At 37.9% G+C, this 60,948-nt stretch overlaps 4 protein-coding genes across 26 annotated transcripts in view; all 4 read left to right on the top strand.

The window, feature by feature from the left end:
- The first annotated feature begins 1,585 nt into the window (after positions 1 to 1,585).
- skor1b (SKI family transcriptional corepressor 1b) lies at positions 1,586 to 8,655 on the top strand. 7 transcript variants are annotated; one of them, XM_047822044.1, is made up of 8 exons: positions 1,588 to 2,109; positions 3,157 to 4,894; positions 5,243 to 5,330; positions 5,418 to 5,531; positions 5,667 to 5,738; positions 6,603 to 6,677; positions 6,873 to 6,947; positions 8,038 to 8,655. In XM_047822044.1, the coding sequence occupies exons 2-8, from the start codon at positions 3,167 to 3,169 to the stop codon at positions 8,121 to 8,123; spliced, it is 2,238 nt and encodes a 745-aa protein (XP_047678000.1). In that variant the 5' UTR covers positions 1,588 to 2,109; positions 3,157 to 3,166; the 3' UTR covers positions 8,124 to 8,655. The 7 variants fall into 7 exon arrangements, with proteins under 7 accessions (XP_047678001.1, XP_027017242.1, XP_047678000.1 ...); XM_027161440.2 differs by having other exon boundaries at positions 1,590 to 2,109; positions 5,421 to 5,531; positions 8,003 to 8,655; XM_027161438.2 differs by having other exon boundaries at positions 1,590 to 2,109; positions 8,003 to 8,655.
- Positions 8,656 to 10,884: 2,229 nt separating this feature from the next.
- Positions 10,885 to 41,587, top strand: pias1b (protein inhibitor of activated STAT, 1b). Of its 14 annotated transcripts, XM_047822267.1 has the most exons (18): positions 13,295 to 13,319; positions 21,666 to 21,744; positions 21,846 to 21,900; positions 31,068 to 31,132; positions 33,075 to 33,522; positions 34,412 to 34,441; positions 34,734 to 34,818; positions 35,092 to 35,139; positions 35,519 to 35,609; positions 35,858 to 35,992; positions 36,105 to 36,210; positions 36,328 to 36,401; positions 36,879 to 37,039; positions 37,118 to 37,248; positions 37,565 to 37,754; positions 37,988 to 38,127; positions 38,333 to 38,373; positions 38,677 to 41,587. In XM_047822267.1, the coding sequence occupies exons 5-18, from the start codon at positions 33,078 to 33,080 to the stop codon at positions 38,956 to 38,958; spliced, it is 1,959 nt and encodes a 652-aa protein (XP_047678223.1). In that variant the 5' UTR covers positions 13,295 to 13,319; positions 21,666 to 21,744; positions 21,846 to 21,900; positions 31,068 to 31,132; positions 33,075 to 33,077; the 3' UTR covers positions 38,959 to 41,587. The 14 variants fall into 14 exon arrangements, with proteins under 14 accessions (XP_027017248.1, XP_027017246.1, XP_027017247.1 ...); XM_027161451.2 differs by lacking the exon at positions 13,295 to 13,319 and having other exon boundaries at positions 21,611 to 21,744; XM_027161458.2 differs by lacking the exons at positions 21,666 to 21,744; positions 21,846 to 21,900 and having other exon boundaries at positions 13,293 to 13,319.
- Positions 41,588 to 43,757: 2,170 nt separating this feature from the next.
- morf4l1 (mortality factor 4 like 1) lies at positions 43,758 to 50,588 on the top strand. 2 transcript variants are annotated; one of them, XM_047822714.1, is made up of 13 exons: positions 43,779 to 43,934; positions 44,771 to 44,828; positions 44,935 to 44,981; positions 45,092 to 45,159; positions 45,371 to 45,457; positions 45,738 to 45,818; positions 45,938 to 45,963; positions 46,087 to 46,175; positions 47,247 to 47,348; positions 47,603 to 47,691; positions 48,114 to 48,286; positions 48,782 to 48,866; positions 50,172 to 50,588. In XM_047822714.1, exons 6-13 carry the CDS (start codon positions 45,760 to 45,762, stop codon positions 50,254 to 50,256), a joined length of 708 nt encoding a protein of 235 aa, XP_047678670.1. In that variant the 5' UTR covers positions 43,779 to 43,934; positions 44,771 to 44,828; positions 44,935 to 44,981; positions 45,092 to 45,159; positions 45,371 to 45,457; positions 45,738 to 45,759; the 3' UTR covers positions 50,257 to 50,588. The 2 variants fall into 2 exon arrangements, with proteins under 2 accessions (XP_027017008.2, XP_047678670.1); XM_027161207.2 differs by lacking the exon at positions 44,771 to 44,828 and having other exon boundaries at positions 43,758 to 43,934.
- A 1,251-nt stretch (positions 50,589 to 51,839) lies between these two features.
- The window catches only part of uacaa (uveal autoantigen with coiled-coil domains and ankyrin repeats a), a 16,111-nt gene continuing 7,002 nt past the window's right edge, over positions 51,840 to 60,948 (top strand). The window contains exons 1-8 of one of the 3 annotated variants that reach the window (XM_027161726.2): positions 51,840 to 52,383; positions 53,168 to 53,295; positions 55,485 to 55,573; positions 55,715 to 55,779; positions 56,329 to 56,386; positions 57,951 to 58,021; positions 58,508 to 58,614; positions 60,395 to 60,576. In XM_027161726.2, coding sequence (XP_027017527.1) covers positions 52,336 to 52,383; positions 53,168 to 53,295; positions 55,485 to 55,573; positions 55,715 to 55,779; positions 56,329 to 56,386; positions 57,951 to 58,021; positions 58,508 to 58,614; positions 60,395 to 60,576 — 748 coding nt within the window. In that variant the 5' untranslated portion in view covers positions 51,840 to 52,335. The remainder of the gene's footprint in view (positions 52,384 to 53,167; positions 53,296 to 55,484; positions 55,574 to 55,714; positions 55,780 to 56,328; positions 56,387 to 57,950; positions 58,022 to 58,507; positions 58,615 to 60,394; positions 60,577 to 60,948) is intronic. The other 2 variants (XR_007144716.1, XM_027161723.2) reach the window with 2 other exon arrangements.

Genomic DNA, 60,948 nt, shown 5'->3' with positions numbered 1-60,948 from the left:
GTCCAAGATGGTAATTACTGTCGGCGCATAAGAAAGTCTCTTGTTTGTGAAAGTCAATAGCGTGACACCAGGTCGGATTTCTCCCTCTGCCATCATCAATATTGCAGAAAGCCATAAAGAAAGAGACGCAGCAAAAAGAAACTTATTTACTTTTACCAAAGGTGATTTTAAACACTGAACTCTCAACACAGGTCATTTATTCTTCTCTCTACATGCCCGATTCTTCTTTACTACTAACAAAGGTAATTATTTTATTCTTTAAATCGTTTCTGTGCTAAAGCTCACGTATTAAAATGAATTCAAGCCTCATAACGTCTACATGTATAGCTGAAAGTTTGCTTATGTCCTGGGAAAAGGACCATATGTGTATAAATGAGAGAAAGAGAAAGAGAAAGAGAGCCCCCACACCACACCGTTCCAAATCGCTTCTGGAGACACTCACCTTTTCCCGAGTCCTGCGGCGCACATCATTTCAATAACAATGTTTTATTCTTAAACGAATGCAGATGGAAAGGCTCAAGGCGATGGTGTCATTCTTTTTCTTTTTTTTAGCCTAACTCATTTATCATTTGTTCGCATTTAATTGAAACAGTAGATATTCTATTGATTAACGACGCATGGCAAAGACAAATTACGATTATGAAAACGTTTTTAAAAAGCTGCCTTTGACTATTTATTTATTTATTTATTTATTTATTTATTTATTTATTTATTTGCTACTTTAATATTTAGACTGGTCTGTGAGCTCTTTGGGAACTTTAGATCACAGTGAGCAATAGTATAACACCGACCACTGATATCCCTGAGCTGGGCTTTGTAGTGAGGCACTGCGCATTGATCGCGCTATAAATACTTATAAATAATGAATACGCCTGTAATAACTATACCACTTCACTACTGAGTTAAATCATATATTTTACACTTAGGCATTTGCTGATGTTATTTGTCGAGTAACCAGACATTTAAAAATGAAACTATAGTCTGCTGAAATAAGAAAGCAAATCAAGAATAAAATAGGATTTTATTTATGTCTGTTAAAAGCAATTATCTGTTGATCAACACTTTTTGGCAGAAATGCGTTTCTGATTTAAAGCTAAACTTTAGACTTTAAAAAGCAATGTAAAGTAGAGAGAGCAAGAGTGTGTGTGTGTGTGTGTGTGTGTGTGTGTGTGTGTGTGTGTGTGTGTGTGTGTGTGTGTGTGTGTGTGTGTGTGCGCGCGCGTGTGTGTGTGTGTGTGTGTGTGTGTGTGTGTGTGTGTGTGTGTGTGTGTGTGTGTGTGTGTGTGTGTGTTTGAGAGAGAGAGAGAGAGAGAGAGAGAGAGAGAGAGAGAGAGAGAGAGAAAGAGAGAGTGTGTGTGTGTGTGCGTGTGCGTGTTTGTGTGTGTGTTTGAGAGAGAGACAGAGAGAGAGAGAGAGAGAGAGAGAGACAGAGAGAGACAGAGACAGAGAGAGAGAGAGAGAGAGAGAGAGACAGAGAGAGAGAGAGAGAGAGATGCTTACTCCGCTTACTCCACCATATGAGGATGACTTAAAAATCTCAGTCAATGTTATACGGATGAGTCTCAGCTAAACTCTGCTAGTTTATCCAATCAAACAAGTAAGCATGGTAACATGTAGATTCTGTCAAAGAGCCCAGCGCTCACAGCCACACGCGCACAAACACATGCACGTTCCTTTCGCATGGTAGGCTAAAAGATCACGTGGTGAACCTTAGAAATCGTCTCGGGCCTCTGTGACAGAAGCGTCCGTCGTTTCCATTGGTCCCGGAGGCGGATGCTTAATGTAAATACGCCGGCGCTAAGTGGGAGTGCCTCACCATTAGTTTAGCTGTCAGTCGATCTCCGGCGCGCGCGATCTACACTGCTTTTATGTGATAAAGGCGCGCGCTGGCACGCGGACACTGTGCGCGGACTGCAGAATGCAGAGCGACGCGCTTTAAACACGGACAGTGAGACTCCACAGAGCAGACTGCATGCAGCTGGAGTCACAGACTCTAACCAAAAAAAGAAGGAAACCACCGAAAATAATAAATTAATAAACGCAGGTTTCTTACAGGAGGTGGCTGGCGAGATCTCTACATATAAGACTCAGAGCTTCTCTTCAGATAAGGTAAGTTATGATCCTCATAACAACATAATCTTATTCTAATTCAATTCGTATTTCATAAACTTCCTCTTTAAGGTCTTTATTTCCTTGATATATTTATTTTTTATGGGATCGTTCAAAAATTTATAGAAATTGCACAGCCAAATAATCGTCAAAGTTAACAATGAGGTGATGTTGCATAATATTACGAACAGCGATAAAATCGACCTAGAAGTTCCTTTTTTTTTGTGAAGATCATTTGCATGGCTCAGAATTTTTATCTTTCGCCTTCATCCGTGTTCTGACACAATTACACTGACACAGTCGCTTTAAAACAAACTCTATCACTCTCACAAGAACTATAAGATAAAAATATCGCGCAATAGCCTTTAAAAACCAAAATCTACTATTATATTATTTAAACACCTATTATATATGCAATTTAACACATCAAAACCGAGTTCAGTAAGAATAATCTCTCAGTATAAAGATCTTCACCCAGATTCTTTTCATTTGAATGAATGAAGCCTACAGATGTGCTGCTGATGAACTTTAAATGCCCCATATATAGTCTACAAACATTTGGTGTGCTTAAAATTCAGTGTTACTATAGTTTACTTGTAGTTACTTATAGTTACTTGTTATTTTTACTTTATCTTTTTATTTGTTTTTGCATGTATTTTTTGAGGAACAGCTGTTTTTCTGCCTATTAACTCATTTATGTTTTAGTGTCGTGGCTCTTAAAACTATTCAATTATTATTATTATTATTATTATTATTATTATTATTATTATTATTATTATTATTATTATTTATTTTGTTGTTGTTGGTGGTGGTGGTGGTTTTGATTATTTTAATTAATTGTACCTCGTTTGAACAGATATTTTATCGTGTGTTAAGGATTTTTGAGGCAAAATTTGTTTCTTTGGCAATAAGTTTAAATTGTGTTTTTAATTGAAAGTAATCTGGGAAAAAATTACACTCATTTCACATTTGTTTCACACTTGTTAATGATATTAGCCTGATATGTTTTAACCCTTCCCTTTTGTAACAAGTATTTGGTGTCCGTAGATTTCCAGGAATGGAATCTATATCGAGCCAGATATCAGCCGGAAGAGATTCCACCTGTTCACCAAACTCGAAGCAGGAGCTGCAGTCCTACACCGGCACTTCACTCAAACCCAACCAAGTCAGCGAGACCTCTCTGTACGGAATACCCATCGTTTCTTTGGTCATCGATGGCCAAGAACGACTGTGTCTGGCCCAGATCTCCAACACCCTCTTGAAGAACTATAGCTATAACGAAATCCACAACCGACGTGTGGCTTTGGGCATCACCTGTGTGCAGTGCACGCCAGTACAGCTGGAGATCCTAAGGCGCGCAGGCGCCATGCCCATCTCCTCACGGCGCTGCGGAATGATCACCAAGCGCGAAGCAGAGCGCCTCTGCAAGTCCTTCCTTGGCGAACACAACCCGCCCAAACTGCCCGAAAATTTCGCTTTCGACGTGTCACACGAGTGCGCGTGGGGCTGTCGTGGCAGCTTTATACCAGCCCGGTACAACAGCTCGAGAGCGAAATGCATAAAGTGCTCGTTCTGTAACATGTACTTTTCACCAAACAAATTTATATTTCATTCTCATCGCACGCCCGAGTCCAAATACATGCAGCCCGACGCAGCAAACTTCAACTCATGGAGACGGCACCTAAAGCTGACGGAAAAAAGCTCTTCGGAAGATGTGACCCACGCTTGGGAGGACGTGAAGGCCATGTTTAACGGAGGCAGCCGGAAGCGGACACTACCTGGACATGGGTCTGAAAGTTCGTCCCCACTGAAATCACAAGGCCCAGTGAATCAAGTCCAGCGGAGTTCATCCGAGGTCCCGCTTAAAACCCTTCGCTGTGAAGACGACAGAGCCTCCGTGCCCATACCGAGTGGCATCCGCAGTTACCCTGTAATCCCGGTACCTAGCAAGAGTTTTGGGATGCTGCAGAAGATTCCGCCACCCCTCTTTCCTCATCCTTACGGCTTCCAGGCATTCGGACTGTGTCAAAAGAAAGACGACGGTGTGGTAGGGGATCAGAACAAAACTAACTTGCCTGGTGTATTCTGGCCAGGCACGAAGGACAGTGCTTACCCTTCATTTCCCATGTTTTGGCCCACGGCAGGTGGCCTGCCTATGGCTCCTTATCACCACGCGCCACCGAAACCGCCTCCCGAGGTCCTTTGCGCACGGCAGCACGAATTCGATACATCAGAGGCGAGTGAGAGAAGCGCCAGCACGCCCAAAGAGAGCCTGATAGAGAACGAGCGCTGCTCCAGTACGCAGTCCAGCCGCAACGACGAGGACAAATCCGGTGATGAGACCAGACCCACGGAAAGCCTGCCAAGAAAACCGAGCTATGTGTCGGCCTTCAGGCCTGTAGTTAAGGACACAGAAAGTATAGCAAAACTCTACGTCAACAGAGGCTCGTATTCGGGAACCAGGCCCGGTTACCTGTCACCTGATTTCCTGAGCGAAAGTTCAAGTTACAGGTCTGCATCTCCGGACGTGGACGACAGCGCAGAGGACCCGGATGTGGACGTGGAGTCTCACAAAGTACAGGAAGATGAAGAACGCCTTCAACTTTCAGTGGACGACCATCACAGCCCTCCAGCCACTTTATCTGTTCACGTGCACTGCGAGGGAGGGAAAAGCCAAGGCGAGGAAAACAGCCGAATGTCTGATCCACACACAACACACACGAGTGAAGCAGAGAAGCAGAACAAGCCGCTATTGGAGAACCACAAACCCGCAACGCGCTTTGAAGTGAGTATGAAGTTTTTAAAATATCTGTGTATTAAACTGTCATTCGCAGTGCAAATCTATCCACAATGCATCAGCCTTCCATTTAAAATGAACATTCATTGTAATGTTAATACGGTGAGAATTGTAATTGTCTCTTAATTTACGAAGTAATTCAACTTACCTTAGTGTGAGGTCATGGCTATTGTTCTTCAATTGTGGATCCTTCATTTTCTCTAAATAGTGATTATGCTCATTGGGTTTACCAGTGGGACTTTATGAAAATAGTCTGCTTTTTTGCAGTCTCAAGAGGGGTGCAAAAAAGAGTGTAATTGAAAATAATTACGACTAATTGCCTGGTTAATTCTACAGGTGTATGCACATGAAAGGATTGCGCCCCTGTATCAGATGAGTGCGCCATGTTTCGGCTCGACAACCTCTTATCAGCGAGACTCCAGTGGTAGGCTCCTCTTTCAGTTCGTCTCGTCCCATCTACAGCCTTTCGCTTTTTACGGAGATTTTTTTTTATTATTTACTTTGTTTCCAGCAGTTAAAGATGCGCACGAGGAGGAGCCGTCATCCACAGTAGAGGAAATAACTGCACCGAAAACATTGCACGAACAAACTAGCGCTCCTGAAGGAGGCTCGAGAGAACCCGAAGGTCAGATTCGTTATGTCAAAGATTAGTGTTAATAATAATAATAATAATAATAATAATAATAATAATAATAATAATAATAATAATAATAACAACAACAACAACAACAACATCAAATGTTATTTTCTCTGTGTCCAGATATGGAAGCTATGCGCAGTGAAGCAGGCAGAGTGTCACGGATTGAAATAAACATCGAAAACATGGCGAAAGGTATAATTAATAATAAAATAGTAATAATAATAATAATAATAATAATAATAATAATAATAATAATAATTCGTACGTGCTCCTTAATTAAAATTTTCTTTACCGAAAATATAGTAGTTGAGTCTTAAACAGTGATAAACTGGGATGTATTTTATTTGTTATATAAACTGCAAATGTTATCTAACGAACTAGCAGAAGATTGTAAATTTTAGCCGACTATAGTCTTCATTTTTAGATGTATTAAAATATGCTTTGCATTACTATGTATATTTATGTATGTCATTTTTAGAAATACAGCCAAAAATAACTATAGAAAGGAAAAGCATGCTTCGTTAATGGAGCTTAATGGGCTAGAATTCATATCGTACTAAAGTGTATCTATAATTTTACACACACACACACACACACACACACACACACACACACACACACACACACACACACACACACACACACACACACACATATATATATACACACACACACACACACACACACACACACACACACACACACACACATATATATATACACACACACACACACACACACACACACACACACACACACACACACACACACACATATATATACACACACACACACACACACACACACACACACACACACACACACACATATATATATATATATATATGTGTGTGTGTGTGTGTGTGTGTGTGTGTACATTTATTATTATTATTATTATTATTATTATTATTATTATTATTATTATATTCTCATAAGAACTGCTTAATTATTCATCCAGGATTATTTATCCTAAGAGACTTTACACACTGCTTTTAAATAACCATCTTGTAATAATTGTGCTGTTGAAAAAACTGTTAAAAATTTTCTCTTCAACAGAAGAGCTCCAAAAACAGCTAGTGGAACAAGTGGAGCTGAGAAAGAAGCTGGAACGGGAATTCCAAAGTTTGAAAGGTATTTTCTCATAAGCATGTAATGTATTTATTCTTTTGAATTTCCTTTTCTTTATTAAGGCTCAGTTATGCTACATCCTCATGTAAGCCTTTATGTGGACAGTTATTCAAGAGTTACAATGTGGTATGATTAGATTTTTCCCATTTAACCAACAAAAATAATGTTAATTTCTGTAAATTAATGATTGTTTCCCAGACAACTTTCAAGACCAAATGAAAAGAGAGCTGTCATACCGAGAAGAAATGGTCCAGCAACTGCAAATAGTTCGAGGTAAGGTCCTAATTTTCCAAAAATATATTAACTCACATGCAATAATTTCAAAATATTTTCAAAATATTTTACAGCACATGCACAAAAGAGACATAGATATATTAACACAATTGTAATAATAAACTAACACAATTAATAAATCAATAAAGGTGTTTAAGTTACCAACAGTTAAAACAAATACAAACAATTGACCAGCAGTTTTTTCAAATCTATATACAATGTCTTACAAATAAAATACAAGTTTACTAAAATGAGTAATTGATTAATTACAATAATTACGGTCCTTTTCTTACATTTAATGTATATTTACTACATCACAGGAAATTTAGAGGATTTCAGATGTGTAATCTTGAGGGTTACTTTGTTCTTGATAATTATGTTTTGAACCTTCTGAGTTTTAGAGTTTACTTAAGAAGCCAGTAGGGTGTTTCCTTTTTGTTTTTACTTTGTTTAATATTACAGTGAGGTGAGAAAGGTGTCCAGTTTAAAGGAACTCCTACTGCAGATCCTTAGGTTATAAGCTGTTTTCCTGCATTGTCTCAGTATTATAAAAAACATGAATCTGAATAGCTGAATCTGGAGATGAGTAGATGAGGTAGGATAGTTAGCCTTTCATATCTTAGTCATTCTTTGTCCCTCCTGCTCAGACACATTGTGCAGCGAGTTGGACCATGAAAGAAAGGCTCATTATGCTATTCAACAGAAGTTAAAAGGTAATCAGTGATTCTAGCAAATAATAAAAATCAAGCTAGGCATACAGAAAACATCTTGCTTGATGAAGTACTTATGTACAGTTTTTGTACTTTTGCAGATGTTTGCCCTCAGCTCACAGATTTATATTTAGCTTAGAAGGTTTTGCTCGCATCATAACATGTCTTTATGAGGGGAGTATTTCTTTATGGCCTACATCCCCTTTGACCTTCTGTCCACTCTCAGTCACTGACACACACACACACACACACACACACACACACACACACACACACACACACACACACACACACGTGCGCACACAGACATTGTTGTTTTAAGCGATCCATACCCTTTTTTCCCAGAAGCTCACGACGCACTTCATCATTTCTCGTGTAAGATGCTGACCCCTCGTCATTGCTCTGGGACCTGTACATTCAAGCCTCCTCTACTACCACCATGATGCCTTCAGTCCTTCACAAATAAGACTGCTCAAGACATGGACAGTGTCAAGACATGGACAGTGATATACCCTTAAAAACAACATTCACAACCAACAGAATTCCTCAGTTATAGGCCTGCAATGAGCAAGTGTGTATGGTAGTATCCTAGTTCTCAAACTGTAATTATTACAAAATAAAAAAGGCTTATTGTATGAACTGTATCATTTCTATAAAATCTAGCTCAATAAAAAACTTGACATGTTTCACTGAAAAAAAATATAAATTGTTAAGAAAAAAATCGTAATAGGTGGCTTTGTGCAATGCATATAGTATGTAATATATTTTATTTATTGTGATACTCTTTCTGTTGGTGAACTGTTAGGGCACTTTCTTACGTTAGATCCTACACTAATTTATTAAGGTATTTTTACCAGTTTTATTTAACCCATGTTGTTCATCAATGTTGTTTGTTCTCATGTGTAAACAATGTACAATTGATGTAAAGCACTTTAAATAGACAGCGCTGATGGCAAACCTGATGACTGAAATGTGTATTAAAATATCTTGTTAAACTATATGATGACTATTGTCTTATTACTTGCTGTGAGAATATATAGCAATCTTGTAGCAAGAGTTGTGTGTAACGGAACATAAGACTGTTTTAAAGTATGAAACAGCAAATTAAGTTCATGGACATTAACATATTATTGAAAATTTAAGACATGGATATAGTATGTAAATTTTGACACACACATGAACACACATTTTCAGACTTTAAATAATAATCAGTTATTAATGCATATGGATAATAATAAGCTATACTCTATAAGTCATAAGAACAATAGTTGTTTCATTTAAAGATCATTGCATACACAATAGTCAGATGACTACGTGAAAGCACAACCGCAGAAAACTAGCACACTATCACACCCTCTTTCATACTCAGTATATGTGTAGAACTATTCTGAATATATCTACATGCAGATACCCAAGTAGTCTGTATGCTGCTTATGTGTTGAATATCCCAAATGAGGATGGGTTCCCTTTTGAGTCTGGTTCCTCTAAAGGTTTCTTCCTTTCCATCTAAAGGAGTTTTTCCTTGCCACAGTCACCTCAGTCACCACAGGCTCAGGCTCATTGGGGATAAATACAAACAACTTAAGTCTAATATAAGTCTTGAATTTTAGTATTATTTTAATTTTTGTATAATATTTTTCTAAGATGGGTAACTTTTTGTATTAGGTTTCATATGTTCTTAAAAGCTGCTTTGATACAATGTCCATTACACAAATACAAATAAATTTGAATTGAACTGAAGATGTGCAAGGATACGCTATATATCACATAACAGAACTAGTAGATCTTAATTGATAGAAACTCATTAAACTTATATACATACTAACACATTAATACATATACTAGATTCAGTTCTCTTTGTTTCTTTTTGTATCTATATTGCTGCAGAAGACTAACATGCCTGGTTTATAAACCTTTGGTCAGCGTTTCAACGAAGGAAATCGTTTGTAATACTTGGTCTCACAGCGCCATCTTATGGACACTTTTTCCAAACCAGTGGCGATCCAGTCATCATCCATCCAACAGCAGGATCCCTGGCTTTCCTGGGCCAGATCAATCTGTGACCGGATGATTAACTGTGTCGACAATTCCATACAGGGAGCAGTCTAAAGAACAAAAACGACACATTATACTACTCAATGCACAAGTAAGTTAAACAACTGACTTCAGAGGCCTACTAAATATATACTAGTACAATCCACTAAGAAATAAATGAGAAGGCAATAATCTAGACGATTCTGATAGACACAATACATAACCAGGACAATCAAGTATCAAGCATTGAGCGTGAGACACGCATTGAGCGTGAGACACGCACTCACGCTCTCCCACCACACATTGTATTTGTCACGCAGAAAAACGTACTATTTATCATATATGTAATATGCCGCAGCGCCCAAAATGTATCTGTCCGCACCGCTGTCTCTATGGAACCGGGCAGAAATCAAGCGCGTCTCCTGGAGTTCTTAGTCGAGCCTCAAACTTATCAGCCAATCAAAAATGAGGCTACACCAGGGTCGGTTCTAGGATTTTACCTTTAGGGAGGCTTAGCCCTCAGTGAGAATTTAAAACAAGAAGAGTTTTATATTATATATTATATGAAAACATAGTAAGCCAAAAGTTATGGTATTATTTAAAATGGCAAAAGTGGACACCAAAATTTTATGCATGATGTAACGATGCCAGTCTTGAATCAAATCAGTTCATGTTTGTGTGCATTCTCTACAAACAGTGTGTCCAATTAATGCAGTCATTATTAAACAAATATTCACAAGACAGACCAAATCAATAAATGTTTTTTTTATTTAGTATTGAATGGATCGTTTGCATTAATAATTTGTTTGTGCTATAAACTGGTAATAAGAATAGTGAAATTTCACTGTTTTTGGTTGCCGTCTTTGCGGGTTTCCGCCGATTAACGTTATAGATACGTAAATGCCTCCAGCTCTGACTGACTCTGTGCTTCTCCGTACAAATAAAACAGACGGCGCAGCTGATGATGAATACTACACGTGCGTAAAAGCTAAGTAAAAAACGCTCTTGGATCAAACTGATAAATAAATTTCTTTCCCATCGACGACATGTCCTGCATTTTAGCGTCATTTTTATTGTTTATTTATGAAAGTAAAAATTATACTTTTAGTTTTAAGGTGGCTGAGATCAGACAAGGCTGAAGCCACCATAAAAAAGGCCTAGAACCACCCCCGAGCTACACAATAGCCAGTCAGAAAATAGCACTATCTGGATAAGATTTAACGCAACAACCAATGAAAAAAGCATATCTTGGAATTGTACAGCATTTCCAGTTCACCCAGAGAGAAAACCACTGGAGCTGCGAGCATCACTTTGAGCACAGAGTAAGTCATGATCTCCTGTTTTAATGTTACAATAAATTCACAACTTGTCTGACACAAACAATGACACTTTGCTGTTAGAGCTGTTTCCCAGATAATCAGTATGAGTTTTTCATGAGTGTCTGTAACAGCTTTACAGTCTTTTCACTGACACCTGCTCAGAACAAGTAGTCTAGGCCAGTGGTTCTCAAACTGGGGGCCCTGAGATGGTGCCGGGGGCCCTGGCTTTATGACATTTTATAAAATAATGAATTTATCATAAATTAAATCTAAGGCTACTAAACACCAGCACTACATTATATAATTTAATATGTTTTGTTTAATTAAAATATTAAGTTTTGGAATGTTTTATGTCATTTTTTTTAAATGACATTTTATTATTTAATAAATGTCACTCTTGCCTGTCTTCAAAACTTGAGAGCCCTGCATAACATACACACACGTATATGTACACAAATATACCATAGTACATATTTAGGCCTAAAAGGTGCTTGGAAAGGCACAACAACTAAGAATGAGAATGAGAATGAGAGAATATAATAGCCATGTGAAGTAAGAGAACAAGTAAATGTTGGAATGTTGGATTACTTAATGTAATTGGACTTGTTTGGTTACTTAAATTGAAAAAATCTAAAACAGTAATAAAAAAAGTGAGTGGAAATTTTATGAATCTCCAATGGCTAAAATAATTATTTTATGTAAGTTTATTTATTTATTTATTTTAGGTAGCTCACTGGTTAAGATGCTAGACTGCTGATCGGATGGTTATGATTTCAAATCCTTGTACCCTTGACTGCACAGCGGTAGGAAAGAGAAAAGATGAAAGTCACCCTGTCTGGATAAGAATGTTTGCCAAATGTAATGTATTCTATGCTGGAAGGGAAACTTGGCCGCAAATCATTTTAAGCAGCCTAAAGTGGTATAAATAAAAAACATTTCCAGAGTTGGAAAGAAGAGTAAAACAAGGTACACTTGCCATAATAATATGCATATGGTGTACCTTCACATTCAGGTTTTGATGCTGGTTCTTTACAGTCTTTGGCCTGGATGTGTTAAGTATTCTAGACTATAATTTGATGTAAGCAGCTACAAGGTTGACATAAGCTGATACTTACATTCAAAAAAGACAACCATGTTTCCACTGTATTGGGTTCAAAATGATGTTGAACCATAGAGTTATTGTGGGAGAAAATTAATGATAACATTTTAACTTATTGTATATATAAGAATGAGTTATATAATAAGTATACTTGCAGTATGTGCCATAGTTTCTATAATGTGAAAAAATAAATATCATCTCCAGTCTCCCAATGACCCTGTGTAGTATAAGATGGATGGCTGTTGAGTAACATTATATTGCAGAAACAACTCCCAGTACAGATGCAATTTAGGCTGTTTTTCATTTGAGCTGTATAGCTTAGAGCTTTTTGGGATTGAGTTTGCAGTATCTTACTTTATGGGCAGAATAAGTGAAAAATCAGATGCAGAATCCGACGTGAGAAAAACAAAAGGTTTTTTATTATACATAGTTTAAATATATGAACAATATCTAGACGGATAATGCAGCAATTAGCAGGAAAGTAAAGTCTTGCTTAAGTCCTTAACTAACTTACTTAAGTCCTTAGTTCTGTGTTTATGTAGCATCATGGTCCTGGAGAAAGGTCTCATTTTACTGTGTACTGCAACAGCTAAATATGGTTGAAATGACAATAAAAGGCACTAAAATGAAAGAGTGATTGCCCAAATCCAGATTATTATTGAGCTAATATGTTCTAATGTAAGCACAAATGACCTGAAATCCCTGTTGAAAATCCACCATTATCTGAAAGACCCTGATTAACAGCTAAGTTATTTTATCTATTTTCCCTTTTCATTTTTTGCTGACCAAATTAATTAATTATTGTTGGAGATTTTTAACTGCTTTAACGCCTTATTATTTTCTTAAAATGGAATAAAACAGAGAAAACCTCTTTTGAGATTTATTTTAGCATTGATTAGCAGCTAGCCTGTGTTTTGTTTTGGTAGCTTATCCCTTCATTAGGGATCATGGTGTTTTTCATTCAGTGTTTCTTTTATCACGCTCTTATCATGCCTTTATTTAATTGGGTGTTTCTTACTCCGATAATTGACCCATTCTCATTAGTTCGGCTGCACAGATCTGTCCTATCTGTAAACCGATGGTTCGGCTGAAAAACTGGGCGCTAATTTTGAATCTGAGGAACGTTATTAGTAACGCGGCTCGCTCACGTGCCGAGGGCCTACCGCGCATGCGCCAGAGAAACAAGATGGCGGAGAGTGCGGAATTGAAGGTAAAGCGTAGCCAAAAATTTACTATTGATATCATCTCTAATTGAGGTCTTCTTGACCGCGTAGTAGTGTTTGGGTGTGTTTTGTTTATATGAGGCGGTGTGCCAAATGTGTCTTAAGCGGTCTAACTACATCGGCGGCTTTGTTGCAGGATGGAGGAAGGTTGTTATTGTTGTGATGTTCAGACTTGGTTTGTGTCACCTGGGTGGCTGAGAGCTAACGGAGCTAGTTAGTCTCATCGCAGCTAGCTAACAGCTTCCTCTTCTGTTTTCATTAGCCAAACTGGATGCTAAACCTCAGCTTAAACCTTGCTATAGACTTGACATGGGTTGTATATTCAGAATCAATTTGGTAGCACTTTTTTTTGACCTGCGACACTGCAGTATTGTTGTTGAAATTGTGTACAATTATGAACAGCAGGCTGTAGTTAGCTTAGCTGGGCTAACTTAGCTAGGCTAGCTTAGCTGGGTTAGCTTAGCTAGGTTAGCTGGGTTACTCTGTGTGTGTCTTCCAGCCGGCTAGCGAGCTGTACATTATTAACTATGTCTGTATCTCGACATAATGTATTGCAGCGAAATACTGGGCTATGGTTTAAATGTTAAAACGATTCAAACTAATTGAAAACAAAAGTGATTCAGGTGTTTACTTTCATAACCGAGAGACTCGAACCTATTTATGTGTTTAAATCCTGACGGCTAACTCAGCCTGACATGGTGGATCTGCTGACGAAGTGCTCAGCATGAGCTCTCGTGTGTTGTGTAAACAAATACTCGCATACATAATGTTTAAACGTGTCTGCACTTGTAGATATGTTTTGGTTGGTGTAATGAAGTGTGTTTTGGAAAGCTTGTGTGGTTTGTGCGAGATTTTAGCTCAGACTTTGAGAAGGTAATTTAAATTATTATTGCTGTCAGTTTTACATGTAGTTACTGATCAGTGTTTGATTTACAGCTAATAAATACTTGACATGAGATGTTATGATAATTGTTTAATGTATTAACTCACCCACATGTTGAACTTTTCACTAACACACATGATCACACTCAAGTTTTTTATTTGTCTTTTTGGAAATGATTTACTTGAAAATGGCCTGGGTGACATTTTGTCAACTTCAGGTTAATGTTAAAATTCAGGCACATGAGAATTTTGATTTGATGAGAGTTTACACACAGGTTTAAAGCTGTGTGTATCTGAAATTCATTTGCATTTTTATAGTATATATGCAGGATTGATCTAAAAGCAATTTAACAATGAAGACAGAGAATGTATTTTGATCACATTGTTACCAACCTGTTGTTTTACCTTTTTTTTTTGTTTTTACCCTTTTGGGATGCTCAAGATACTTCAGAATTGTGACCTTATGTGCAGGAAGTAAAGATGAAAAAGTTTACAATAATCAGTACACAATGTCCGATGGCATATTGTTTTGTGTTACTTAAGTAGAGCACACAATTGTTTTTACAGCACTCACATTCACGTGGCACAAAAAAGGTAATGATTAAAGTCTGCACTTTACAGCTTTTAATCACTTATATACTCAGTGCTCATTACTGCAACATACTGATCTCTGTAGGAAATTGTCTCATTCAGTAATAGGGAAACACCACAAATTTGTTTATTTACTGCCTAATTGTTGTTTTGTTTGTTAACGTGTTTTTACAGTAGTAATGAGCACTGAGTATAAAAGTGATTAAATGCTGTAAAGTGCAGACTTTAATCATGATCTTTTCCATCCTAATCAAAATACATTTAAACTTTTTCTCTCTATAAAACTTTAATTAGATAAGTGGCTGATTAATGAAAGAAACTTGGAGGTAAGAGTAAACAAGTAAGATGGAGACAGAGTGCGAGTGTTTGCTAATGTCTGTAGTGCCCAACCAGTATGGATACTGCGATAGAAAAGTTATTTTTTCTGTTTTATGTTTTTTGTTCTCCTTACTGTTTGACTCCATCAACTCACATTATTTATAGTCTTGTGTGATTTGTTTTTTTCCCTTCTGCTGCTTGCAAACTTAGCATTCACAAAATGGCAGTAAACTTTTTTTATTTTTTTTCAGAACTGCTAAAAAAGCCTTTTTAAAAAATCAAGTCAGGAGTGTAGGGGAGATGTATATTACCTGGGAAGTTTGGAACTGCTTACTGGCAGCAGTAATCTTGAAACCTCATTTGAAAGGAGTTGAATCTGCATGCTGTAAAGGTTCTAATTTATTTTCAACATAATCCTTTTACTATTCGTCTTCAAAGTGTTTAAATGCATGTGACGCTTACATGTGTGTAACAGACCAGACACAATATTTGATGTTTGTTGTATGGTATAGACTACAGTACAGCGAACACGTACATGCTGGGGAGATGGATTCTGGCAGGGAATTGTAATTTAGCACAACAAACTACTATTACAGCAATAGAAAGTCATTAACAATATCTATGCAGCATTAATGTGTTTAATCTGTAACCTGCATGCCTGCTAAGAGGGGCTCCTCACAAGAACAGCAAAAATACAGCATTTTTAATTGGCCTGTTTAATATACAGCACCATTTCTGGCTGAAATTTGGGATTGTCTTTAATAAGTAAGTGAACTGATGTTAAATATGTTCTTCTCTATTGTTAGCACTGAAAGATTTAATACCATACTAAAGAACTGAGACATTCCCTATTTTTCCATGACATGCTTGAGGGCAGTTATACGTCAAGGGCCCGTGAGATTTGAGTATTGAGTTCGGCTTCCTGGGTGTTGGTTAATATTGAAGTGTTCACACACGAGTCCAGATTAATATGTTGATTGACATACCCCTAGTTGCATAGGGGTGGAACATTTTCAGTAAATTTCCAGGAACTTCATCTGGGGAATTTTGGAAATATTCCAAGTTGGAAACTTACTGGGCATTTATAGAAATTAATTAGAATTTTTGGGAAATTCATATAAATAATTTTATATACAAACCTAAATAATAAACATTTTATTTGAACTCAAGCTGACAGATTTAAAAAAAAAAAAGACATTTTATAACACCCAGTCTTGCCGAGGTGAAATGTATCCCCTCACGAGACAGTGTTTGTGTTGCATAAGATTGGAAATAGAATAAGATTGGAAAAAAGCTTTAAAACACTTATGCACAGATAAATAGTTGAATATTTTGGAATAAACTCATTTTACAGTTGATGCAAATGAATAGAAATAGTCAAGATGAATACATCCTTCTCAATCAGCACGCTTTCTGACACAAACTATAAACTAGTATATACAATAGTTTAGTCAAAAGTTTGGACACATTACAATTTATCCTTTTGCAAGAAGAATCTTATGTTCATTTAAGCCTGATTTATTTGATCAAATATAAAGAAAAAAGAGGAGCATATAAGCTTGAACTAGCTAGTCTCATAAATTGTCAATGAAATAGTGCTAGCTTAGATTTAGCATATCTGATTTACTGGCTGTATAAACACGTTTTGATATTTGCTAAATAAACTTTAATACCATAGATAAAATATATTTACCAAAGTAATATCAAATTGAATTGATGTAATCCTCGGAAACCTGTGGAATTAATATTTTTGTGGTAGTCAGGGCCTGGAATGGGCAGGGGGTGAGTAAGGGGATTGATTGTGGGAGAGAGTCTCTTTAGTTTTTTATTATTTAGCCTCAATGTCTGCACAGTCAGTGTATTTGTATTTACAGTGGTATATTTTTGTTGCACAATAGCACAAGGGAGTTGTAATATGTCAATACTTTATGTAATATGTAAATACTTTATGTAAATACTCATCAATATGGACTTTTTTTTTAATTTTAAAAACTTTTTTGACATTATTTGCGTGCAGGATTCAAGAAATGATTTGGTGTTATGGAAAAATGCACATTGCATACCACCGGTATGGCATTTCCTGCGATAGCCCTGCAGTAGGCTAATTGCTGTGTGCATGGGATTGATGAATGTGCAGGGGTAGAAAAATCTTTATATTCCTGAAGTATTGTGTATGATGCAGCTAGACATATTTCTTACTGTTGACTTGACTGTAACATAATGACTAGAGCAACAGGAGATGAGACGATGAACAAAGCTATGAGAAGCCATTTCTTTCATCTGTATAGCATCATCTTTATTCATTAAACTAGTTTTACTGACCAGTGTGATTTTTCAGACAGACTAACAGTGCCGTATATTTTTTGGCTATGGCAACTATACAGGTCAATAGGTTATTTACATACTTAAGATACCGTGAGCCTAAAGCACTGTTCAAAGTTTGTTTGTTTTTGTTTATTTATTTAAAAATGCCCACATACGACAAACGGGGAGAAGATGCTAGTCCAAGTATTTCATGAAGTAGTAGGTTGTTTGAAGATAGCTAGTGATTGTCCGGACCCCTAGGGGAAGTGTGTGAGAATTTAGGCAGGTTGAAGACAAGAAGAAGACCTGCCAGCAGTGCATTGCAGTAGTCCAGTCTTGAAATGACAAGAGACTGAACAAGTACCTGAGCAGCCTGTGTGGACAAAAATGGGCGAATCCTTTTGATGTTGTAGAGAAGGAACAAATATGAGTGTGTCACGTTAGCAACATGCGAGGACAAGGACAGTTGAGTGTCCATGGATACCAAAAGGTTGCAAGCTGTGATCGAAGAAGAGATCAGATCCTTGTGCAGGGATATTGCAAGATCCTGACCTGGGGATGAATCACCTGGGATGATCAGCAGTTCAGTTTTGCTAGGATTGAGCTCTAACTGATGAGTTCTCATCCACGATGATCTGTCTGCCAGGCAGGCTGAGATCCGAACAGAAGCTGTGGTATCTGAGGGTGGGAAAGAGAAGATAAGTTGTGTATCGTCCTGCATATTTTCGTGGTAAAAAGAAGCAAAGTCTTCTGCACTCAGGAAGGATAAAAAAAAAGGTGTAGCCGGAGGGGTTGAGTACAGATAAGATCTCAAGCACATATTTCAAGATATTCCTTAGTAGGACATCTTGAACAAGCTGTGAACAAGTTCCTATGTGTAATTTGTTACTGTCTCCATTTTCTGTAAAACTGATGTTTGGCATAGAAAAAAAATGATTTAATTAAATACTGTCTATGTTTATGGAAACATGGTTAGGACAACACGCATAAGTGGACATGGACAAACCCTTGCTCTTTTCTATTGACCAGTTCAGGGATTGCTTGTGATCATTTGGTTGTCTGTTCAGTATTACAAACCTTTGCATGTTTAATACATGTAAAACATTTAGGGCGGATTTATTCTGTCACTCTGGAAACAGGTTCATCAGAAAACTAGAAATACTTGACTTCAGGTCAAGTATGTGTGTTATTGCTGCCTTGTTTTCTTGTAGAAAGGAAACCAACATGAAAATAACATCCCCTTAGAGCTACTTCCTCTTGTTTAATTGTTCATATGACTGTTTTTGTATGTCAGAATGTTGTGACTCCCAGTGACCACAAAAAAAGTTTAAAAAAAAATCAGGAACTGAGTGTGCAAACGCTGTAAGGTTTCTGGGAACAAAAAACTAATACAGTATTTAGCATATTATTAATGGAAAATAACAAATGGAAGAAAAATGTAAACTGCCAATATGTAATAGTTATTGGCAGGTAACTAATCTAGACAATTTTTATGTCTGCTGTTCAGTCTATTTGATGTTATTTTTCCAATCCATTCATTTACGTTCATGACAAGTTTTTCTGGTTGGCTTGTTTAAATTGACACCTTGATCTAGGATCTGAAAATTTCCTTTGCTTTAGGAGTGATTTACTTCTGAAAATAATCCGAGGGTCTCTGTTGTCTGGTTGGTGAAATCATCTATACATCATGCATCTAGTTAGGTCTTCCCGGTCATGTCTGTCAACCAGGGAGAGGGAAAGCTGGTATGTGATAAGACGTAAAGCTAGCCAAACTGCAACTGCTGTACCACAGTCTAACGTTTCTGGTACTGTGAGATTAACACGAGAGAGAATATGCCTCCCTCCCATTCAGAGAGCACAGCCAGTTTTGTTTTCTTTAAGATTAACAATGAAGCAACAGAAAACAAAACCCAAACCCAAATCATACCGGCTTAAAGTAACAGCCCTCATTAAACTATGAAATTGCTGTGTATACTTTACAGCAGAATAAAACAAAAATTCAAGATCTTTAAATGGAATAATGGCATAAAATGATGCCAAAACATGACCTGTTAAGTATATTTGACTCCCCAAGAAGGAGCATTCTGTGCTTTCATTTTAAAGCTTCATGCATCATTGATGTGCTGCTATAAAAGGTATCTCTGATTTGTGATACTGCATTTTAACACACTTTTACTTTTTTTGAGTGAAATTCCTCTTTGTTAATGGCAGAAGCTCTACTCTTATCGTTCCTGCTTGCTTTTTTAACACTAGATCTGTTCACAAGTGGTGAAGCTGCTGTCATTAACAATAACTAACCTGACACACCCACACACACTCATTTCCTGTCTCTAGAACTGAACTTGATCTTGCTATATACTGTTGCTTGTTGGTGGATAGTAACAGTTGGAGACCATGGCAGTGGCTTTAAACTACTGTTGCCTTGGTCCTCGTTATTAGATATTTGCTAGCTTAAGAATGAATTCTACAATGAATTCAGAAGTTTTGCTGGTTCTCATATAAAGTTGCTTAAAAGCTACTGAAAGGAAATGATTTATAATTTATAAAGGTGGGGTCTCTGATTTTTGAAAGCCAATGTCGACATTTGAAATCACCAAAACAAACACGCCCCTAACCCAAATGGGTCCCACCCCTGTATTGATGGCTCCGCCCACACATACATACACAACCCAGGCAACCAATTGAAAGAAATGTGTCTATCATAGATGAAGGGAAGAGCAATACGATTGCAGATAAACAAACAAGCAAAAATGACACACGAGCATAATCGTGTGAAGGACAGCATATATTAGTTCTGGTAACAAAGCAAAACCAACGTTACTCACCTATCGAGAAGGAAAAAAGCGCCTCCGCGTCTTAAGTAAAGTTGGCCGCATATTCACAGATTGGAGTTTCCCGAGTCAATAACTCCTGAGCTAAACACTGTTACTTCACAAAACGCGGTTGTAGCTGCCTCTCTACATCACTACAATAGAAAAGAGGTGTTATTTGTGTAGTAACAGCGTTTAGGAGTTATTGACTCGGGAAACTCGAATCTGTGAATATGTGGCCAACTTCCTGCTCCTCAGTTCTCTCCAGCGCTGTAAAGCTGATCCTATATTAACACGTCCTACTTCTTGCCTTATCGTAATCCTTTCTTCGCTTTCTTTCTTTGTTTTTATCCTCCATGTCAATGTTAAAACCGCTTTCTGCTAATGTCACACATGCGCACTGAACACTCTCTCCGCCACATATTAACAAGCCCCGTCCCTTTCTGCTCATTGGCTACACGTTTGTTTTGATTTTTGTTTTGATTTTTGCTTATTATTCGGCCCGACTCAGTTTTCTGAAGCATTTCTCAAAAATCGGAGACCCTGCCTTTAAGGTGACACCCATATTGAGGATATTTCTTCTCAGGAGTAGTATATCTTGCCACTTATTTCCTCTGGCTTGCTTATTAGGGATTTCTATAAATTTTCTGTTAATTTTCATATATTAAACTATCTTTAATATCTAAAATCTATTTTTATTTGAAAAATTTTAACGTGTTACCAGAGGCTTTAAGATGAAAATAGTTGTGGGAGATGTATGTTGATGTCACAAGGGTCACACTTGTTTGGTTGTACTGCTTCTCTTTTTATGGAAGATTATAAATAGAACTGTGGAAATTCTGTTTTTTTCTCAGACATTTGTTTCAGATGGAGACCCAAACAGGACCTCATAAAACATTATTTTCCCTTTTTTGCAAGAATGCAATCATTATTTGCTGACACTGCTGAGTAAACATAATTTATGCAACTGCACAGCTGATTTTAAATCTGAGGTTGCAGTGAGGAAGCATTTTGTTGTTTGCCTAAATTTTGTGTTGTACATTAGGGACACAGTCCTTAATATAATATTGAACCGTTCAAAATGGCATCAACTTTACAATACAAAAAATATAATACAATAATTTTTTTGCATGTAGTTTCAGTGCATTATATTTCTCTCTAAAATCTCTCTCTGCTTGTGACTGTGAGTGTATGCTTTGGATGAGGAAATGCTTTTCTCTGAGTAAACATCTAATGATTATGGTCTAAAATTATGGAAATTCTGAGGTGTCAGATGTCACACATTCAGCAGTAAAGGGAGGCAATATGAGGAAACACTGCCATCTGTCAAATCTTTAGTGGGGACGTATTAGTGTGGAGTATAATCAAGTAGAGAAAGCAGAAAACACAAAAAATGACTGTTTGCTAGCACTGTTTTACATGTTACAGAAACACGTCCAACATGACGGCACATCTGTGGTGCCATCACTCAGCTATATCACTGTCTGGAAGCAGGAGAGTCGAGCAGGTAACATCATCTAAAAAGCAACAGTCCCTCACTAATGCCTAATGCCAATGTAAATTAGTGTATTTATGTTTATTGAAATTTTTGAATTCATGTTTTCCCAGTATATGGGCTACCAGCAGCTCTGAGCTGCCATGGATAAGATGCACTTATTCTTTTGTAAGTGTGTGTATATATATTTATTTACTTTTAATATTATTTATGTACTTTTAGTTCATTTCATAAAAACACCCCAGGAATGTTTATAAATTTAAGTGATCTCTTTTCTTTATGGAAAAAACAAAAAGTTTGGATTATTCATTTGCATTTTCTGTGCTGTTTAGAGTACATGTACTAAAACGTCTAAGAATGGAATAAAAAACAACAACAACAGACAACCTGGGCCATCTGAACCGAAAACCGTGCTCAAAAAGCAGAGTTATGTTTTGAACCGTGGGCTAAGTGTATTGTTTAATCCTTATTGTATTATGTTTGTTTTGCTTTGCTAATGTGGTGGTTGTGTGTGATTTTGTGCTTTCAGATTTGTAGCTACAGTAGAAAATTCTTATTTCTTCTGGCACATCAGTTCAATGGAACTGTTTAATGTTACTGTAAGCAGCTTTACTATATTTCTGGGAAACAACATTGTCGTGCGTACGCAAATAGCACAAACTGCTGCAGCACAGTTTCAGTTTCTAATTTACAATTAGACATAACAAGAACTACAGGTTAATTATCATTTAAGCAAGAATAGCAGAGAAGAATGTTTGGTCTTTAAATTTGTTAAATGCTCAGGAATCCTTATTAATGATCATCTCGTTTCGATCGCAAACAATCATTTCTACACATTTATAAATGAAGTCACTTACAGTATAGGTTTAAGGGCCCATGTTGAACTCTAACATAAGACTAAAACATTACACAAGATCAGTAGCTGTTTTTACACACTGGGGTCACAGTATAAAGTTAATTCCAGTTCCTTTGTTTTTCTCAAATGTATTTTGAGGTTAGCATTTCGGTATTTATATATAATCCATGTGACTTTATGATAAAACTGAGGTGTCAGTAGCTGAAGCTCAATTATGTACATGCTTTATTTGCATCTTTCCAAACATTTCAAATCTTCCAAACAAACCTATTTATTTATTTCTTAGTGTGTACTTGGGAAATCCAGTACGCAAACTGTGATGCAGAGATGAAATTCAGTCAGTGTGGAGTAAGAGCTCCTAATTAATACTAATACTTCACAGCTGTTTAGCCTCTGTGTTCTCAAGTATTATTTTCCCACTGCAATTAACCAACTATAGTGATCAGCAAACCACAAATTAGCTAGCTGGAGCCAGCTTCCAGACTACACATGTTGGCTTGCCAAATTGTATCAGAACTGCACAATGCACATAGTCTACCAGGTTAAAATGAAATTTATTTCATTTGACTGCCACAGAAAAGGAGAGGTGATCCAGGACTAGACACTAAATTCTAAAGTCTCACTGGATAAACAATTGGGCCACACATGTTAATATGTGGCTTTTGGTCAGTACTGGTATTTTCATGTTAAATGTATGCTCAAACACAATAGAGACATATCAAACAAACACAATAAACACATGGACATTAACTTTGGCTGAAAAATTAACTTAAGCTGCAAGTCCAAGCTCTAACTTGCACAAGGTGATCATTGCATTGAAATATACCTACTGTCAGACGTGACACATCTTTTTCATGTTTTTTTCTTTGACTTCAGTGTTCATATATGTAATATGTGCGTTTGTCCCTAAACCAGCCACCACAGGTTTCTGAGCTGTCGTGTCTTTAGGCAGCTTAATCCATTATTAGAACATTTGTTAGTCACCGAGCTCATTTTAGTTATTTTTGATGCACTGACGAGGAGGGTTAAGATAAGATGTCTGCATTATAACATGCTCATGATTATTTATTTGATTGGGCAGTGTTCAGTGTTAATATTAACTAGTTAAACACTGAGAGGTTACACTGTGTGCATCACTTCACTGTGTTTGTCATGTAAAGTATAGTAACACTGAAACCGTTACTACAGTACAGTTAGCAGCAACATCTGCGGTCATGACAAACGGGAGAGATTTTTATGAATGACTTCTGACTTAAAATGTGAGAGCCTGTCATGTGAAAATGAAAAGTAAGAAGGAAAGCCAAATTCACTGGATGAAACAGGCCTTTTAACAGGAACACATCAATCATTCTGAGCTAGCTAGCCAGAAACCATTTGTGGCTTCTTCAGTATCTCCTTCCATTATATTATATAGGAAATATATTATTTTGGTATTATCTTAAGATGCCTTCTGACAGAAAAAATGCTGCTGTAAGCTACTCGAGGAAGAACATTTAATAACATGGGTTGTGCTGCCACGTTTTCTACATTGAAGATTATTCTGAAGGTTGTGAATAATTGTCTGTGGAGCTCTGGAGTTAATGTCAGCTGTCTGGCAAAAAAGGCAGTTGAAGGGGAAAAGCCGTTTATGTAATGATTTCTATGGTTCTCTGTTGTACTGGAAATTTGGGAATGGTTCTTTTGGCCATACTATTTGTAGGAATATATTTGAGCTGCGATATGACTTGTAATTTTAAAAACTCAAACTCTTTCAATCCTGACAGCTCTGACTGAGTTACTACCATTTACTTTTACAGGGATGACATTATGATTCAGAGCATCTCAGGAACATGATGTTTTAGCCATTTTCTTACCTATAACTTTTGTTTCACGAAAATCCTTCGTGCTAGCTTTTTTTCTATGAAAGTATAAATAGTCTAAACAGGACCTTAGGATAAAATGCTTTTTTAGTTGTAAAAATTAATGCCAAGGTTAGCAGATGAGTAGATTGAACTGACAAATGACCTTTTTCCATTCACTCATGAGCAGATTTATTATTATTTTTCTTTAACTTATTGCGTTCTGCCCTGCGATGGGTTGGCACTCCGTCCAGGGTGTATCCTGCCTTGATGCCCGATGACGCCTGAGATAGGCACAGGCTCCCCGTGACCCGAGGTAGTTCGGATAAAGCGGTAGAAAATGAATGAATGAATTATTGCGTTCTGAGTCTTTTGATGTCTATACTACAACTCAGATTTGTCAGTTCAGTAACATATTCAGTTTTGCAAGGTTAAGCTGTATTCAAATTCTATACGAGAAAACTTTCACAGGTTACTTTTGAGGTTTTTAGCTCTTTGTTAGCATGACATTTTATGGCGTTTTTGTTGGCATTAATAAACATAAATCACACGTGTGTATTCTTTTATATGGGTGATTGGCATTTGCCAATATACATTTGAGTATATAGAAAATAAGCATCACCCTGCAGTGACTAGTTTAATGATCTATGACACTTATATGGTCTCCAGGAAAATAAACAAGGCACGTTACCCCTGAGCTTCCTGGTTGCAGGATCATGCCACAGTCATAAGAAAGCAATGGGTTTTTGTTTGAAAGTGTTTTATTTTTGTATTTTTTTGTACTGCCTAGTGGTGCCTCAACACCTTTCTAATATACTGCAGATTTTGATGAATAATAAGCAGTGGCGTTTTTTTCACCTGTCTATGTCTTGAGGTGTGCTGTGGATCTGATAAGTGGTGTGGTGTGGTTACAAAGCCTAGCAGCACTGCTAGGTTTACTTCAGTTCTGTTTTCAGTGATTTGGTGCGGGTTTTTTATTCATATTGACATGTAGATGTTAAAACATACAAGTCTTAATCTAAGGCAATGGCAAAGTAAAATGGTAAAATCTTTTGATGACTTCTGTTTGTTAGCAAATGCAGAAATGCATTAATATTGTCTGAATACATTACTATTTATTTATTTATTTATTTATTTAAAACGTCTTTGATTAGTTTGTCAGAGTTTTGTGAAGTTTTTTGTCAGGGAATGAAAGTTAGAGAACTATTGTACTTTCTATGAGTTATAAGGGATGCACTGTGGTTAGGAACTGATTTGACATGGAGTATCTTCTGCATTGGGACTGTAGTCACCTCAGCTGACTGGAATAGATTGGCTTGTATCCCGTGTCTCTAGCTTTTGTTTCTTTCTCAGACATTTGTTTCATTATGGTGCCGTGGATGGCAGCCTCGGCATTACTCTCTCTCTTGTCTTATTTTATTAATTTTTCTTTTATTTAGCGTTAGTAGTGAATGAGACTCTCAACTTTAAGGTCAACCTCACGGTTGATGGAACACCTGATGCGGAGCACATCTGTTGGCTTTCGTTGTATTCTTTGACATGCTTCATTTTTAGATGGTAAAACAAGTTCCTCGTGCTAGCATGGCTAACAGTTACATTCATGTGACACAGTTTGCAAATCACTTTTGTCTGCTCTTTGTCAGCCTATGTAAACCCGAACCACGTCCATACCACTGATGTCGCGCCTCGTTTCACAACAAGTTCCTCCTCCTGCTCGGGATTGGTTTGTGGGATTTCTTTATCAGCATGCATGTCTTTCTCCATGTTTTTATGAAAAACCTGTAACGGTAGACATTTTATTCCGCGGAAACTGAATATACCGTCATACCGCCCGACCTTACCTACCGTGATAACTTACACTAGAGAAGAACTGCTTAACATTGGGCAGTTCACTCCAGACTTTTCACCAGTGTTCACAAACCCAGACAGTTTTTTGGAAATCTTAGTTGGAGGAGCAGCTGCGCTCTATGGAACATGGAGGAGACGCCGGTGAGGGAAGCGTATCGGTGCGCTAGTGAAGCTGCGACCGAGGGGTTTAGAACTAAGCTTCCATTGATTCACCTGTCGAATCTCCGCTCATTGCCGAACAAAATGGACGAACCGTTTCTTCTCAACAGAACAAACAAGTACTTTTCACGCTCTGCTGTTCTGTTTTACCGAAACTTGGCTCAGTCACTCAATCCCGGACAGTTGATTTCTTCTCTCGGGAAGAAATCTTCTTCTTTCCACTTACACCACACAGATCGCGTAACAGAGCTATCAGGTAAAATGAAAGCCGGCGGAATCTGCTTCTACATTAACGAACGTTGGTGTACAAATGTCACAGTGCTGAATAAATACTGCAGCCCAAACCTGGAATCACTGTTCATAAACTGTAAATCCTTTTAAATCGCCGCGGGAATTCTGCTCATTCATTCTGACCGGAGTTTACATAACACCGCAGGCCAACGTGAGTGATGCACTGCAAAACCTGGCAAACCAAATATCAGGCTTGGAGCAAAATAATCCAGATTCTCTTAACATCCTTGGAGACTTTAACAGAGCAAAACTAACACTTGAACTTCCAAAATACAGACAGCATATCAATTGTCTTACAAGGGAGAAAAATACACTGGATCATTGCTACACAATTCTTAAGGACGCATATCACTCTGTACCCAGGGCAGGTTTGCCAAGACTGTATGTTGGAATAAGATGGGAACTCTGATCACTGCTTGGTTGGTTCATCTTATTCCAACATATAGGCAGAAACTAAAATCTACTAAGCCTGTAGTAAAAACGGTGAAGAGATGGACCACTGCGGCAAAGCAGGAAATACAAGACTTTTGTCTGCACTTATTGGAGTATCTTTGAGGCTGGAACTGATAGCCTGGATGAAATGACTGACACCGTGACATCGTACATCAGTTTTTGTGAAGGTGTGTGTGTGTGCCAACCAAAATCTTCTGCAAATACAGTAACAACAAGCCATGGTTCACAGCCAAACTGAGAAAACTTTGACATGCCAAGGAAGATGCCTACAGAAGGGAGGACAAAACTCTGTATAAGCAGGCCAGGAACCTGCTGACAAAGGAGATCAGAATAGCCAAAAGAATCTACTCTGAAAATCTGAAAAACATGTTTTCAGATAACAACCCTGCATCAGTGTTGAAAGGCCTGCAAGACATCACAAACTTCAAGAGTCCACCTCCCACTGAAGCAAACAAAGACCTGGCTGACGACCTCAACATCTTCACACCTCCCATCCAACCCAGCCCACTGACTGACATCTCAGCTCTGGGAACACCATTAACAACTCCTCCCAGCAATCAAGTTGCACTCACAATTTGTGAAGAGGATGTGAATCGGCTCTTTCATGCCCCTTTTCCACCAAGGCAGTTTGAGTGCTGGTTCAGAGCTTAATTTAGAACCAGTTCTTTCTGTTTTGACAGCCAAAGCACTGGCTCTGAACCTGGAAAAGTGGTTCTTAAGTAGCACCAAAACGTTGCTGGTCTAGACTTAAGAACCCCTTGCATCAGTAGCTGTGGGTGGGGTTACTGTTAGCACCTTTGATAATGTACTTTAAGTATACTAATGTTTAATACACTTTTACTCTACCGCAATATGATCAATTATCAGCACACATGAAAGTAGTTAGCTCCATGCTAAGGCTACCTTTTTTCTGTGTTAATGATAAAATAATGTCATGCACTTTCTCGATTACAACCTCCGTTTATACAGATTAAATGGAGCTGCATGTACACGTTGGATTAGCCATGTTTGGGTGCAAATGTAGGTTCACAAAGCCATAAGCATTAACAGCAATTGTTAACAATTGTTAACAACATAAGCAACATAAGCAATTGTTGTGTTTGCCGTTTCTGGGAAACGTGACGTGTATACAGTGACGTCAGACTAGGCTCTGTGATGGCCCTCTAGCCAATGGAAAGGCAATCCGGTTCTTAGAATTTTCGCCAGTGGAACCAACTTTGAACCAGCACCTGGTTCTTCCCGGTGGAAAAGGGGCATCAGAGACAGAAGACAAGGAAAGCTCCCGGCCCAGACGGGGTCTCCCCCTCCTGACTTAAAGCATGTGCTGTTCAACTGGCTCCTATCTTCACCCATATCTTCAACAGATCACTGGAGCTGTGTGAAGTCCCCTCCTGCTTTAAACTCTCCACAATCATCCCGGTCCCCAAGAAACCCTCCATCACTGTACTGAATGACTACAGGCCTGTCGCTCTGTTGCTTTGTACACCTGGTCGCTTCATGCATTTTCTGTGATCGGATAGCTATCCAATCGTAACAAGACCAGGTCTAAATGCCCTCCTAAATGTTTTTGAGACGGATATAAATCCGATCGTTCAAACCACTTCAGGAGGTGGTCTGGGACGAATTTCAGATTAAACTGGACAGGTGTAAATGAATGTGGATGTTCAAGCCACATACGTCAGCGCTATACTCCTCCCAAACGGAAGTACGTCACTCGCAAGTGATCTTTTACTCAGGTGTCTCGTTGGGTCTTAAAATCCACTGCTGCCGCCAGCGAAACTGCAGCAAACAGTAAATGCTGTTTTTTTGTAGCATGACTGCCGTAACAAGTTTTTTCGTCTTCTTTTTGATTGCATTCTGAAAACCGCAAACACCAAAGTGTTTCATTTCAATTAACCCGGAAATGAGGTAAAATATATTTGCATTTTGGGCGGGAGTAGAAAGATCGGATTGATATCCGATTTGCCAAGACACATTAATGTAGCCTAATGTAAATGGAACAGTTTTAACAAATCAGATAGCTATCGGATCAGAAATAAAAAAAAATAAAAAAAATGAAGTTGCCAGGTGTAAAAGGCCATCTGACATCTGTTGTAATGAAGACCTTTGAACAGCTGGTATTGGCCCACCTAAAGACAGAAACAGAACAGATGCTGGATCCCCTACAGATCAGTGGACGACACAGTCAAGATTGGACTGCACTACATTCTGCAACACCTGGACTGACCAAGGACATACGCCCGGATTCTGTTTGTCGACTTCAGTTCGGCTTTTAATACAATAATTCTGGAAATTCTCCACTCCAAACTCCTAAGGCTCACTGTACCACCTTCCATATGTCAGTGGATCACCAGCTTCCCGACAGACAGGAAACAACAGGTGAGACTGGGAGGTGTCACCTCCAGCATTCGGACAATCAGCACTGCCGCTCCACAGGGATGTGTCCTCTCCCCACTGCTATTCTCCCTCAACACTAATGACTGCACTTCAAGTGACCAAACTGTTAAACTCCTGAAATTTGCAGATGATACTATGCTCATCGTTCTCATCCAAGATGGCGATGAGTCTGCATACCGGCAGGAGGTGAAGTGACTGGTGCTATGGTGCAGTCAGAACAGTCTAGAGCTAAACACCATCAAAACTGTGGAGATGATAGTGGACTTTATGAAAGACCCCTCAACACTACTCCCCCTCACAATATCAAACAGCCCGGTGTCATCTGTGGAGGCCTTCAAGTTTCTGGGCACTACCATTTCCCAAGACCTGAAATGGGAGTGCAACATAAACTCCGTCATCAAAAAGGCCCAGCAGAGGATGTACTTTCTATGCCAACTAAGGAAGTATGGTCTACCACAAGAGCTGTTGATGCTGTTCTACAATGCAGTCATTGAATCTGTCCTGTGCACATCCATCACCATCTGGTTTGGTGCAGCAACAAAACAGGACAGAAACGGACTGCAACGTGCAGAAAAAATAATTGGTGCCCCCCTGCCCACTCCCCAGGACTTGTACGACACAAGAACCAGAAATCGGGCAGGAAAAATCACCATTGACCCTTCACACCCTGGACACAGCCTCTTTCTCTTTCACAACTTATTTGGGGCAGTAGTGGCCTAATGGTTAGAGAGTCTGATTCGTAACCCAAAAGGTTGTGGGTTCGAGTCTCGGGCCGGCCACGACTGAGGTGCCCTTGAGCAAGGCACGAAACCCCCCCAACTGCTCCCCAGGCGCCGCAGCATAAATGGCTGCCCACTGCTCCGGGTGTGTGTGTTCACTGCTGTGTGTGTGCACTTTGGATGGGTTAAATGCAGAGAACAAATTCTGAGTATGGGTCACCAGCCGTATGTCACGTCACTTTCAGCTCCTCCCTTCTGGCAGGCGCTACAGAACTTTGCTTACCAAAACTGCCAGACACAGGAACAGTTTCTTTCCCCTTATCACCCTGATCAACAACTCACCATAATTATATTCACTGCTTCATATCTATAAGTACTACATTATCAGGACTGTCCGTCATCAAATCATCTGTATATTTTACACACACTACTGCTGCTATATATTGTACAATATTATTTGTACTCCCACACTTTATGTACATAACATATTCTATATTTATATTTAATACTCCTTCTGTCTATATTGTATCTCATCATCTGCATTGTCTTGTATAGTTTGTATAGCATAATGATATTGATGTCTGTACTTTTGAGAGTCACAAACAGCTGGAACCAAATTCCTTGTGTGTGTCAACACACTTGGCCAATAAACCTGATTCTGATTAGAGGAGGAGCGTCTGAGTGTAGCCTCACTGTATTAGACAACATGTTTGTGCTTGTGGGGGATGGGAGGTTTTAATAAAAATGTGTTTGTGTTCATGTTTACATGAATAGTCCTGCTGGCAATAAACTGGCAAGAAGAGAGTGGTCGCAAAGATGGAGAAATGTGAGCTGCTAAGGTCTGTAGTTTTTTGTTTTCATTGGAGGTTTGTTTCATTGCTTTTGTTACGAAAGCTCACTGGTTCGAGTTTAGATTCAGTCTACCCCTCCCCCAATATCTCCCAATCTCTCCTCACTCCTGGGCCAGTTTTAATAGAAACCAAATGTTGGGTGTTAGAAAGTTTAGTTAAAATGCCAAAGAAGTGTAAGCACTTTAGTGATTTTTGGTTAAATGTTTTTTCTTGTCTTTTTGAAGTTCCTGCAAAAGGAATTTCTTATGTTTGCATTTTCCTAGATTTATTACACATGACCTTGTGCTTGTATGACTTGTTTAGAATATAAACTGCATTGTAATAGGCCTGAAAGTTAAACTGAGATAAGCTTTGTCTGTGGAACAGTACAAAACTGTCAGTAAATTGGTTTGGATGATTTCAAGTTTTGGCATGTACAGTACCATGCAAAAGTTTTAGGAAGGTGTGAGGAAATGCTGTAAAGTAAGAAGGCTTTAAAAACATATGTTTATTAATTGTTTGATTTGATCAATTTACAAAAAGCAAAGTGAGCAAACAGAAGAAAATTAAAGTAATATTTGGTGTGACTACCCTTTGGCTTCAACATCTTGGATACTTTGTACACTTGCACAAAATCAGGGACTTTGTAGAATCAGAATCTGGTGTATGATTAACCAACAATACCAAACAGGTTCTAATGATCATCAATTTCACATGTAGGTTGTAACACAGCCACTGACTGGAACAGAAACAGCGGTGTAGGAGGCTTAAAACAGGGTGATGAACAGCCAAACTGTTCCTGAGACAGGGCAAAGCAACAATACACAGGCTAGTTATACTGCATCAACAAGGTCTCTTCCAGGCAAAGATTTCAGGTTGTGCTATTTTGAAAAAAGCACAAAGAAACGGCCAATTTTGGTTACCATAGACACAGTGGTCAGCCATGGAAACTTAATGCAGCAGATGAGACACATCATGCTTACTTCCCTTTGGAATCAGTAGATGTCCAGCAGAGCCATCAGTAAAGAACTTTCAGAAACCAGTGGGTCCCAGGTACACTCATCCATGAGAAGTCTGGACAGAAACGGTGTTCATGAAAGAAATACAGCCAAAAATGTATACCTCCAACATAGGCTAACAACTCAACTATGCATGAAACCATAGGAACTGTTGTGAAGAAAATGGCAGCAGGGACTCTGGACTGATGAGTCAAAATATTTGCTTTTTGTTGGCAGTTAGTTTGTTTCCTGAAGGGTTGGAGAATGTCTGCAGGTAACAGCGAAGCATGGTGGAGGTTCCTTGCAAGTTTCAGGCTGCATTTCTGCAAAGGGAGATGGAGATTTGGTCAGGAGTTATGGTGTCCTGAATACTGAGAAATACAGGCGGTTATTTTTCCATCTCGCAATACCATCAGGGAGGTGTCTGATTGGCCCTAAATTTATTCTGCAGCAGGACAACAACCCCAAACATACAGGCAATCTAATTAAGAACTATTTTCAGCATAGAGAAGAACAAGGAGTCCTGGATGTGATGGTTTGGCCCCCACAGAGCCCTCGTCTCAACATCACTGAGTCTGTCTGGGATTACATAAAGAGACATAAGGATTTGAGGCAGCCTACATCCACAGAAGATCTGTGGTTAGTTCTCCAAGATTTTTGGAACAAGCTACCTGCAGAGATCCTCACCACACCAAATATTGATTTGATTTGGATTCCCTTCTGTTCATTTACCTTCTATTTTGTTAATTGATTTACACACTATTTAACTAACCTAAAATAATAATTTCTATTTTTTAAATCATTTTACTTTACAGCGTTTTCCAAATCTGCACAGTTTTGATTTTAAATCATGATCATAAGTTGGAACAAAAACAAATTTTTCTGCTGCAATACTACCAGAGCACAGTGAAAGTTAAGTTAATTTTTTTCTGTTCCCTCCTTTGGCTTAACAGCAAATGGTGATGAGCCTGCGTGTCTCTGAACTGCAAGTACTCCTAGGATACGCTGGTCGCAATAAGCACGGGAGAAAGCACGAACTATTGACCAAAGCACTCCACTTGCTGAAAGCTGGCTGCAGCCCTGCTGTACAGATGAAGATCAGGGAGCTGTACCGCCGCCGCTTCCCCACAAAAATGGTGTCCCCGACAGACCTCTCTCTCTCTGGGGTCCACTCTACAACAGGTGTAGCTTCTGCAGGTTTGCCTGCTAGCCTCACCCAACTCGGGTTTGACAGCCACGGCGCACCTTCGCCTCTGCTGCCTGTCTCTCTCCTGGGGCCCAAGCATGAGCTCGGCCTTCCACACCTTCCCTCTGCCCTGCATCCTGTTCATCCAGACGTCAAGCTTCAAAGGCTTCCTTTCTATGATGTGCTGGATGAACTGATCAAGCCCACCAGTCTGGGTAAGTAATTTCCTCCCACCCATTCTGTATTTTTCTACTTGGTGTGCATGACTTCAAGGTGCTCTCAAAATTATTTATGACCGGATAAAATCCAGTGAGGCTATATATAGCTCTCGTGCTAAAATTAACGGATGCGGTATCATTGGAAAAAAACAGTGTTGTACATATTTGGGTCCACTCACAAGCTATCAGATTTCGTAAGCCTGAGTTCATGTGCATGTTGGAAATAAACAGGGTTTAAATATACCTTATTGAATGTTTGAGCTTTAAAAGTATGAAAATTTGGGTGCGGCATAACCGTAACCACATGACATTACATGACCTCATGACATTACATGAACTGAAACTGGCTTAAATTCTTGGTCTATAACCTTGTTCTATATTTCTGTATCTCATTCTGTAAAAATACTACAAAATAAAACCTCAGAATTAAATAATATAACTGTGGTCATTAATATGTATCTTAAATTAAAATTAAATTAAACTTTTTAACAAATGAAAACTACATGCATGTGAGAGTGTAGTTTATGGACGTTCCTGTGGTTCAGCAGGTTTAGGCAAAATACCCAGCACAAAAAAAAAAAACTACGCACAAGCCTTCATTTAGTAAACTTAAATCCCTGCTGATGATGGGGTATCTCAAAACAAAACCTTGTAAGAGAGTTTCAGCACAAGTTCTAATACAAAAGCAGTTCCAGCTGAGACGTTCAGCATAATTTTTGTCCAAATGTCAGTAATATGTCTAGTCCCTCATCACTCATCACATTTTTACAAACATGTATTTGCCACATCTTTGGTTGCAAATAAATGGTTCGGAATAAACATTTAACATTTTAGTCTTTATTGAATGTATGAATGAATAATTTTCTTTCTCTCTCTTTTCTTCAAGTTCTTCCTTACTATAAGCAGATTAAATTGAGTAAGTTCTTTTTGAACATGTACAGTTTGAATTGCATTTTCAGTGGTATGTCACCGAAGAAAATCAGTAAATTGGTTCTTGTCTTTGTGCTTTTGGTCAGAAATAATGTTCTTCAAAAAAAGCTTTCAAAATATCAACATACTGCCTCACATAACTGTAAAAAAACAAAAACAAACAAAAAACCACGTATCCCTCGCACATCAACTACTATTTTACTATTTCAGTGAAACATTTCTCATGATTTATTTGCCTAATTCCATTGCACACTGTTATTATTGTTTTTTTTTTCCAGCCTCGGACAACAATCAGAGGTTTCAGGAAACATGTTTTGCATTTGCATTGACGCCACAGCAAGTCCAACAGATCAGCAGCTCAATGTAAGTAGTAACTTGATTTGCTTACCATGGTTAGAAACCATAAGAGAGTTCAAGTTTGTAAATCAGAAGGGATACGAATAGTACATAGTATTTAATATGAATGGGAAATCTGGGTAGGCATGCAGAATTATTCGGTAGTTTTATAAGAAGTTCGGATAAAGCGGTAGAAAATGAATGAATGAATTTAATACCTATTCTACACATTTTAGTAGTTTCAAACATGCTGTTTTTTCTCCTCTTTTTCTCTCACTCCTTCCCTTGTCTGTTTCTTAGGGACATCTCTGGGACCAAATGTGACTTTTCAGTACAAGTTCAGTTAAGGTATGATGATCAAAATTTCTAACCCTAACCCTTTTTTCATCTCTAGAGAAACACACAAGACAATTTATAAAAGTAGCCTTTTTATTCGAAATGATTATATTAATATTATTAATATTCTAAATTGCATTATTTCATTATTTTCCCTATTTCCTAAACGGCGAGTGAGAAGAATGAGAGAGGAAACAACCACACATTGCTCAGTTTTACAATGCACATGAAAGCTACAGCTTGCTTCTTATTAGTTCCTAACTGTTTAGTTTGTTTTTACTTTCCTATGCTTTTGCTGTTTAGGTTTTTGTGAGCCAGTGAAGATTGTTCCCACACATTTGTTAGTTGGCCCCATATCACACACAGTTCACATCTGCTTTATCTTTCGCAGGTTTTGCTTATCAGAGACGAGTTGTCCTCAGGAAGACCATTTCCCACCAAACCTCTGTGTGAAAGTGAATGGAAAGCCCTGTAACCTCCCTGTGAGTCTAAGCTTGACAAAATCATGTACAAAAACATTTCATCTGGTTGTGAAGAAAGCCAAGCTTTCACTTGACAAGTTCAGGAACAAAATGTTCTTAATTGAACTTCAGATGAGATTCAATGCCGCACCAAATATCTATTGGCTCTTTAGCCAGTGAATAACCTGGTTGATTAGATTCTTTTAATAAAAAATAACTGTTAATAACTGTTTTGTCATGCAGTTATTAATCTTTCTGATTGTCTTTAGGGCTATCTTCCTCCAACTAAAAACGGAGTAGAGCCAAAAAGACCAAGCAGACCCATCAACATTACCTCTCTGGTCCGATTATCCACAACAGTCCCCAACACTATTGTGGTATCTTGGACATCAGAAATCGGCAGGGTAAGCAGTGAGACAGTTGGTGCTACCAGTCAACATTGCTTTATTCAAGTCTATGATCGATACAGCACTGAATCTGCATCTCAAGAAAGGGTGTCGTCTCTTGTTTCTTTAGAGTTATTCCATGGCAGTGTACCTCGTCCGACAGCAGTCCTCTACAGTTTTGCTACAGAGACTACGGTCGAAAGGCATCAGGAACCCAGACCACTCAAGAGCACTCAGTGAGTCCAGTAGTGGAAATATTTTGAATGATGTATGGCTGAAGATGCTATGCTTGGTGTATTTGTATTTCTTGTGCTCAGTCATTAATCATAAAATGCTCTTTTACATTTCAACAGTCAAAGAGAAGCTGACGGCTGACCCTGACAGTGAGATCGCTACCACTAGTCTGAGAGTCTCCCTTCTCTGTCCGGTATGCAAGCTCTCTTTGTTGTAGTGATAATGATGCACAGATAAGCATCTATAAAAAGAAAATGTAAATACTGTATATATGGTGGACACGCTATGAAGAAATATCTTGACTTTGATCTTGAATTTGAAACAGCCCTGTTTCTGCCTTACATCTTTAACTTGGCACATAGTTAGTTAATTGTGCAACAGCTACACAATACTGACACATTCTTAAACATTATGAACCAAATTGATGATGGAAGATGACTTTATTGGTCATCCATATCCCAACTTGTTAGGAAGATGGGCTCAGAGTTCAGGGTCAACCATGATATGGTGCCCTTGGAGCAGAGAGGGTTATGGGCCCTTCAGTGCTAGGGCTTGAAAATCTGACCTTTTGATTAGTAACCCAGAGCCTTGAGCATAAATCTATGACTGCCCACTCTAATGCTTGTCTGATTTGGTTATGATTGTGCATGTACCTGTATACACGTGACAGCTGGGGAAGATGCGGCTGATGGTTCCGTGCCGAGCGCTGACGTGCTCACATCTGCAGTGCTTTGACGCTACACTCTACATCCAAATGAACGAAAAAAAACCCACCTGGGTTTGTCCAGTCTGTGACAAGAAGGCCCCATATGAACACCTCATCATCGATGGGTCAGTGTTGCAAATTGCTCTGTAAATATTAGTAATGAGTTGCTCAGTTATTCAGGAAGCTGATTTTGTTATGTGCAGATTGTTCATGGAGATCTTAAACAGCTGTGTAGACTGTGATGAGATCCAGTTTAAGGAGGATGGAAGCTGGGCACCTATGATATCCAAAAAGGTGGTGCAGGAGGTGTCTGCTTCCTCCAACGGCTTAGAGGGTATGCCCTGCTAACGCTCACTTTCCTGTCCATCAATTGAGTTAATATGGCAACACTTTAGATGTGTATCGACTTTGTTGCTTTACTCATTTTTTAACGGCAACTGTTCATTTCTGGAGTAGTTCTGAAGTGCTGTGGATTTTAAATAGATGAACATTTTTAGCAATCTGGGACAATATGTTGAGATAAATATTATTAAAACTCAATTGAGTTCAGTGTGTAGAACCAAAGTAATTGTATATAATATATTACTTAACTTTTATTACTAGAATCTAAATTAAGCTTGTTGATTATTTTTGGGCTGTGTTTTGTGCAGGTTCATGTCGACCAGTGCTGTCTGAGCACAAAAACAGCTCATCCTACACTAGCGGTAGCAACAGTAAAAAAGTGGAAGTGATTGACCTTACACTGGACAGCTCCTCAGAAGATGACGATAACGATGAAGAGCCTCCGCCTAAACGGCCCTGTCCTTCACTTTCGCCCGCTTCACCACCTGTCACTAAAGGGTTAGTCTTTGTTACAGCACACACATTTACTTTAACTGAATGATGAGGCGTTTAAAAGCCTGGTGACATGGATATAAACTGTGTGAAACTTTTCCTTTCCCCTGTATACAAGGCACTAACATTTGTTTATGTTTATTGTTTAACTAGCTGTTTATTAATTGAGCGCATTTTCTTTTTTATTTGTACAACTCAGTTTTACCGTTTATCGTTTATTTATTTATTTTTCCCAACAGCGTGTTAAATCTTCACCATCAGGCATCGCCAGTGACGCGAGCTCCAAGCATGCCAGCAGTGGAGACAAACTACATTCCCCCTCCACCACCTCTCATTCAGGACTACCGCCACTATTACCACACACCCAGTGACCTGTCAGGTATGAGGCCAGATGCATGAGTGTATGTGGCTTAGGGGCTTTTTGTGTTCCTAGTTTTATAAAAGAGCAGTAAACCCTGCTTGGTGATTTTCCCTGTTGCCTTCCTTATTACATAGGAATCTTTACTCATTCCAGTAGTTTTGGCCTGATAGCTATTCAGACTTGTTCCTGATTTCTGTTGTTTATGTTCTTTGTTTTTCCACAGATCTGAATTTCTTTTCATTTTTACCAGGGGAAAATCATCCGGTAAGCCCCATCCCTAACTTGTGCTGTAAAGTTTCCCTGTAAGGGAACATGTAAATGAATGAGAACATTTTTCTGTATGCATGGTTCATCTAGGTGTCTAAGGTGTCCAAGTTCATAAGACAAAAATATATAGCATTTGATATTTCCCAAACACTGACAGTGGAGACTCTAAATGCTATTAATAATTTTTTTTTACACATATTGCCTTATGATTGTATGGCTGGCATGCAGGTCATTTTGAACCAGTTATAAAGTTTTAGAACTTACAATAACATTAAAACTCTTCTGTTTTTCCACCACCAGCATTACAGCATGGTGATGGCAGCCGCAGCTGCAGCATCTGCCTCAGCGTCAACATCAGAAGATCACGAGCTTCTCCGCTTCTTGCCCTATAACTCCTCACCGCTGTACCTTGAGCAAGCAGGCACCGCGCCGAGCAGTTCACTGGCACCACCCAATGGCAGCGCAGGCAGCAGTAGCAGCCTGCGGGACAGCCATGGGCACAGCAGTGTTTCACGTTCACGGTCGGACACAGCTGCCTCAGTCATATACGGCTCCATGCCGGACGTCATCTCGCTCGACTGAGCACACAGGCACAGCAACCCAAAGACTGTCGATGTGGGCTATCTGCACCATCCATGGGAGACTAGAGAAGCCTGGTGCGCTTCCTGAGGATTTCGAGATGAATGAGGCAGAAGGAAAAGAGGGGTGGTGAAAAAGAGGACAAAAAACTTTGTAAAAAAGATGATGATGAAAAAGAAAACGCTGTACAGAGAAGAAATATCTATTTTTAGTTTTACTTTTGTATATAAACAATAGGACGCTGCCCGCCCAGTGAGTGACTTCGGTTCATATATTTTTTGTGTGAATACTGAAGGTGTTTTTTCACTTCTCCATGTGCTGTCCCTTGACTTAAACTTATTCTGTATCTTTTATACTCTTTTTGCTATTTTATTTCACCTCAAACACTTACACACTTCAATCCCAGTCATTTTGATCTTTTTTGAGGGGTCAGTATGTTATTTAACGACACTTTGTTGTGCAGGTAATTTATGATGCTTTTAAGTTATGTAGTTTGTATGCTGTATAAAATCATTTCCTGATGCCATTACAGGATCTAGCCATGAGGCATGCTCAGAACGCCAGACACCTCTTATTCCAGCTTTGCATTTACCTCCATCTAACAATCAGTAAAGTATGTGAAAGAGAGGTTTTTTCCAGATATTTATGCAGAGATCATGTTGCACACATCTCCCAGCTTATGAAACTAAATTATTATGATAATTATTTGAAGCTTCATAGTTTGCTATGAAGAATTTATCAACTGGGGAGAAATGTAATTGAAGGTTTGGTACTATAGTGCGATACATTTATGAAGTGAAGCGGTTAACCTAAGAAGTATATGTAGCTCCAGAAGGTTTTCGGATTTTCTGTCAGAAGACTAATTGAAGGTCAAGTGGTTTGTCCACCTTCAGTTATTACAAAACAATAAAATCAGATCTTGATTCAAACCATCATGCACCAGAATTTGGGAAACCCAAATGTTGTTAAAGATACTGTTGTCTGTGTAGCTTATAGTGAAAAACACTGTATTGCAGAGATCAGAGATTAAGAGCGATGACACTGGGAGCAGGAAATGGTTAACGCCCATTGCAGTCTGTGTTGGAACCTGCTGTTTCCTGCATTTTCTCTGCATGAAGATGTGTCATGTGCTACTCTTCCACAACGTCAAGTTTTCAGGACTGTGATAATCAATCCTTTAAAGTTATAGAATAACATTTTGACGATTTAATTTTTTATTTTATTTTTTTCACATTGACTAAATATAAACTTGGATGACTGGGTCATAAATTCTACATGTACATACAAAAGAACTTGACCGTTAGACCTATTTTCAACCAAATTAACGTTTTTAAAATTCTGGTGCAGACGTTTTCCATTTTAGTATTTATTTTAATTGGCTTGGAGTTGGTTTTTCAAACCTTTGGAAAAGTGTGCCTGGTCATATCGCTTGGTCCTATACATCTCTCTCTGGCATGCAGAAACCTAGCAGAAAAAAATAGGTTTCTTCTTCCTGGTGTTCAGCTTCATGTTTCCATGTAGAAAGAAGGATTTTATTTGTCAGAATGATTAAGTATCATTTTTAAGATGATCTTTCAGTTTTTTATTTAAATGTTTTATTTTTCCTGGTGACGTCACAGCCACGCCATCCTTGCCGCCTCCACCCCTTACTCCTCTTTGTTAAAAACTGAACTTATTTATTTTTAATCTATATATTTTTAGTATTTGTTTGACAATTATGCTTTACTGTCATCATACATTTATTTCAATATGAATTATTTAAGAGCCCTTGCCACATGCATTGTAACAAGCATCCTGTTATTTTTTTTTTATTTGTGTTCCTTGTTCTGTTTTACTGATTTCTGTCTGTTCTGTACGTTAATTCCATCTCCACAATCTATGGTTGTGTCAGATTTTACGATTTCGTTGCAAATTAAACACTTAAAGATGAAAGCCGGCTGCGTGTGGACAAACTCCGGCTGAATTGTTAGGACCCACTGAGAAATGTGTAATTTTTGTGTTTATCCACTGACTTCTTATGCACAGCGGTTACTACCTGTATAAATGTGTAAGCTTTCATCAAAATCCATCTGTTTTCTGCAGGCCAACATTTATACATGTAGTACATGCTAATTCAACTGAAGTGAATAAATATTTGAATAAAAGGATATTGTGCACTGAGGGACCACGACTTGATTCTGAGAACTGTTCTTCAAGAGAAAAGTCTGCACTGGAAAATGAATATTGGTGAGGCATTAGATTACACTGAACTGAAGCCCTAAAAATGAAGCAGCCCATATCTAGGTTCCCGGTAGAAGCACTGTTTTTTTTTTAATATATATTTTTCTAAAGAAATGACGCAGACCGTGCTGTAATCGACTGACACTCAAACCGTTCCAGGTTTCCTACCACTAGAGAAGAGACTTAGCCCATTTTAGCTGTACTGGTAAGACTGGTGTGCATGAGATCTCTCTGCCTTAAATTCTTTTCTTTGCTTTTTTTTCTCATGAAAGAAATCATTATGTACATCAAGCCACTATCAGTTTGTACAAAACATCAAATTATTTATTTGATTTGGGATACATTGTTTACCTAATGAATGTTAATTGTTTATGTAGAGAGTGGTTTAGCTGTAATAAAACACATGCAACTATGTACTATTTCTGTCTTTATTCGAAATATATGCTCTTATTTATTTATTTTTTTTACATGGCACTGTTTGTGGATCTACGTTTGGGATAAGTTGTTTTCAGGTCTCAGTAAATATATGCACAAACCACTGAAGAAACAAATACCTTTGATTAAAGTAATGGCCAACATCCAAACCACAGGAAATCAGCACAGCAGCGGAGGTTGTGTCAGTTCCTCCAGGGCTGCAGTTGTAAATAGCCTACTCACTGAATGTATAGTCTATGATTCTTATATACTGTCCGCTTCAGAATTATTGGCACCCTTTGGTAAAGATGAGCCAAAAAGAAATGCATCTATCACGTTCCACTGAGGTATAAATGTGAGGTGACGGCAAAATTATAGAATACACAAATGAAATGAGGTCTTCGTAAATCAGGCTATAAAACAATGTGGTGTAGGGGTGAGTGGGGGTTAGTAGCTGTGCTGTTTAAACAGTATTTAGTATGTTTAAAACATTCAGAACTGTAATGATAGTCCTGGAACTATTCACAATTTTAATTTCCCCCAGTGCACAGTTGGAAGGATTAGAGTGCAAAAAAATGTGTTCTTTTTTCTGTCAACAAATATCTGGTGTAAAATTGTTATACAGAAAAGTGCCTCATCTCCAGGGTTAAGTATGGGGGAGGATCTGTGAAAATGTGGAGCTCTTTTTCCTCCAGAGGCCTTTGGGAACCATATTAGGATACATGCCAGGAGGTTTAAATCTATCTACCTTTGCCATGAAGTTACAACAGGGTTGATGCTGGATCTTCAATCAGGATAATGATCCAAAACATGTGCCCGGCTCCACACAAAATGCTTCAGTGCTCACAGAAACAAGCTTTTGTCCTGGCCATCCCAGTCCAGTGACTTAAGCCCTGTGGAACACACGTGAGGTGAGCAGAGGTCACAGGAGGAGGACAGATTCTGTATTCAGAAGTAGGCTCAGGTTCCTTGTATTGTACTTTCATTGGTTTTCATTATAGAAGATTTTGAGGATGTTGACGATTTTTTTTACATTTACAGCGCTATCAGTATAAAAGCTTTGCATTTTTGTTATAAATATTTCAGAAATATCACTTGCACCTAGTCAACTGTCTCACTCTCATTGTTTCAGTGTCATACTGTTGAGCGACATCTAGTGGTTTTCTGTGATAGTGGTTCAGCTCCGACATGCAATTATTAAACAACAATAAGAGCAATAAAAATATACTCATTCTAAAAAAAAATCCCACAAGAAATCACACTTTTGTTTATACATCAAGGTGTGACAGTGAGAATAAGTAATACAGTACAGGCAACAACAGTATTACAGCACTATTATATACAAATATATAATACAGAAGGCAACAAATCAAAGGCTATAAATAAAAACAACAGCAAAAACATAAACAAGAACAACAACAACAACAACAACAATAATAATAATAGTAATCATACTACTAATAATAATATCAATAATAATAATAATAACAACAACAACAACAATAATAATAAGCTACGGCTGTATTAACTTGAAGTATCCTGCTACACAATGGTCAGTATGTCTTGTGTTTGGCTTAATTTTTTTTTTTTTTTTTTTTGCTGCATACTAAACAGGCTTAGGTTAGGACGCATAAGCCATATAAGGATTTGATTTATTTTAGGCATTACGATTCACAAAAACTGCAAACTAGATTTTATTCATTATATTTCATTTACATTTCTTTAAATAACCTCCAGCAGATACGTTAATGTTTGTTTCATCAGGTCCGAACCCACAAACCTACTCACTTAATTCTTCTCATTTATGATTATGGGGTCAGAAATAAAATACACCATTATTAGGCGCATTACCGCTACCTACTGGACTCCTTGTGTTATGTTTTATATCTTATGTTACATATACAGGACATATTATAAATGTAATATTGAGTACAGTATATGTTTATTTACATTTTATATCCTTTATATAACATGAATTAAACTAACTGATATATTTATATGCAGTGTTTATAAAGGTTTATCACATTAGTGTTAGTCCAAAATCAAATCTAGAACAGGTTCCGGTTTAGAAAAAAATCCGCGAATTGGAAAATGGGTCTATTTAAGAGACTGTATCGAATACGGGTGGGAAAACAGCGCATGCACGGGGGGAAATCGCGTTTGAGATGAAGTCACGTGACACGGGCGCCAAATTAATGCGTCAGGAGAGGAGACGTAGAGCGGCGCCTTCACCGTATCTGAACGGACTCGGAGCTGGCGATGCCTGGATTTGATTTTCCAGCTATTTTTAGTGCTTAAGCTGTGAATGGCGCCTAAACAGGACCCTAAACCTAAATTTCAAGAAGGTAAGACGTGTTTGAACGCTTTATGAACCATGGAAACGAGCTCACGAGCGCGCCGCTGCAGCTCGCACAATGGCGCGCGCGCACACAAACGAGTCCCAGTGTACACAAAGCCGGAGGAGGAGAAAATGTCAGAACTGACAAACTACTGTTATACCTGAAACAACAAGTGTGTATGATCTCGCACAGCCTTTTAGGAATCGCTAAAAAAATGACCAAAAAGCTTGCTGGCGTCTGTATGAGGATACGTTTAGCTCGCTAGCCCGTGAAGGCTAGTTAGCTACGTGCTTAGCAACGATAATAACACGTATCTGGTGCTATTAACTAGTTTAAATCCATGGTAGTGAAATGTCACTTTAGTTTCTGCGCTATTGCTGATTCTGGGTTATATATTTTGCCACTGCATGTTCGTTTTGCTCTTCTAACAAATTAGCCTACATGCTAGGTTCTGCGCATGCGCGTTTTATTTGGCCATCAACTCATGGTTTATTTGATCGATGGAGGCATTTTCTGATCAAGAGAGAAATGTCTGTAATAATTCATGCCATTTTTTTCTTAATGCATCTCAGCTCAAGCCAGCTGTCACATGAAGATTCAATATTTCTTACCTCCCGTCATGTTTATCCAGATTCTGTGAATGAATCTGAATGAGTCATTTGTTCTGTGAATGAATTTGAATGAATCCTATAGTTCCAGCAAGAAGCTTTGCAGCTACACAGTATTAAATTTTTAGGATTTTTTTATTGTAGACAAACATGAGCTTGGCTTTACCTGTAAATGACTGAGGCAGAACATAACGTTTTTACTTTACTCTTTTCTGTGTGATTTCCTTCATATAGAAACAGATTTGAGATAAATTAAAGACTGTTGGTTAGTTCCATGGACAAGCAAGTGAAGGTAGATTTAACCAGAGTTAGTTTTTATATAAAAGTCCATCATGTTGCATGCTGTGAACTGGCGATAGCAATCTCACCTTCTCCCCCCCCATTGTTCTGTTTTTCAGGTGAACGAGTGCTGTGTTTTCATGGGCCGCTGCTATACGAAGCTAAGGTACCCAAATCTCATTCTTTTAAGATGTTTCTTCAAGCTGTTGAGTTCTCGCATCGTTCATCTGACACTCATTTGTCATGTTTTTTTTTTTGTTGTTTTTATTTTTGCAGTGTGTAAAAATCAGTATCAAGGACAAGCAAGTCAAATACTTCATTCATTATAGTGGATGGAATAAGAAGTAAGACTCACACTTGCATTTTAAAATGCTTCTCCATTTCTGCTCTTTCAGTTAAAAGGAGAAAAGCATTGTGTACATTTTTTTACTTCTGGTATAATTTTGTTACAGCTTTTATATAACTGATTGAAAGACTTAGTCACTGGTGATTTTTATATTTTTGGTTTATTTTTTTCAGTATAAATGTTTCATGAATGTCTCCTGTTCTTGTTAGTTGGGACGAATGGGTTCCTGAAAGCCGTGTACTCAAATATGTGGACAGCAATCTGCAGAAACAGAAAGAGCTTCAAAAGGCAAATCAGTGAGTTCTCTTAGTCGCTGCTCAACCAATGAGGTTGGAAAAAACCCTCGATATGTACAATTTTACTTGTCCGTGCTTAACTTTGTTTTTGTCTCCTGATTTATGATTATTTTGCCTTTTTTAATATCACATATTTTTTGAGGATTTCTTATGCACTCTGTTTACAATGTGAAAGAAATGTTCTGTACAGTACAAGTCTTTCTTTATTTTGCTCTGAAATACTTTTTAAAGCCATGATTATGGTTTGATCATGGGTTTAAATGAAATGTCTATTTTCTAGAGACCATTATGTTGAGGGAAGGATGAGGGGAGTTGCACCGAACAAGAAAATAGCTGCTGTGCAGCAAAAAAATGTTGATGTGTGAGTTGTTTCACAGTTTTTTGTCTCTTAGAACAAGTGGCATTTTTCAAATAATCATCCACTCAGACATAATACAAATAAAGTTAACTAAAATATCTTTTCCTTTTTTTTTTTTTAAGGAAAACAAAAAAGAACAAACAAAAAAGTAAGTAAAAACATTTCTATTGCTATATTAGGTTGGTCAACATTTTTACTTATTCCTGAAGGAGTTACTGTATATAATTTGATGTGTAACAAAGCAAACTGAAGATTTTTGGTTCACATCTAGCACCAGGAGCTGGAGAAGGGACCAGCACTGGAGAACTTCCTCACCCTCCACGCAAGAAGAGGGCACGTGTTGACCCAACTGTAGAGAGTGTATGTTAAGTCCTATTTTGTCTACTAGGTCACATACTTGTGTGGGGTCATGGAAAAACTAAAAGTACACCCTCCCTCAATTATAAGTTTTGATTCGTCAGGTCCTCACTAACTTGTATAAACAAACATAGCCTCTGGTGACAATAAAAATAACCTATAACTTTACATATTTCAGCAAGTAGTCAGTTTTCCCTAAAAGTAAACCAACAGTCAAAAACTAGGTGGGGGATAAAAATTGTATATTTAAAGTGTAATTAGCCACCAAGTGTTAGGAATTAAATGCACAAAATTAGTTAAACAATAAGTAACTACTACAATAAAAGCAGAGCTTTTGGTAATTTGTTGTTCTGTAGTTTGCATATGTCTGCATCATGTCGATCAGAAAGGACATCAGCCATGACCTCAGATAAACAGTTGCCTCTTCATCTCAGAAATGTTAAGGCATCTCCAAACAATTTAAAATTCACTCTGCTATAGTGAGAAAATATGGCATCCTAGCAAATGCAGTCCAAGGACGGACTTGGAAATTTGCAGTTGTTGAGACAACTGATTTTTATACTATATACTTTACACTACTTTATACCAGAATTTTTTTGAGACAAATTTGAGGCCACCCATCTGTCCAGCAGCTTACAGTGGGCAAAGATTCATGCAAGAGGACAGTTAAATCAAGCGCATCAGCAAATCATCTGAATGGCTAAAGATTAGAGTTAGAAAGCTGAAAACATGAATTGACTTCAATTATATTTTTTTGTGTGAGAGATTAATAGGGAATGTCATTTCTTAATGTCATCTTATTATTCTATTTGCTAAACACTACTTGAATTAGCCTTGTAGTTTCTTTACAAAACAATAGAAACATCTTGGCAGTCTTAGGCAGTATAGAGTTGTGGAGTGTGTAAACCTTTCTCATTTTTTTATATTTGAATTTTGCAAATTTTCCCTGAAAATGTTTTCCACTTTTGAGAAAATTAAAATAAACAAAGCCTTGGGATTTTGTCTGTAACAGTTGAACAGTTTTGGCAATCCACAAGGTAAAACTGGCTGATAATGGGACCTGTTTTGGTTTAGGAGGAGACCTTTATCAATCGTGTGGAAGTAAAGGTGAAGATTCCTGAGGAGTTAAAGCCATGGCTGGTTGATGACTGGGACCTGATCACCAGACAAAAGCAGGTGCTGATTAAAAGCCTCTCAATCGTTTTACCCAAAGCTGTACCGGTGATTAGCAATGTCTTGCAATATCAATTCTACAGTTTTTTACAAGTTCACTGTATAATTTTACTACCTTCTGATCTTGTCAGAAAATGGATTGTATTAGATGTCATGTGTGAGACTAAAGATAAATCATAGTGATTCTGTAGATGTAGTAACTGTAAAACGAAGCTTTGTTCACTTTGATTGCGACTGTGATATTTTTATGTCTGTAGCTATTCCACCTGCCTGGAAAGAAGAATGTAGACATGATCCTGGAGGACTATGCAAGTTACAAGAAATCAAGAGGAACCTCTGATAACAAGTATGCACAATTAATAAACTGAAAGGCATGAAGTTAGTTATCATGTAGTTAATGGAATAGCCACATCTTTGTGGTTCTCAATAATAGGAATCTGGCCTGGCCTTTGTCCTTAGGGAAGTTTTAGTTTTCATTAAATGTCGGTTTCTGGTATGTTTTAATTATTTATGGTATGTTTTAATTATTTACTATTTTGAGCAGTTTGTGACAGCCAGTGTGTGTTTCTTGGAAACCTGTCCTGGAAATGGATGGAAGGGCATAATTACATTTACATTTTATGCAATTACATAAGCATAAAATCTGATCTAATATAATAAATTGATCCGAATTCTACTTTTTTTTTTTTGTTTTTTTTTTATAAATAAAATTTACTGTGTTCAGATGTTTTTTGTTTGTGATGAAGTTTGTAACGGTGTCTTTTTTAGGGAATACGCTGTGAACGAAGTGGTTGCTGGCATCCGCGAGTACTTCAACGTTATGTTGGGCACGCAGCTCCTATACAAGTTTGAGAGGCCACAATACGCAGAGATCCTGGCTAATCATCCAGACACGTCAATGTCACAGATTTATGGGGCACCACACCTGCTGCGGCTTTTTGGTATGCATTATTAGCCAAATTCTTTACTGTGATCATGTTTTGTAGAACAGTTCCACCCTTATCTTTGATTTATAGTTGCTGTGATAATCAGGAGAACAGAGTCCCATGAGGTCAGTCTTTTCCCATGAAAAATATAACTGCTGAGGTTCAGCCAGTGCTCGATAATGGTTCATATATGGGGGATTCTGGAGGTGTGTGTGTAAAAAGTCCACTGTTCTTCCATAACAAGCATTAAAGCATCAGCTTTCCTTAGGTAAGACCCTCATAAACATACAGGAAACCACAGTTTAAGCAATGACCATAAATCAAGATTTAAAGGGATAGGAAAGGGCTTCTTAGAAAAGGGATGATTTTTACTTGTGCTTGAGATTTTTATACGCATCCAGTTAATATTTCTTAACCTGTAAACATATACAAGTTAGATAGTAGTTAAGACAGAGTTTACACCTTACTCACATTCTCCTTGCACCCCTGTGCCTCTTAAATGTTTGACAGTGAGGATTGGGGCCATGTTGGCTTATACACCTCTTGATGAGAAGAGCCTCGCCCTGCTGCTCAGCTACCTGCAAGATTTCTTAAAGTAAGTATATATTAATACTACTGAAGCTTTTAAGATGTCATATTTAGCATGTTTGCAGTGTTTTGTCTTGGCTAAAAATGAGATGAACTTGCAGAACAGAGACGAATGGGATGCAGGGACAATGTAATTGAATATTGAGTTAGAGAGCCATTGGAGAATACATCACTGTGAGTGCATTGTTTCTTTAATTGGATCACAGATTCTGGGTTGACTATTGAGTTGGAAAGAGATCCCCTCTGGTGCTTTAGGGAGCTTCATTTATAACTCTTGGATGTGTGTTGGCCTCCAGAGTTACAGTGAGGATGTGGCCAGAGTATTGCACAAAGCAAACAAGATTATGATAAATCTGAGTTAAAATATAACTTGTATGATTTGTATGGAAGTCCAACTGAAGCCAGACAAGTGGTTTAGAAATATTGCATCTTATGATTTTGGCACATCTGGGTTTCATAAAAATCTGTTCAAATAATAAAAATATGCATTTACAAATTAGTCATAAGTTGAAGTCTAAGTCATGACTAGCCAGAAGAGTAAAATTAGTCTTTGATACTTTCTGGAGTTTTGTGAACACTCTCATACACTTCATTTAAGGTCAAAGAACCAAAGTCTTTTATATTTAATGCTGTAAAACATCTACATGCTTTTACTTATAACGGCTACACTGTATACTGCCTGTCTTGTTTTTTTGCTGCCACCACTAGGTGGCATAAAGTCATCTGTGTGTCTGTGATTCTCATTAACACAATCTCTTGAAAATGTGGTTGAAGGTTTGTAGGATTTGTAGGGAATTTTTGTTGTACCCAGCAGATGATTCCTTTTGCTTTTAAGGGTATTTTATGTATACAAATTAGTAACAAGAAGGACTAGACTTGTTGGCATTCCTGGCAACATGTTTGATATCAAGTTCTACCTGTTCTCTATCTTGAAATTAAGATGAAAACTCTGCCATCAATCACGTTAGCAAGCAACCACAAAGTCGACTGTTTCCCGTTTCTGAAACTGAAAACGCTGACACTGGAGACTATTTTCCAAAAACGCCACTTGCATAAACATCTGCTCACAGAAACTTTCACTATATCGGCAATAACACATGGGTATTTAATGTGTTTAAATGGCTAGTCTGCAATCTGTTTTTATGCATATTATTTATTAGAATCGATAACTTGTATAATTGAGTTCATTTAGTTCTTTGATTTGCATCGACGCCAATCTACTGTAGGAGCTATTGTTGAATATCATTCACGAGAGAAAACAGCACTGTGGTTAAAAAAAAACTAGTTGTAATTATGATCCATTTGTTTGCAGGTATTTGGTGAAGAATTCATCATCTCTTTTCAATGCCAGTGACTACGAGGTTGCACCACCAGAGTACCACCGCAAGGCTGTGTGAGCACAAAGCCAACGATGATCTGTGGTGCTGAAGATTCATTACGGAATTTTATTTTTGTTTCTTTTTAAAACCCCTTTCTAAAGGAAACCCCAGAATCCAATGAAAGCCCTAGCACAGTTTGGTTGACTAGAAGGTGAATCAAGACTGATAGCAGCCCATTGAACAGGACTAATACTAAGGCTTATCGGAATGCTGCTCACTGTCAAGGTGTTGAAATATTTTGGTTTGTATACACTGATACTGTGTAAGAAAAGCAGAATCAAGGTTAATACTGCAAAAGATTTTTTTTTAAATATATATAGTATGTTTATTAATAAATTGTCCTTCTCTAATATGGCTCTGTCATTTTTCTTTGCTGTTCTTTGGCAGTTTTCTTTGGTTATTAAATAATGCTAAAGTGTTTGTCTACCATTTATTTTAGAAGGTAAGCTGATGTATACACACTAAACTTTTATGCAGGAAGAGGCTTTTTTTTTTTTTTTTAAAGGCACATTTCGGAAATGTGTGCACACATAATCACTGTCCACTTTATTAGGAACACCAGTTATATAATCTGCTGATCGTGTGGCAGTGGCACGATGCTTAAAACAATGCAGATACACATCAACAGCTTCAGTTGTTAAGAGATCACAGGAGAATGACCAGACTGGTTTGAGCTTACTGGAGGAATCTGAGGCTCTCCTGTCTTGTTGGCTGACAGGAATGGATGACAATGTGGTTTTATGCTGTTGTAGCCCATCTACCACGTGATTTTATGTTTTGCACGTACTTTTGGCAATACTGTACACGTACATTTTTTTTTCAGTAGTGTTTACCTGTTGTTACAGTTTGACAAAGACCTAGACATTAATATCCTTCAAATATTAAGACAAATACTTTTTATTTTTTCTCTCTCTCCTTTAAGTGGTCTACAGTACATTCATGGTTCTTGGGGCTGAACATCACAACCCATCAATATCAAAGTTATAGTGCATTTAAATGATGTCAAATGTAAACTAATGCCAGGTTTGAACAAAACTGGTTTTATGTGAGGGGAAAACTTCAGAGATTAGATTAGATTCAACTTTGTCATTGTGCAAGGTACATGTACAGAGTTGAATATTAGATCTACAACTATGGTATGAATACTACTACTAATAATAATATAACTTCAACAAAACAAAACTCATTGTAGACATTTAAACCTGAAGCAGAATGTCTAGTACTTGTTTAAAATGAGACAATAATGCAGATATATATATATAATCTTATATAGTTAATGGTGTACATGAGTAAAAGTTGGGAAACCCATGGTCTACAACAGTGGTGTCCAATCTTGTCTGGAAAGGGCCGGTGTTGGTGCAGGTTTTCATTCCAAACAAGCAGAAGTCACGCCTGATTCCACCTGTTTAATCAGTTGTTCTTGACTTTTAGTAGACTCCTGTGTGGCTTCTGCTTGGTTGGAATGAAAACCTGCACCCACACCGGCTCTTTCCAGACAAGATTGGACACCGCTGTTGTAGACCATGGGTTTCACAACTTTTCACCGCTGGTCTACAAAGTTCTCCAAAATATCTAATATCTAATTTCCCTTACCAGACACCCTTAGCCACAGTGACCTACAATTTTTATATCAATTTATACAACTGAGTAGTTAAGGGCTTTGCTAAGAAACCCAGCAGTGGCAGCTTTGGTGAAACTGGGATTCGAACTCACGACCTTCTGATCAATAGTCCTTAACCACTAAGTTAAAGCCAGGGCAAAATGAATAGCCTACCACATCCCCTAATAATACAGGATATGACTCAGTGCACCAGTAATAATCACACGACACCAACTCGAGATTTCCATGCACAAGGTTTTGTGTAGTAGATGTAAGAATGGAGATCATGTGAAATGTGAATAGTCTGCGACCTTCGCACTGGGACTTTAACCTGCATGCTGGATTGTGTTCCGCTGTTGGTGTGTTTTGGAAACACGCCAGTGTGAGCGGCGGAGTCTCAGTGAATACACAGGAAAAAACGCTGATCCTGTACAACTTCTGTACAACAAGTGTACTGACGGCTACGTGCTTCTGATAGCTAGCACTGTTCTCCAGCCATGAAAAGTCTGAAACAGAGACTGAAGAAACACGAAGCGTCAAACAGCGTGAGTAAGATTTCTTTTGAACAGGTTCAGTCTTATCGGATACTTTTTTAGGCACTGAGAGGAGTTTAGGAAATAGCTTTGGCTACTGGCTAGCATCCTGAGGTGGGGCTTCAGAAGGAACATTGGGTGTGGGTTCCTCAAAAGTGACGAAGTGGTATATTTTATTTAAAGCTCTAAGATTTTGTTGTTGTTTATTCTATAGAAGATACAGTTTTAAAGAAATATGTATATTAAGAGCCTGTAGCTGCATTTGCTTGTAATCAAGGTGGCTGTCAAAATCCTGTCAGGTTCAAACCTGAGCGTTAAACTGTATAACCGTTAAACTGTATAACCGTTAAACTGTATAACCGTTAAACCGTTAAACTGTAGCAACCGACCTAAAATTCTGGAAAATTCTCACATCTCATATTAAACCTTTAAATGTATTTCATCCCTATATGTATTTGAGTGTTTTAGAAGGTGTTAGTGTTAAAAATCAGCAGTGCCTGAAGTGTATACAGAATATTACTCTTAAAACTTGTATTAAATTGTTCTGATGATAGGCTGATGATGTATCCAGAGGCTTCTGGGTATTTAAATATTAATCCCCTTAACAACAACACATGCATGATGCATAGTGGTTTTGAGGTTTTTCCCATATAAATTCTCATAAAATTCAATCCTAAAAATCTGATGTCTCTGGACATGAGTTGTGTGGACGGATTTCAAGACAGGTCATTAAGACAGGTCTTTATTTGCTGTTGTTGCTTTAGTATCTAGCTATCATGTTTACCTGATGTTACAGACGACAGACTGGAACAAGTATGATGAGCGTCTGTTGAAAGCAGTGGAGGACGATGATGTGGAAAAAGTCACCAGCACACTCAGGAAAGGAGCAGTCGCCACTAAACAGGATGCCGAGGGCCGTTCTTCGTGAGTGTCAGCTTTAAATCTAAAGTTCCTTTAATCAAATAAAAGACGGTCGATTAATTTACTTTGGCAGCATTAATGAATTTCACAGAAGTCATCCAGTATAATGAATTAAACACTACTTAAATACATGTGCTTCTAACTTGGTTGTGTAGATGGGATGTGGTATCTCAGTGGTTAACTAGTTGGACTACTGATCAGAAGGTCATGGGTTCGAACCCCAGGTCCACCAAGCTGCCACTTCTGGGCCTCTGAGCAAGATCCTTAACCCTTAGTTGTAAATCACTCTGGACAAGTTTGTCTGCTAAATGTGATGCAAGCACATTAACCATTTGTATTTTCACTTTCTCTCCTGTCTTACTCACTCATTTCTTGGCACCAACATATGCCTTTAATTACAGATAAAGCCTAATGAGTATATAGTGATGAATTTAGCTTCTGATGTATCCTCTGTGATGCTCAGTGACTGATACCTTTGAGGTTCCTGGAAGTGTCTCTTTCTACAGCATACATGCTTTCATTGAGATCTGTTTTTAGCTAAAATGTTCTTATGTTTTTTTAATGACTTGATTTCATACCCCTGCCTTATATCACCGTACAGAGTTTTATAGTGCTTCTTTTTACAATTAAAGGACAATAAAAAAAACTGTTAAACTATATCTTCATCTGCAAAACCTCAGGTAAGTCTCTGTAATAAATAGTTGACTGTGCTTGGAATATTAATGAGGGTGGGTCATCCTAAAAATCTTTTCTTTAACATTATTTAAACATTATTTTTAAGGTTTTTGTGAGAATGGACCTGACACTACTCCATATCCCTGTAATGTATATCTTTTGTGTGCTTTAAATAGGGAGGACTTGGACCAAATTGTTTCTAGCTGTTATGGAACACAACAAGACAGCAAATTTTTTAGGAGGTTTAGTTATTTAAAATACAGACAGGCGACAGATTACAGGTTTGGTTTGTGTTTTGGTGTAAGGGGCATTTTGCTGGCATGGTTTGGGTAATGGTGTGTGTTCTGAGATGGACGATCACCACATATAAGTACAGAGTTTTCTAATTATTCATCTTTATCCTATAAATTCAGAGACCTGTAAAATCAGTGCTAAGATGCATTAAAAATGTGCTGGTGGGTTGTTTTGGCACCTTTTTTAAACAGAGAATCTTTAAACAATGTAATGTTTGAATATTATACAATATATAACCTCACCTTTTTGGAAACAAGAGCAGTAAAAACAAATCAGCTTAGCGTTCTTAAGCATTGACTTTTTAGTATTAAATCGTGAACGACAAGGCAGTATTTTAATGCCATTACTAGGCTCAACCTGTTTTACAGGATTCTGGCCTGAAGCCGAACTCAATGGAATATTTTAAGGCTTTAAGAATTAGGTCATGTCCCTCATTATGTTTGAAGCAAACAGCAAAAGCTTTAGACCACCTCCTTTCTTCATTACACCAACATATAGTACATGCCTGGCTGTGGAAACTAATTATAATAACTGATAATAACATGAAGTAATAGTGGCACAACAGGAAGGGTTGCCTCCTCATAGCTGCAAGGTTGTCTGTTTATTCCAATCACCCAAAAATGATTCTGGTAGGTGGTGTAGCTACTCTAAAATTGCTAAAATGGTGCAGTGCGATGTACTGATATTTATGTCATGGCCAGTGGGCCCAGAATAGGTTCCTGATCCACCTCAGCCCTCACTAGGCTAAAGTTGGACATAATGTTACAGCTAATTAATCACATAGCTGAAAAGGAATGACTGAATGATGATAACATGTTTCATGAACCCTCCTCCACCTCCCTGCTCTCATCAAGTGAAAATGCTGAGCTAGCTCAAGCTTGTTTTGAGCTCACAGTATGGAGGAATACAGCCGAGTATACCTGTTCATGCCGAAATAAGTTATTTAGTATTATATAAGTTAAATAAGTTATTTAGTTTAATATGTTATTATTAATGTATTAGATATTATGTATAGATGTATTATGTATTAGATATAATGTATTAATATTTTAAGCAAATATTCAAATAAGGACTGAGCCAATCTGTATCCCATAGTTTTTTCTCCTTTTTGGCCCTTGTCTTTTTTTGCCTTGATTAATCTTTGAAACCTTCTGAAATAAATCATTTGCCATGAAATGAGGAATATAAACTATTTACATCTAAGAATTTTCATTTCAACACAGGCTTCACCTAGCAGCGAGCAATGGCCTTATAAATAGCCTCAATGTTTTCCTTGCCCACGGTGTCAACCTACGCACAGCAGATGCTGCTGGTAAGAGTCATTCTTTACTCTAAATGAACCATTGTACTTGATACATGATATGTTTTACTTCTGCACTGATTCTGGCTTTGCAATATGTGACCAAGCATATGTAGAACATGTCTGATACAACAATAACATCTTATTCTGCAGGTAAAACAGCACTGCATCTTTCTTCAAGAGGTGGCCATTCTGCCTGTGTGCAGCGACTGGTGCAGGTACACCAACTTTTGCTTTCAATCACTAACAATTGCAGGAAGAATGGTCTGTGATCTAACTGCCTTGGTATGACAAGTTATGGTTGTACTGTGTTTGCTGTTAATAAAAACAGTCCTGCTAAAATGTACTTTCAAAATCCTGCTGAACAAGACCTAGTGGCAGCTGTATTGTTCTTCTTGGTTGTGTACAGCCTTTGTGCTTTTCTGCTTTTGTTCCCTCATATTAAATACTTTAGCTGAGGCAAGGTTAGAGCAGGTTTTTGTACCATAGCAACGCTACCTTTTCAGTGTACTGTAAACAGTAAGGAATCATAAAAAGCTACTTTGGGGTTAAGGAAGATAACGTTGGTGTTCCTTCCTGAGTGAAACACGATAGCCTTGACTAAAGAAACAAAAGTGGCATGACAAAAATGTTACTGTAATGAAAAAACACAGAGTTTTTAATCATCGTTGGTTTCTTGAAATAATAAGAATGTTGTTTTTTTTTACGATTGTGGTGTAAAAAAAATAAAAGTATTGAGTGTGTACTGTAATTACACTTCGTTGCAGTGTAAAAGTCCTGTAGACAGCACAGATCTGCATGGGAGGACAGCTTTACACGAAGCAGGTGAGCAGAACATCTAACATCTCTTGGATGTCTTTGTTTCCAACATCAGCTTTGTTTATTATGTTTTCCTCTTTTATTCATTCATTTGTTCCCCAAACATTATTTCTGCATCAAGATAAAGACAGCAAATGCTACATTCCATATTTTCCAGTTCAATTATGCAATGAAAAATAATATACATAAACTAATTCTATACAATATTAGCTTGTGACTTTGACCAGGTCCAGTATAAATCTTTACACATTTAACAGCCACTTTTTAAGAACTAAAAAACAGACTAATACAGGGCAGGACTTGCTGTTCTCCTCAATTCTTCATGACATGAATTCCATGAAGTCCTAGACCATGTTGAGTCACATATTTGCTGCAGGTCTGCCACATCCAAAAGGTGCTTTATTAAAGAAACATATTTGTTAGACAGCTGACCGGCAGTCACAGAAGTGTAGACGAGGAATGTTTTATGTTGATACCTGTAGATCAATTTACAAATAGAACAAAGTTTTTTAAAGGAATTGATGAATTGTGAAGGTGAGCAGCGCCCTGATGTGTCCTCCATGTGTTTTCTAGATTTAACCTACTGTAATAGCAGCAAAACACATATATTTTCTCTCCATTTTGCACCGTGTGAGGATATTAATAAATGCTTGCCCCGTTAACAAGCCCTTAGCAGACCGGATCAAACATTAACTTCTGCTAAGTAATATTTTTCTTAAATGAAATTTAGCTTAGTCTGGGATGATATTTTGTTTTTTTCCTACAGTAATCAGTGTCTTGTGTTTGAGATATATTCACAGATTTCTTTGACAGTGTTAAATCTGGCTCACACTGCGATTTTGTTTGTCAGACTGTACACACATGATCCCATCTCAGTTGGCATCATTCCAGACTGTACGACGGTCAAAATGGTGCAAAATCTGACGCACACAAGTCACAAGTCTGACGCAATTCATGTCATGAATCCGTGTCTCAGACCCACATTCTCTTGTTAAAATGGCAGGTAGAAGCAAATTAAAATAATCTGTAGCGTTATTTTTGGTTATTACAATCCTTGATGAGAAAACATCTTTCCTGAGCTAGATTAAAATTGTACGTCAGCCAGTTCGGCGCTCCTGTTGGCCCTTGGTTTGATGCTCATCGTAGAAGATGCCACACCGCAGGTAAGTGTCTGAAATCTTCTGACACTGCCAGAACGTCATCAGAGTTAAAAAATGATTGCAACGGCTGTAGATGACCACATCATACCAGTGATCAAAGACTACAGATTTTACCCCAGAAGTTTGTCTCAGACAATCAAATCGTGGCCAAAATCGCACAGTGTGAGCCAGGCTTTAAATGACAATGCGTTCATAGTTATTTTGTTTTTTGTTAGAATTGTATTTTCAGTTATTCAAAACCCTGCCCAGTTTGAGCATTAAAACAATTTGGCACTCTATGGATGCAGTAACACATGATGATGCTTCTCTATGTAACCAATTTGTATATGATTAGTGCTCATGATAAACATAAATATACACTCAGCATGATGTATAACTCCACATGATATTAACTTGTTTTTTTTTTGCAGCTTTTGCAGGACACACTACAATCATCAAAATGCTGTGTGGCAGCGGTGCAGCGGTCAATTCTGTCGACAAGGTAAGTACAAAGCTTGGATCTGCTTGGTTAAGCATTTCACTAACTTCACTAACTAACTTCACTCAGCAATAATTAAACCAAACCTTGGCCTTTCCTTAGCAAGAATAAAAATTCCCCTTTACCTTCACAGTGACTTTCCCAGTCCTTGTCTATGTATAACTCCCATAATTGCCGCACCTTAATATCAAACACTTGTAGTCATAGCAGATGGCTGCTTGAAGCTATTTACATTTTCCCACATCCTTACACTGAAGATACACTGTAAAATTCTGATGAATTAACATAAGGATGGAAAAATCCACTTCTGTCTGTAGCATCTATTTTATGTAGTTAGTCATTGCTGAAACTGCTAATTGCTTTTAAAAACAAAAATAAAGATTTCAGTGTTTACACAAAACCTTTGCTAGTGAGGAAAAACTTGATTACATTTTATTAATGCTGGATTTAAGCCAAAAATGTATCCAAAATATTTTGTATTTCTATCAGGATGATCGTACTCCTTTGATAATAGCAGCACAGATGGGTCACAGCCGAGCTTGTCAACAACTTTTAAACTGTGGAGCTTCTGTCAATCTGCGAGACAAGCAAAATAAGTATGCTCTTTATTTATACTGTTCTTATTTACATTCTGAATGATGGACCTCTATAAGGATCCGTGTGGCTGCAGGGTTTCATTCCATTCATGCAGAGTTAAACTCAATAAATGACTCTTTGCCGACATGACTGTACTGTATAGAGTAGCTTTAGTCTGTGGTGCAGCTAATACAGAACATTTGGCACATAGGGAGGTTTGAAGTATACTGTAAATATTGCAGGTTAACGGTCATGGGATTGGCAAGAAAAGGGTTGATTAAGGGTGCTATTTTTTTTTAACAAGAGGGTTTTGGGTGCTCACAAAATACAAGCTTTATCTTGGTCTGAGTCACTGTTTGAAATTACATTTATTTATATTTTGGGAAATAAAACCAAGTGTATTATTAAATACCACCTGCATGTACAATACATAATAATGATAGATAATGCTCACATATCAAGTTACATTTAAAACCCAGAACAGCAAAATTTCCTGTGTTCTCTTGGTGGGAGGAGTGGTAGACTCTCTCTCTCTCTCTCTCTCTCTCTCTCTCTCTCTCTCTGTGTCTCTCTCTGGCTCTCTCTCTCTCTCTCTCTCTCTCTCTCTCTCTCTCTCTCTCTCTCTCTCTCTCTCTCTCTCTCTCTCTGTGTCTCTCTCTTCCTCTCTCTCCCTCTCTCTCACTCTCTCTCTCTCTTCCTCTTTCTCACACTCTCTCTTCCTCTCTCTCACTCTCTCTCTCTTCCCCTCTCTCTTTGTAGGAAGAGCTGGCTAGTGGGTGAGAATTGGCAGGTGGCCAAACCTAAGAGAAATATCAATATTTGCTCCTAACTTCCATTATAGCTGTATTTCCTGTTTGACTAATTAAGAATACTTATTTAAGAAGACTTGTTTGTTGTGAGGTCATCCATCAGTACTAGAGTATAGAGAGAAATCAATCAACATGAAGAAGTAGTTTCATTACATTTACACTCAGGGCAAAGCAGCTGGTGAAGTGTTGAATTGTGCTTCAGAGAAAATAAAAACAGAACTATATATAAAACAACATTGTAATTGAATGTTAGTGTGTTTATATAAAACATTTACATGCAGAATCTGTATAAATAATGTCAAGGTCAGGGCATTGTCTGGTGTGCTCTTAAACTTTTGTGCACATTTATATAAAAGTTAAAGTTTGTGTCTCAATCAAGCGCACTTGCTCCCTCAGTCTTGAATTACTCATGTACATGAGTTCAGGCACTGGTAAGGACCACGATTAACTACACATCGGACAATAAGGACTCAATTTCCATTGACATGACTACATTTATCACTACAATTATCCCACTAGCATTTATCAACAGGCAGGAACGATATCTTTCTGAGAATTTTTTGTTTTTCATTTAAGGTACATTATGAAAAATAATTTGATTGCTCTGTTACATAACCTTGGCACATTTCTGACTTTTACAACAGTGATAACAAGCTACCTACAATTGTAGATGAAGTCGGCTGAAAGGTCATCTTCAGAAAATACGACATCATTTATAGTAATAGAACACAGTGAGCATTGATTCTCCCTAGTTTTTTTTGTGATTGAGACAGCAATTAAATTGATTAAAATGGGTTATTCCCTGATCCATGCTTGAACTGTACTACTGAACTAAGGAGCTGATTGAACCACACCCATGGAGATGAGCCACGGGTCATGGTGCCAAAATGTGCTCTGAAGATCTGATATGGTCATTAAGGTCTCAATAACATTATCTGTGTATATAAAGTGCTGTTCTCTCTTGTGTGTGTTTGTGTGTGCGTGTGTGTAGGACCGCCCTCATCTTGGCCTGTGAACATGGTCATCGTGAAGTAGTGGAGGTCTTGCTGAAGCATAAGCCAGATGTCACTGCTGTAGACCTGCATGGCCATGACTTATGCCACTATGCCCGGCTTAGTGGAGACCAAGCCTTGATCATGATGATCAAACAAGCGTGGGATGAAGCCAGCAAAGGCGAGTCATCTAAAGCAAGCAGCAGCTTAACTATTGGGAAAAAAGTTGTACCTGGCAAGATCTGGCAAGAATAATATTGTTCTAATCCATCCCGTTTCTCTTCCTCTGAAACATGGCTGTACATGTAGCACTTACAATACATTCTTTTGTTGATTAGAGTCATTGCAGAGATATATCAGAGCTAGGTGATATATATATGGACACATCATCAAGAAACTGTACTCAGTTGATCCTAAAGCCAAGAATTTTTAAACCACAATGACCTTCGGGGTTGGTTTTCACACTGAATGACAGTGCATCAGCACTTTAAGCTAAAAATAAATGAATTTGATGAGAAGTGGTATTCACTCCTTATAATAGATCACTGATCCC

Source organism: Tachysurus fulvidraco, chromosome 13 (genome assembly GCF_022655615.1).
Source record: "Tachysurus fulvidraco isolate hzauxx_2018 chromosome 13, HZAU_PFXX_2.0, whole genome shotgun sequence".
In the NCBI taxonomy this organism is placed as follows: Eukaryota; Metazoa; Chordata; class Actinopteri; order Siluriformes; family Bagridae; genus Tachysurus; species Tachysurus fulvidraco.
Note: the sequence above shows the minus strand (reverse complement) of the source record. Positions and strands in the feature narration are given on the sequence as shown.

Excerpts from the sequence above, each read along its gene's own strand:
- skor1b (XM_027161438.2), top strand. The coding sequence starts at position 3,167 with ATGGAATCTATATCGAGCCAGATATCAGCCGGAAGAGATTCCACCTGT. Across the intron at positions 5,331-5,417 it reads TTATCAGCGAGACTCCAGTG|CAGTTAAAGATGCGCACGAG; the intron begins GTAGGCTCCTCT and ends CTTTGTTTCCAG. Across the intron at positions 6,678-6,872 it reads GGAATTCCAAAGTTTGAAAG|ACAACTTTCAAGACCAAATG; the intron begins GTATTTTCTCAT and ends ATTGTTTCCCAG.
- morf4l1 (XM_027161207.2), top strand. The coding sequence starts at position 43,895 with ATGGCGCCTAAACAGGACCCTAAACCTAAATTTCAAGAAG. Across the intron at positions 45,160-45,370 it reads TATAGTGGATGGAATAAGAA|TTGGGACGAATGGGTTCCTG; the intron begins GTAAGACTCACA and ends TGTTCTTGTTAG. Across the intron at positions 45,458-45,737 it reads GAGCTTCAAAAGGCAAATCA|AGACCATTATGTTGAGGGAA; the intron begins GTGAGTTCTCTT and ends TCTATTTTCTAG.
- pias1b (XM_027161445.2), top strand. The coding sequence starts at position 13,188 with ATGGTTCGGCTGAAAAACTGGGCGCTAATTTTGAATCTGAGGAACGTT. Across the intron at positions 36,211-36,327 it reads AGACCACTCAAGAGCACTCA|TCAAAGAGAAGCTGACGGCT; the intron begins GTGAGTCCAGTA and ends ACATTTCAACAG. Across the intron at positions 38,374-38,676 it reads TACCAGGGGAAAATCATCCG|CATTACAGCATGGTGATGGC; the intron begins GTAAGCCCCATC and ends TTCCACCACCAG.